The sequence below is a fragment of the Silene latifolia genome, chromosome 11, assembly GCF_048544455.1.
Source record: "Silene latifolia isolate original U9 population chromosome 11, ASM4854445v1, whole genome shotgun sequence".
Taxonomy (NCBI): domain Eukaryota; kingdom Viridiplantae; phylum Streptophyta; class Magnoliopsida; order Caryophyllales; family Caryophyllaceae; genus Silene; species Silene latifolia.
Window position 1 is genome coordinate 69236397 of NC_133536.1, and position 72089 is coordinate 69308485.

Consider the following 72089-nt stretch of genomic DNA (forward strand, 5'->3'; position numbering starts at 1 on the left):
AATTCAATGAGTCTTTACTTAGAGAAGCAAAGTTGAATCTTATGAAGATTACTCTTCATTTGTTCGTTTTAGTCTTAAAACTTTCATTGAAGTGGTTGCGTTATTTTGGTCAATTACGAATTCCAACAAATCTAATTACCAAAACAATTTATCGCTTCAAGATACTTAATTCAATTAAGTATATGAATAACAATCCATTGCAAGCAGATGTGTTAGTCAAGAATCAAAAACCTGTTTGATAATGAATAACTTTAATCTATACTCTTTACAAGAGATCCTTAGCAATGGTCCATTTGAGGTTTTAGAAGCAAATTCATATTTGTCTTTAGTTACGATATTTTAATAGAACAATATGATAACGGAATAATGGAAAACTTAACATTTATCGTTTTATTAATACTTGAAAAAATAACAAGTATAGCATTTACATAGTGACCTCTACCCAACTATGATAAATGATTCCAAGATCCAAATTCATATTAACTTGGGGCACGGTGTGCCGAAATACCCCTCATCAATATAACTCGGTGGATTAACTCTTTAATCGATTCTACTTTTAGAACTCTTGGTCGATAAAATTACATTAATACTTATCTTTAGCCCGAAACACATCCGGAAATACGTCGTGAATACTTTCGTTGAGTTCAACCCAAATTTCGAATAAATGTGTCCATGATCCAAACTCATATCAACTTAGGGCACGGTGTGCCGAAATACCCTTCATTAACATAAATTCGGTGGATAGACATTTATCACCCCACTTCACCAACGTAACAAGGTTTGTCTTACGGTAAAGCCGGCTCAACTCCCTTGCGAAACTGGTACTTCATGGGTTTCTAATTTTTGGTAAGGCTAAGTCTCAATTGTTTATTTTAGCGAGAGGTCATGTCATTTATTATCTATCACGTTTTGAGTGAACTAAAGCGGTGAACTACGATAATTCTAATTGACACGGTCGATAAACTCGATAAAACAACAATGCATGTTTAGTTATGGCGATTTAGCAATGCATGTGACATAAAATAAAATGCAAGCATAAAAGTAAATAAATCCTAGTATGGCCTTTCCTAAAATAGAAAAACTCTTTAACTATTACATATTCGGAAACCAACTCCATTGGTCCCTTGAACTTCGGTTGTAGCACGCATCTCGAGGTAACACCGTCTTTATGTATCGCCATTCTTGAAGAAATCCGTCTTTGGGAACTCCGGAATGAATGAAATTACATAATAAATTACATAATTTCCTATTATACATTTGTAACTAAAATAAAATAAATCTATTAAATTACAAAACGGTGATACGAGATCACAATAAAATTACAACCGAATCGATATTCCCATACATTTCGGGAAATACCAATTAAAATCTAAGGCCATACTAAGTAAAATTACATAATTCAAAATTACATAAATTAAAATTATGACAATCATAAGGAAAAATGCATCATTATAATATGTATGAACATGCTTCATTTTATGCTAAATCGCCTTTAATTAGCCAATATCGTATATTACTCGGTTTTTACGGATTTGCGTGATTTCAACATTTTACAATCACAAGAATACATAAACTCATATTTATGCATAAGTTAATTACCCTAACCCTCTTAGGACTCAAAATTTAGTCTTCACTAATAATTTGACCATAATTAACTTAAATTACTAAAATTGTTCATAAATAGTCCAAAAAATACAAAAATAAGCTATTAAACTTCAAATAAATCACAAAACTTCAAATAAATTCAAAATTTGAAATTTAAACTCATGAACATTCTGGAAAAAATACCATGACACTCATAATGTTCAAAATCTTAGGTTAAAAATTTCGAAATTTTCCGGAAAAACAATGTTGCGGTTTATCGATTTTTACTAAAATAATCATAAAACATGAGGAAAAATTATATTCATTAACTTTTCAATTTTAGATCTGAAAATGATAATAAAAAGCAACATTAGACGTTTTTCCTAAGTCATAGATTATGTTTTATTAATTTTTAACTAATAATGTCACTATTTATGCTATTTTTCTTCAAAAATCCATAAATCATGCATAAGGACTTCTTTATGGCCAATTATTTTACACACATCTTGTAAAATTGCATGTGACAACATATAAAATTTCTATGACCAGATTCGAAATTTAACTCATATTAACCTATTTTTCACTTTAAATCCGAATTAAAAATGAAAAATCCATTTTTCGAGCATAACAAGTCCAAAAATTATGAAAATTTACAGGTTATCTCAAAATAATATATGTGACAACATATCCAAAAATTACTGGAAAATTCGAAGTATAGCAAATTTTAGACCAAAAATGACATTTTTACTCATAAAATCACATTTAAATGCCATTATTGTAAATTATGAACAATAAAAATCCGAAAAATTAACCAAAATATCCTAAAACATTTTAGGACCAGAAATATTAACATGCATGTAATAATTTCGTGATATATCATAATAACACAAATTTTACAAGTTTTATTTGTTATTCTTATAACTCGGAAAAACTTTTAACCAATTTGCATGCAAACAACCGTGGCTCAAGATACCGATTGAAGGAAAAGTAGATCTATATACATATTAACATACTCATATATGTTAAATTAATTTGTCATAAAATTAAATACGGATTTTATGCATGCAAACAATATAATAAAATAGAGAAGAAATCATATTCTTACAATGGATGATTCGGTTTTATGGGCACAAAAGAGATCTCCTTCTCTTTTGTTCTTGAGCTTTCCAAATGGAAGAACAAGGATTCAAGTGTAGAATCCCTCCCAAAAGCATATACCCAAGGAATACATCTTAATAAACCAATACTATTTAGATCTAGTAATAATAATGGTTTTTCAATAAAATTGATACAAATAAATTGTATTTGAGCTCTTGATTATTTTCGGTCAAGAGGTGATGATATTGTGAGTTTATTTCTCTAGAATTCTCATAAATGGTAGAGAGCATGTTTTTTTCTTACACTAGAAAATTTTTGTATTCTATGAATGAATGAATGGAAAAAAAAAACTCCTTTTCTTTCCATAGGGTGGCCGAAATTATTGGCTTGGGTAGGATGCCCAATACCTTTTAATTTTGCTCTTCTCAAAAGCTTAGGTATGCATGCCTACTAGCTAGCTTTCATCATTGTGTTTATACTTAAACAAATAACACAATTTCCACTAACTCCCTCTTAATATTTCGGCACTTATAAAATGGAAAGTCCATTTTATATTTTGTCATTTGTCAATTTTGTCACATGTTACATGTTACATGACATGTTACAATGCAATGTATTTTTTATCATATTAAAATCAACGTATTAATAAAAATACGTCATATACAAAAATCGACTTAGTAATTCATAATTACTTGTACCAAAATATTTTACCAATTTATAAATCACAATAATTGTATTTATAATAATTCATTCAATTCTTTTGTTTCCTTAAACAATAATTTCATCTGAGCAATGATACAATTCGATTACTCAGACCGTATCTCATTTAATCATATTTACAATAAGATACGTAAATTATACTCACAAAATCATCCGTCAATTTTAAGCAATTTAATTAACTCGTATCGGTATACGTTTAATTAAATAATCAATTAAGAGTATTTCCCTATAGGTATGACCTAAGGGGATCATCGATCACCACCGCCGCACGACAGTAATGTCAAACTCTAGTCAGCCAATCATTACCTATATGTGTGGACCAGTTGACTGTAAAAATTACATCCCACATGTATTCTTAAAATGAGATTTAATAATGATATTTAAATCATGTGATCGCACTATTGTTGAGGACACATTTCCCAACAATATCAACGAGAATCGCATTAAAAGATTAGTTTCAACTAATGTTATTAAACCATTTGATTTTCAATCTTATGGTATATACGAATCTTGCCTCCTAGGCAAAATGACTCGTAATCCTTTTAGTGGTAAAGGGACTCGAGCTAGTGAACTTTTGGGCCTTATATATACCGATGTGCGTCGACCAATGAGTGTCACCGCTAGGGGTAGTTATGACTACTTCATTACCTTCCCCAATGATTTAAGTAGATATGGGTATATCTACTTAATGAAATACAAGAGTGAAGCTTTTGAGAAATTTTAAGAATTTCAAAATGAAGTAGAAACCAATTGAACAAGAAGATAAAAGCACTACGATCGGATCGTAGTGGAGAGTATCTTAGTAATGAATTTGATTCACACTTGAAAGATTGTGGCATTGTGTCGCAACGCACTCCACCCGGTACACCACAACTGAATGGTGTTGCCGAGAGGAGAAATCGAACCCTACTAGATATGGTTCGATCTATGATGAGTCAAACTGAGTTACCCGACTCATTTTGGGGATTTGCAATCCAAACCGCAATCAAATCATTGAACAATAGTCCATCAAAAGCAACTGAAAAGACATCATATGAGATGTGGAAAGGAAGGGTTCCTAATATATCCTATATGAAGATTTAGGGATGTGATTCTTACGTCAAGATAAAGACCGACAACAAGCTAGCCCCGCGATCCGAAAAATACATCTTTGTAGGTTACCCTACTACCTCCCGAGGCTATTACCTCTACAAACCTCATGAAAAAAAGTGTTTGTGTTTAGTGAGGCTGTCTTCTTAGAAAGTGAGTTTATTTCTAAGAGACAGAGTGGGAGAAATTTTGAACTTAATGAAGTTCAAGAGACACAAACCGAAATAGAGACACATGAAGAAGCACGTGAAGACGTTCCTTCGTCGTCTAATTCTGTAGTTATTCCTCAATTGAGGAGGTCGGGTCGAGAAACTCGCCATCCTGATAGATACGTTGGACTTATCCAAGAGGATGGGAGTCTTGATGTGTTGCTTCTAGAAAGTGACGAACCCGCCACCTACAAAGCTGCAATCTCTAGTCCTAATTCAGCCTTATGGCTTGAAGCCATGGAATCCGAAATTAGTTCTATGCATGAAAATCAAGTTTGGAACTTGGTGGATTTGCCTGAAGGAGTGAGACCTCTTCAATGTAAATGGATCTTCAAAGTAAAGAATGGCATAGAAGGACATGATGATGTCTACAAGGCTAGGCTAGTGGCAAAGGGTTTTACCCAAGTTCATGGTCTTCACTATGACGAAACCTTTGCCCCCGTAGCCATGCTAAGATCCATTCGGATATTGTTAGCGATTTCCGCATTTCATGACTATGAAATATGGCAAATGGATTTGAAGACCGCTTTTCTAAATGGGCATTTAGAAGAGGAGGTGTACATGATACAACCTGAAGGTTTTGTAGATCCTAAAAATCCTAACAAAGTGTGCAAGCTTAAGAGATCCATTTATGGTCTTAAGCAAGCATCAAGAAGCTGGAATCATCGATTCAATCATGTTATAAGAGAAAATGGTTTTACTCGAAGTGTTGAGGAACCGTGTTTATACATGAAGTCCAGTGGGGGCAATGTTGTGTTCCTAATATTGTATGTGGATGACATACTACTTATTGGAAATGACATTCCAATTTTATCCTCCGCCAAGGAATATTTGGGAAATTATTTCCAAATGAAGGATTTAGGAGAAGCACAACGCATATTAGGTATCCGGATCTATAGAGATAGACCCAAAAAGATATTGGCATTGAGTCAAGAATATTATATTGACAAGGTTCTTCGACGCTTCAACATGGATAAGTCTAAGAGAGGCTTAATTCCTATGGGTAGTGGAATCATTTTGAGCAAGTCTCAATCTCCCTCCGAATCCGAAGATGTTGAATGCATGAAGTTGATTCCTTATGCTTCCGCTTTTGGATCAATCATGTATGCCATAACATGCACTCGTCCAGATGTCTCATATGCTTTAAGTATGACTAGTAGATATCAAGAGAATCCAGGTGAGAGTCACTGGATAGCAGTTAAGAATATCCTCAAGTACTTGCGAAGGACTAAGGATTTTATCTTAGTGTTTGGAGGTGACTCCGAGCTATGTGTTAAGGGTTACACAGACTCGAGTTTTCAAACAGATAGAGATGATATGAAATCCCAAGCTGGATTTATATACATGCTCAATGGTGGTCCCGTAAGGTGGAGGAGCTTCAAGGAAGCTGTGATTGCGGATTCTACTACGAAGGCTGAGTACGTTGCAGCATCAGAAGCTGCCAAGGAAGCCGTGTGGATTAGGCAATTCTTGGAGGGGCTAAGGGTAGTTCCCACCGCAAAAGATCCTATCACGATCTTCTGTGACAATAGTGGGGCAATCTTTCAAGCTAAAGGGCCCAAGTCTAGCAACAAGTTTAGACACGTACTTAGAAAATTTCATGTAATTAGGAATTTCATTGAAAGAAAGGAAGTAGCGATTTGTAAGGTTGGGACGGATGACAACATAGCTGATCCTTTAAGTAAACCTTTATCGTAGGCAAAGCATGACCATCATGTTGTTTCCATGGGTCTGAGGAGCATGCCAAGTTTGTATTAGATTATAAGATATGAAATGAAAAACCTTTGTTTTTGGTTCATATATGATAATCGCATTTGTCGTTTGAGTTTATTTGTACAAACTCATTTATTAATTACTTTGTTGTGTCCAAATGGGTTGTTGAGACAAATTGAACCCCATTAAAGTGAACTGGATTGACATAGTATTCGCCCCTAGTTACTTAAAGGAGGTGACGTCTCGAAGTAACTAGAGTGTGATGTGATTGATGGCAAGTTCAAGTGTCATAGAGTCATATGGGATGACTAGTCGATCACATAGGCAGACTGTGTGGGACACTCTATCGGGCAGCGACCGCTTATAGAGTTCTCGTAATTCATAAAGCCTGGTCATGGCAAGAGCTGCTATAGTATTCTTATGAGTCAATTCTTTTGACTAGAGACTATTCGCCCAAGTTGGCACAATTTCTGATTGGCTTTGATTTATGCTCTACGACTGTCGTAACTGAGGTCAAATGAGAATATTTTGGGTTATGATGAACTATGGCTAATCAATGGGAATAGTGCGATAGGAATTGTCCACCCCCTTGTCAGGGTTGTTTATAATCTCAAGGCCACTCGAGGAGTAGTGAACTGGAAATGCGTGGCCACACTCGGAAGGTATCTACGGTAGATAATTCCGGTCAGACAGTTACACTCCAGATCGAGGAAACCACTCAAGATATTATCAAATGCAAGTACGACCTGCGAGACACCTTGCATTGAGTGGGAGATTGTAATAGGACAACAGAATTGGTGACGCACACTTGTCTCGGACAAGTGGGAGATTGTTGGAGTGTGTGTCCTCGACAATAGTGCGATCACATGTTTAAATCTCATATTAAGAATACGTAAGGGATGATTCATTATATAGTCAACTGATCATCATTAATGGGTAATGATTGGCTAACTAGAGTTTAACATTACTGTCGTTTGACGGTGGTGGTCAGTTGATCCCTTAAGGTCACACCTAAAGGACAATTCCCTTAATAGATAAATTAATTAATTGTACGATGATACAAGTTAATCAATTCCTTAAAATTGAACAATTCAATTGTGAGAGAGAATATTTATATCTTATTGTAATGGGATTGAATAAGATTTGTTTTAGTAATTGAAATACTTTATTACTAAAATTGTTTATTGTTTGTGAAACAATAGAGATGAGTATGAATGGTTAATTATAATTACAAGATGTTGTGAATTATAATTATATGACCCATTTTATTTATGTGATCAAGTATCACTAGTCAATTGTTGTATGTAATCTAATTAATTTATAAAATGATATTTATTTGATAAATATGCATTAAATTAATTAATAACATATAACATACTACATGTGACATATTGTGTGACAAATGACAAATTGACAAAATAAAATGGTAGTCCATTTTATGTTAAATGGACCGAAAAATTTGATGGTATAGGGTGTGAGGATGATGTTATTTTATTTGATAAAATGGATGTCATCATGGGTAGTGCATACTAGCTTACATGCCTATTGTGTTGAGAAGGGAAAAAGTGAAAAACAAGATGCCAATTATTGGCTCTACCCCCTTGACTCCACCGATTTTCCTACTCTCTTTTAAGAGAGTTTTGTTCTCTTATAATTAACACAACACTACCATATTCATTCTTGCATGCAAACTCTCTACTACTCTTATAACTCTCTAAAATGGTTTAGAATCCTCATAAATTTTTCATCATAAATTCTAAACATAATATAGGATTACTAGTGTAGTAATAATTATATTATTAGAATTAATTTTAAGGGTACTAGTATATTAATCTAGTTAATTAGTATACTAGTTTAAGAGATTAGTCTTGGGTGCAATCAAAGGAGAATCTCTACATTGGGATTTTGGAGGATCATCCAACATATTATAGCTCAAGAACAAATAAGGAAGGTGACCTTATTTGTGCCCTTAATTTCGAGCCACATTACAATGTAAGGAACATTGTTTTTCCTTATTATTCTCTTATTTTGTTATGCATGCACTAGATCTAAAGAACATATATTAAGAAGTTAATTAGTTCACTATTAGAGGAGTCTAATAAGAGGTATATGAACCTTACATTTATCCACTTCTTCCTTGATTTTCAAGGCCCATTCAGGGCGCATTCGGCGTAATTTTGCTTTACGGGTTTAGCTTCAGGTTTAATGGGGCTTGGTACAAAATCTGAGTAGATCACATTCATGACACCCGTACCAGGCTTTGAGCCGCTCGTTACAAAGCAAGGATCTACGCGTCCTGGCATGTTTCAAAATTTTTGAATTCACACTGTTTGTAAATTCGAGCGTCCCCAAGAGGAATCTGCTCGTCTTGAGCAGGATCCGTGTGTCCCAGCATGGGTTGGAAATTTCAGCAAGTACTGACTGAGGATCCGAGCATCCCGACTTGAAGCCGCTCGTCCCCTGCTGCTACTTAACAAAAACACGGGTTTCCTCCAATCCTTCCCAATTCATTTCTATCTTTTACAAACACAAACACACATCCTTTCTCCCTCAAAACCCTCAATCCCCTCATTCAAAAACACAAATTTCTCAACCAAATTCACCAAAATCAAAACAAAACTTTCTCAAATCAAGATTAAACTACTCCTTTATCAACAAAAGACCATCCAAACGTCAAAATCCTCATAAATTGAATTGATTTTCTAGGGTTTGAGTACAATTTCGAAAATCCTAAAATTGATTCGGAATTGATTAAAGCTTGAGGAAACAAGGAGCATTCAAGCACAATATTGGTTTGTTGATACAAATTTGACAAGGAGAACAACATGACAAGAACAAAAGGCGGAAACAAGGCAGCCAAAACCTCAAATTTATCCAAAAGACAACAAGCTCTTCTTGCCTCAAAGGCTTTGGTATTGGTACAACCAAGGGTGGAAATTCAAGAAATTGCAACTCCTATTGAGGAAGCTACTACACCTACTCCGGTTATTGAACAATTGCCAAATTGTTCGGAGGTAACTTTCTTAAACGATGCTCATAGGAATGCATTTTTATCGCTTACCAAGAAGACTATTATAGCTACCAAGTTTGTATGTCATGATGCCTTAGAAAAATTGGGTGTGCTTACCCTCTTTGAAATGGAAGAATTGACCTACCCTTCATTGACCATGGAGTTTGTAAGATCCTTGAAGGTGTCTAAGGTAGAGGCTCAAAAATTTGTTGAATTCCGCCTAGAGAACAAGAGTAGAAGAATGACTTTGAGTGAGTTTGGTGAAGTGTTTGGTCTTTTACAACATTATCATTTTGAGAAGAAGCCCTTAAAATATGATGCCGCGCCCCTTTGGAAAGCGATTACCGGGCGAAAGTTTGACTCTTTCCGGGAGTGCCATGTTCTATATGTCCACCATCCGGGCATAAGGGTAAGGCATAAATTTGTGGGCAACACTTTGATTGCAAGAAAAGGCACCAATCACTTTACCGAGCTTGATTTTGTCTACCTTGAGTCTACCATGAATATCAATGGAAAGTTCACCAAAGCATACAACATCCTTCAACTTTTACTTAATCCGTGGCTTGAAATTGATAATGGGAAAGAAGGAGCGGCGTTCATTGTAAATGGAGGATTAGTAACATGGTTAGCCAAACAGTTTAACCCGGATTTCAACAAACATAAAACATACAAACCGGTTAAAGGAGGCAACCTTCTAGATATGGCCACTATGATCAACAAATTCTATTGGGTCAAGAATGATAACCTTGACAACAAGTATGAGTGGCTCATTAAAGATGCTAAGTCCTTCATCTTGTCTAGCAAAATATGTCGCATCGCCGTCCGTAGCCGAAACTACCTTCTACCCGTCTCCGAGGAAGCCGAAATGATCATCAAGCAACTGAGGGAATCAAATGCCAAGCCCTCCTACTCCTCCATTGTGACTCCACCATATCCATTTGCCTACCAAGAATTCAAACCAATTGGCTCTAATGTCATGGTAGGCAACGACTACTTGACCCAACTAATGCAACATATGCATAAGGAAGCTCATGAAGATCGGGTCAATGCTTACCGTGCTCAATATCCGCCCCTCCTATATTTAGCTAGGTAAGGACTACTTGATCCTTCATTTCCTTTGCCTAGTTGGGCGGATAGGGAGGTATTCTTCCCAAGTGCTTCTAGAGATGCCAAGATGGATAGTCGAGTTGCTAGGGGGAAGGAGATTGTTGTTGATGACGGGGAAGGTAGTGACTCTTGCCAAGAAGAAGAAGAGGAAGAAGGACAAAGCTCAAGTGATGATGAAAATGGTGAAGCTTCCGGGTCAATGGAGGTAGATGATGAGGATAATGAAGAAGAGGTTGATGATACTGATGTGGATGTCGCAATGAGCGACAATTGAGGATTAACAAGCTTTTGGAGGATATCAGAATTGCGAGGTTGATTACTTTACTTCAACCTATTTCATTGTGAGTTTCCTACACCTCCTCTAGCTTTGTTTATATCTCTTGTTTTCAAATTTTTAATCTAGATCATTGGTTTTGAGTCCTAGCAACACTCAAAGGACTCCCACCTCGGTTCCATTGAGGTGTCTCATTTTGTTCCCACTTTTGAAAATCCAAAATGACAATTAGTTTCATGCATTACATACTTGTGCATGAACTTCCCTACTCTTACACTAGAAATAGTGTCTTACTTGGTTTGGGGAAGTTCAAACACAAGGAATGGGAGTTAATCCAATTTAGCTCTCCAACCAATAAAATTATGCATCATATAGAGTAGAATAGATTGCATCATTTATATATATGTCATATAGTTCGCATATTAGTGTAGAAATCATGCATTCTCATTTAGCTTGCATAATTTACTATCGTATTGGCCATTGAGGACAATGCCCATACTAGTGTGGGGATGGAAAATTCTAACTTGACTTTTAAATCAAAAATTATAAAAATTGAAAAATTTTGAAAAATACAAAAATATGTTCTCTTATTTCATAAAAATAAAAACCATAAAAATTTAAAAAATTGAAAAAACCAAAAACATGTTCATTCCTTTATAGTGTAGAATTGTATATTGTGTATATATTTGTTTGTTTGTTTGTCTATCCTTCTATCACATTGGATCGACTACGCCACATCCGAGGCATGAGGATTATGAAGACCCCATGGTATGATCTTTCAAATCTCCTTTTTATCCTCTATGTTAATGACTATGTGGCTCTATTTTGATTGAAACGATATACACCAATGTGATTTTAGGACTTGCATTTAGATTATATGGCATACTAGTTGATAGAAGCATTTGCATTAGAGTTGTATAAATGTTAGTTGCATCATGGCATGTAGTTACATTTTAAAAAAAATTCGTGAAAACATCTATTTGGGAAACTTGACAAGTGTATATAAGGCCCTTGTAGATATTTTTTCTTCTTAAGACTTTACTCACTAGAATGCTTCTAAAACACCCTAGGATGTGTCATGCTAGTATCCTTTGATCCATGGATTAAGACCTAGTCAAGAGTACCTTGTGGTGTGATAACTCATTGGCTACCGTTTATTCCAAGGTGACCTTTGAAGCCATGCAACTATCTTCCACTTCTATCATATTTTGTCAACAAAAAAGGGAATGGGCACAAAAATTTATCAATTTGAGTTCAAGCATTGAAATGAAAACCAAAAAGTTTGCAAAATGCATCAAATAAAAGAGGAGCAAAAATAGACTCATATACTTCAAATATAAGCACCCTCCTTACAAATTAGGGTGAATTTGAAAATGTTCAAAAATGAAAAAAGTTGAAAATTGTCAAGCATCAAATGCCAAACATCAAGAAATGATAAAAAGAAATTGTTCCCAAATGTCAAATGCCACAAGAAATTGGGAGGAATAACAAAATCAAAAACAAACTCCCATCATGAAAACTCAAAATACATTGATCCCTTTTTCCATTGAACCCACTTTTGTGCATGGTGGAGAGGGGACGACCCTTCTTCTTATCTAGGCAAGAAGGGGAATTCCGCAATCCTATAGTGTTTCTAACACCATAAGGAGCCTACTCTTGACGAAAGCATTTAACGATTGAGGACAAAGGTACCCTAGCTTGACACAACTTGTAGGTGATTTATTGGTATCCTCCTAGGCTTAGTAGTTTGAAGAAACCATATCTATTATGGAGTGTGTACCCTTAGATTGTTTCCCTTTTAGATAATTTTCGCCACTTAGATGAGGAAAGTGGCTATTCATTTTTGTAGATGCATCCATTACTTGCTTTTGTGTGCTTAATGCTTGGATGTATCGCCATTTTGGCAAGCCCCACCTTGCCTTTCAAGAAGGCATCCTACCTCATGGTTGTCTTGTTGTGAGTTGAAGGGGCGGAGTGAGACCCGCTAATTGTCTCATATCGGTTATATTAGTAGGCTAGGTTAAATAAAGGTCCTAGTTTTAGTCACCTCTTTACTCGGGACGAGCAAAGGTTCGGTTTAGGGATGTTTGATGTGACTCATATTTGAGCACATTTAGTCCCCGAATTAACCTCGTTCCTATGCTTTATAGCACTCATTTGGGTCATTTACCATCTTTAGTTTCCCATTTTGCATATACTTTGAGGTTTTCTCTCCTTGGTAGGAAAGGATTGCTAACCTTGCATTTATGAGGCGAAATGGAGCTAAATGGATCACATCTAATGACCAAACATCAAAGAGAAGACCGACACTAGAGGCCTAAGTAGATAAATAAAGTGAAATGGGCAATGATAAAAGGATCATTGCTTCCCCAACATGATCCTCGCGGATTGTTAAGGAGCTAAACAAAAGAGAAGCACTTTGCCCAAGGATCCGAGTGGCCCGAGCATGATCCGAGCGTGCCACACTGCAAGGATCCGAGCGGCTTGATCCGAGGAGGAGCGGACTGTGCAGCAAAGATCCGAGCGTCTTCTCCCTGATCCGAGCGGATCACAAGACAGAGCAGCCCGTGCCTCAGCACGGGACGAGCGGATCTTGGCAGGACTAGCAACGAGGATCCGCGCATTTCCCTCGGGAGTAGCATTTCCTCAATTTTTCTTAGGGTGTTAATAGTCATTTAAGCCCTTAGTAACCCTAATACTTGTACCTAATGTTTAGTATAAATACCCCATTGTACTACCTATATGATCATCATCTCTTAATCCAGTTTTAATCACTCTTAATACTCTCTTAATTTAGTCTTACTTTAGTTGTAATACATTTCTCAATATTAATCACATGTTAATCTTTCCTTAATTTCACTATTGTTCTTTTTATTTGGGTAATTAGAAGATTATTTGGGTTTATTTTGGAGGATTGACAACCTTCCATCAATCATCAAGTACTTCTATTATTCTTTGCTTTATTATTTGGAATCATCTCTGATGCGTGTCCTAAATATGATGTTTTACACCCTATTTCACACGCATTTCAGAGCTCAATTATGTAGTTTATGCTACTATTTTCCCTATTTCCGTCTACTTTCATGTTTTTGTGTAATATTGCAGAAATGTGAAGAATCCAGCGGAAATCGAGCCGAATCCGTCCCTAAGTGTTTGGCATAGGACCTGACATAAAGTAGTGACTCGAGATATGAACTTGGTGCGCGTTTCAAGGCCTTAAAGATAGCAAAAGCATGGTTGCGTACAAATTGCAAAGCTTAAACAAGCGAAGAAGTGCTTCTCGCCATTGCAGCCTTATTCAGATGGCTATATCTCGAGTTCTAGAGCAGATAATCGACTGATTCCACTTGGAGGTGAAAGCTTATCCTCATAGCTTTCCAACGCCGTGTAGAACGCCTGATTTGACCAAGTAACGAAGAAATGGGAGCTGTTTTAAAATCGGTGCGCGCTGTAGGAATCGTCAGAATGCATTACTGTACAGCGCCTGTGGTTGATCGACTGGTCCCAGTGGTCGATCGACCACCCCTCGGCTCTGACACAAATTAAGAACGAGAATTAGAAAGCCCAATTGTAATTCGTTTTTAGGTTTTTGCTTGACATCTCTATAAATAGGACCTCGAACATCAGTTTTGAGACGCATTCAGTAGGGGTTAATCCCGTCTACTGATTTGACTTTATCGTTTTAGATTCAATTATAATTAGTTTAGAGTTTTCAATAAAACCTTCCTTTTGCAATCGGATTCTTCCTGCCTTTCTTTTATTCGGTATTTCTGCTCTTTATTTCAGTATTATTTCAATTCCTTCAGTAGTTAGATTGTTAGTTTAGATCCCAAACCTTTAATTCAATTGTTGCAAGTTTATAATTCAAGTAGTTTAGTTATGCCTTCGCTATTCATTTTTATCGCTTTATTAGTCGTAGTTAGAATATATATGCGTAGCTAGAAACCCTGTGCTAAGATGTGAGGGGAACTGCGGCGAAGACGACGCAGAATAAGTGACCTGATGTCGGCCTTTGGTCGATCGACTTGATTAGTCAGTCGATCGACTGGACCTATTGGTCGATCGACTAGCTTAGCTGGTCGATCGACTGCCGTGCGATAGTTTAGCTTTCGTTTCAATGTTTTAATTGCAATATTTGACAACGAGACCGAGAGGAGACTTGTTAAATACTTAGGAATTGACCAACCCACAGATCGAGAGATAGGGAAGGGAAATTGACTAAATTGAAACGACTAAAGTTTACTAAGATCGAAAGATAGGTAAAGTTTAGGCATTAGGAATCACTTTTCAGGGCGAGAGCTAGTATTAGTGAGACCTAGGGACCAGTAGCATAGGCTGAGAGGCGCTACTAGTTAAGAATGGACCGAGAGGACTTCTTATTTTCCCACCTATCGTGATTATTCAGACTTACTTAGGAACCCATCGTCGTAGCTGCAGTGAACCGACCGTCTTAGCATTCTTTTTATTATTGTTTACATCTCTTTAAATTACCTCCTTTAAATTATCGGAAAATTCACGTGGTACCCCTGAAGTATGTCATTTTGTACGTGGTATCCAACTTTTTAAGTTGGTGTACATAATAACCTTGAAATTTGACTTTTATGTACAACATGTTCTTTGTACCGTTCTTAAAATTTTCAATTGAGCATAAATCATAAACCAGAATTCGGAATTGGCCAAATTTTTTTTTGAAATTGATTACCTCTTCGAGATCTATAATTTGATAAAACAAAAAATTGTCATTCGGAAATTTAAGATCGAATTTATGGTCGATTTTAGGTTTTCGTGAGAAAAAACCCGAGAAATGTCCTTCGACAAATTTTTTGCCCTCTAATCGTAGATAATGACAAGAAAATATGTGTAGAACAAAAAATTGGTCTATTCCGAATTGCGGTGCATGGGTTACGCAAAATTAAAGTTTGTTAGAGCGACAAAAAGGACATGTTGTGCATAAAAATCAAACGTGAAGGGTAACATGTATACAAACCTAAAATACTGGGTACTATGTGCAAAGTGGCAAAGTTTAGGGGTACCACGTGAATTTTCCGTTAAATTATTTGCATTTAGTTTAGATTTATTTTATTTGCATTTAGATTAGTTTTAATTCAATTCAACCCCCCCTTACTCTATAGACTAAATTAAACAGATGAATCTCATTTGCCTCCCTGTGGTTCGACCCTGCTTACCGCTAACTTCTGTTAGTAGTAATTAGGTTTATAAATTTAACTTTGATACTAAACGACGGCATCAAATTTTGGCGCCGTTGTCGGGGAAGCAGCGTAGTTTTATTTGTTTTTATTTAGTTTATTTCTTGTCTCAAGGAGCTTCGGTTCCTTGAGACCGTTCTCATGTCGTTCCTTCTGAGATTTCCGCAGGGAGAAGACGAGATTTTTGGTGCTTATTTAGCCAGGTTTTTGGAGTGGCTTGAACACAGACGGGGAATTCATACTGGACTCCAACTATGCTGGACTATCATCCATGGAGTGAATGACCCTACGCGAGCATACCTTGAATCTATTGGTAAGTGCGATTTCGAAGGAGTCCCCGTGAAAGAGGTATTAGAATTCTTTGATTGGTTTGCTGCTGAATCTCGTAAACCTGACTTTTCTCTTCATGTTAACTTGAATGAGGGGATGGGCGAGACCTTAGAAACCAATCTAGGAAGTGCTTACGGAGACATAGAGGAGACCACTAGCGTGGTTGACAATCCTTTTTATGAGAATAGTAAATAACCCCTTTATGATTCTTACACAGATAGTGAGGATGATTTGGAGGCTCTCTTTGAGAATCTCCATCTTGACGAGTCTAGCGATGCGGAGAGTGAGGAGGTAGATTTAGTCAGTCTTGAGGTCAAATGGGATACTTATGATGATATAGATGATGAGCCTATTTTAGGAGACCCCATTGACCCATTTGACTTTACATCCCCATGCATTTGGGACGATTATCCACCTTCACCTTTAGCTGACCAGACTCCTTCACCTCACAGTTCTTACCCGTCTGAGCATTTAAATTCTACTCGCATTGTTTTTGGGTAGAATGCTGTTGAGCTCTCTTGTTCTCCACCTGCTGATAATTTGAACTTTTATATTCCGCCCTTAGCTGGAGGGCAGAATTATTTTGTGAATGATTTTAGGAGCTGTCATAGGAAATTTGTTAGGCTTAAATGTTATTATATTTTACTTTCCTATGCTATTGCTGTCTTATGGTGCTACTTACAGTTTTGTGTAGCACATGCGCAGCTATTTGACAGGTTGCTGCGAGCTTTGAGCTGCTTTGATTGGGTTCAATTAGAGTAGTTGGCTGAAAAAGAGGTCGAGCGGGACCTGACTGAAACCAGCGCTAGCCGGGAGGCAACCCGGAGTGTGTTTCTTGTTTAGTTTAGTTTTTTTTCCGTCTTTAGACTTTACAATTAGGTTTAGCGCAAATTTTGGGCGCGTATTTATATGTATTTGTAGGTTCATAGACCATATTAGCTCAATTTATTGAGCTAATTCGAAGAAATCAGAAACTTACAGCAGGTATCTCAGTCGATCGACTGGCTTGTGTGGTCGATAGACTGTGCCGCGACTCCATGGGCTTCTGTTCCTGTCACCCTGGTCGATCGACTGGCTGGTATGGTCGATTGACCGCCTTCACTGTTGTACCTGTTCACGACCATTCCCCTGCTGTGTTTGGTCGATTTGCGAAGTTGAGGGAGTCTTTTCTCCACTTTATTCTCCGATTCATTTTTGTTTTCTTCTGTTTTCTTATTTTGCACATAATTTTGCGTTTCGTAAATTGCTTTCTCGGAATTACGCGCGGTACTTTTGTTTCTTTTCAGGTACCTATGGTAGCACTGCTGGCTACTGAAACCTCCTAGCTCACGCGGGTTTGGGGAGGTTTCCTTTAAAGCGCTTAAAATCTTGTGAGTATTCTGAGTTTAGCTTCATGTTTTGTTTGCTTAATTTACCGCAAATCCCATTTCCTTTGCTATTTTCATTATATGATTTTACACAATGGGGACATTGTGTGATTTGGTTTGGGGAAGGGTTTTGCGTCGCATTCATTCTGTTTTGCATTCACGTTTAGTTTTTGTCTTGCATTGTTATTTATTTTCCCTTATATATACAAATATCCAAAAATTGAAAAATTTCAAAAAATCCAAAAAATTTCACGTTTATTTTAGCATGTAGGTCGAGTCGGAACGGTAGTAGTTCAATGATGACATTGCATTTTCATCTGTTTACGCCTAAGCCGTGTTCAATTGACATGTTATTAGTAGAATCACATATGCATATCTACGAGTTTTCGTTAATTTATTCGCTGAATCTTGAGACTTGACTTAGATTTTTGGCAAACTACATCATATTCTGAGTTTTAGAGCCTATAATTGGTGTCATTTATGACTAGTTTAGCTAGGATTGTGAGTAGTTACTCCTTGTAAGACATGTTACATCAATATGCATAAATATGAACTTTATCTGCTTAATACCTGTATGCATTTGGTCTGTGGTTTGTTGACACGTGTAGAAGAGGTTCCCCTTTATTCATTTTACCCATAAGCCCCACAAAAGCCAAATTTGCCTTTTTTGTCCCATAAGCTACATTCCATATTTAGCCTACCCTTGCTGAGCTAGTATTGGTAGTCGTTCGGGAATAATTTATTGCATTTTGGTTTTTATGTCTCGTGTTGATAATATGTTGGTGAAATGTTGAAGGGAAAGAAAAGAAAAAGAAAAAAAATGAGGAAAAAAATGATTCGAAAAACAAAAGAGGTCAGTCGATCGACCGTCCCAGTTGGTCGATCGACTGCTTGCTGCAGTAGCGAAAGAAAATTCGAAAAATCACATGGTTTTTATTATTATTAGATGGTGATTTTGTTCCCATGTTGCGATTAATATTATTTGGGGAATTAATATTATTGGAGATTGTGAGATTTGTGCCTACTATTTAGCACCGTTGTTGATTGAATCTAGAGTTTGAAGTTGGGATGTTTCACTAATTTGGTTTCCCTTAGTTACTAGCTTGGCTTTTAACTCCGCTTTACCAAATTCATTTTAGCCCCTTCTTACCCATAGCCTCACATATCCAAATTGTACCTCGGCATGTGTCATGGTCTTTAATGGTTGGAATGCATATGTACGGTTGTAGAGATCATTTTCATATTAGACTGCATGCATGTTTTATAGGTCGTAGTTAGGTGAGAGTCATTACAAAATTACTTCTTTCTATCTTTTACATATATTCACCTGTGCTTATGTGTGATATGAGCGACCGTGAGAGTCCATAATGATAAGTCTCTATAGTTGACGGTTCAGCAGTTTTTAACGACTACATAACTCGTTTGCATGATTCATATTGCTAATTGATTGTTGATTTTTAGCATTAAACTGGTTTAGGCTTTATAGTTGCATTTCGCTTTGAGATTGAAATCGTTCCAATTAGGTTTTAAGATCGAGTCTAGTTCTTGCTTGGGGACAAGCAAGGGTTTGGTTTGGGGAAGTTTGATGCGTGTCCTAAATATGATGTTTTACACCCTATTTCACACGCATTTCAGAGCTCAATTATGTAGTTTATGCTACTATTTTCCCTATTTCCGTCTACTTTCGTGTTTTTGTGTAATATTGCAGAAATGTGAAGAATCCAGCGGAAATCGAGCCGAATCCGTCCCTAAGTGCTTGGCATAGGACCTGACATGAAGTAGTGACTCGAGAGATGAACTTGGTGCGCGTTTCAAGACCTAAAAGATAGCAAAAGCATGGTTGCGTACAAATTGCAAAGCTTAAAAAAGCGAAGAAGTGATTCTCGACATTGCAGCCTTATTCAGATGGCTATATCTCGAGTTCTAAAGCAGATAATCGACTGATTCCACTTGGAAGTGAAAGCTTATCCTCTTAGATTTCCAACGCCGCGTAGAACGCCTGATTTGACCAAGTAACGAAGAAATGGGACCTATTTTAAGATCGGTGCGCGCTGCAGGAATCGTCAGAATGCATTACTGTACAGCGCCTGTGGTCGATCGACTGGTCCCAGTGGTCGATCGACCACCCCTCGACTCTGACGCAAATTAAGAACGAGAATTAGAAAGCCCAATTGTAATTAGTTTTTAGGTTTTTGCATGACATCTCTATAAATAGGACCTCGAACATCAGTTTTGAGACGCATTCAGTAGGGGTTAATCCCGTCTACTGATTTGACTTTATCGTTTTAGATTCAATTATAATTAGTTTAGAGTTTTCAATAAAAGCTTCCTTTTGCAATCGGATTCTTCCTGCCTTTCTTTTATTCGGTATTTCTGCTCTTTATTTCAGTATTATGTCAATTCATTCAGTAGTTAGATTGTTAGTTTAGATCCCAAACCTTTAATTCTATTGTTGGAAGTTTATAATTCAAGTAGTTTAGTTATGCCTTCGCTATTCGTTTTTATCGCTTTATTAGTCGTAGTTAGAATTAATATGCGTAGCTAGAAACCCCGTGCTAAGATGTGAGGGGACCTGCGGCGAAGACGACGCAGAATAAGTGATGCGTGTCCTAAATATGATGTTTTACACCCTATTTCACACGCATTTCAGAGCTCAATTATGTAGTTTATGCTACTATTTTCCCTATTTTCGTCTACTTTCGTGTTTTGTATAATTTTGCAGAAATGTGAAGAATCCAGCGGAAATCGAGCCAAATCCGTCCCTAAGTACTTAGTATTTCATTTGACATGGAGTAAAGACTCGGGAAGCGAACTTGGTGCGCATTTCTAGGCCTGAAAGATATATTTGCGAGAGTTTCAGAAGCGGATTACCAGGTACAGTGGTCTATAGACTGACCTACATGGTCTATAGATCGTCGAATCTTTGAGCAAGTCTGCAGGAAAGAGGGGCAGTCGATCGACTGGTCCCAGTGGTCGATCGACCACCCCACGATCTGACGCGGAAATTAAAAGAAGAGTTCAAGCCCGTTTGTAATTAGGTTTTAGGAATAAGTTGCGTAAGACTATCTATATAACGTAACCTGAGGTTTCAGAAGAGGGAGGGAATTAATTAGGGTTCAATACACAGAAGTTGAACTTGGAGATTATTTCGTTAGTTTAGATTAGTTTTCAGCAATAAAGTTTACTTTTCGCATTGGGTTTCTACCTTTTCTCTTCAATTCTTCTTTACGGTATTCCTCTGTTTATTCATTCAATTGCGTTGCTTTAATTCTTCCGTAGTTTAGAATTGATAGTTTAGATTTCCCAAAGCCGAATTCTCGTTTCATGTTAGTTAATTATTTGGTTAATTCAATTATGAAATCAATTGCTTTATTTGTTAATTTTATTGTTGTTGTTATCATCATTATGAGTAGCTAAGTACCTTTGCTAAGATGTAGGGGAGCTATAGCGTAGATGGCGCAGAACAGGTGACCCCGAATTAGGGCATGGTCGATCAACTGGCTTAACTGGTCGATCGACTATGTCGTGTGGTCGGTCGAATGAGGTAGTTGGTCGATCGACCAGACCCGTGTTTGATTAACATCGTTTGATTCGTTAAGAGCTATATTTAACAATGAGACCGAGAGGAGACTTGTTAGATGCTTAGTTTTGACCAACCCGTAGATCGAGAGATAGGGGAGGGCATTAATTAATGAATTAAGACGACTAAAATGCTAAGATCGAAAGATAAGAAATTTAGGCTTTAGGAATCACTTTTCAGGGCGAGAGCTAGTATTAGTGAGACCTAGGGACTAGTAGCATAGGCCGAAAGGAGCTACTAGTTAACTTGGACCGAGAGGACATGTTATACCCATCCTACACGGCTGTATTTCGGACTTACCTAGGATTATGTGCCATCGTAGCTATAGTAAACCGACCATCTTAGCTCATTTTTATCTTTTGTTTACACTTATTTTTATTTTTTTGCTTATTTATTTTCGCAATTAGACTTAGCTATAATCCAATCCAAAACCCCTAGAAATTCATAGACTGAAATAAAATAAGTTAACTCCCTACCTCCCTGCGGATCGACCCTTACTACCGCTTGCTAGTTGTAGTTTGGAAATTATAAATATTATTTTTGATACTCACATCGACAGGTATCAAATTTTGGCGTCGTTGCCGGGGAGACAGCGCTAGTTTTAGTTGTTTATTTATTTTAGTCTTTTTCTTAGTTTAAGGAACTTTTTGTTCCTTAAACTTTTCTCATCTTCTTGTTGTAGTTTATTCTTATGCGTAAGTCTCAAAAAGGCAAATTACTCCCCCTTGATCTCGAGCTAGAGAGGACCCTGCGAGTTAAGAGAAGGCTATTTCAAGAAGCACGGTCCGAGGAAGAGCCTAGTTCTCGGTCTAGTTTTTACGAGAACGAGTTATTTGAAGAAAATCCACCACCATCTCCAGTCTCTTCCACAGATACCGTTACTTCCCAGATTTTCTAGAGATGGTTGAAGAAGCTAGTATAGCCAGTCACTCTGAGCCAAAAGCTGAGAATCTCTATAAGGGATTCGCGTTGCCAGCTGGGACAGATAGAAAATTCGAAGCAAACCGTCCTATATTAACTTGGTTGAGAGGAACCAATTTGGGGGAGCTGCAAATGAAGATGCAGCTAAACATATGGAGATATTCACTGACTACTGTTGTTCCATACCCCCACCAGCAGGTGTGACCCAGGACCAGATAAAAGAGACGATGTTCATCTTCTCGCTCCGTGATGCTGCTAGGGAGTGGTACCGAGATCTGGATCGAGCTGCTAATGGGATTACTGATTGGAGCTCGCTGGCCCTGGCATTTTATAAAATATATTTCTCTGCATCGAAGACCAATGCGATTAGAGCTCAGATCACGAGTTTTAAGCAAGGACCTAATGAAGATTTTCATGAGGCATGGGTCCGTATCAAGAGGCAGATGCGATCTATTCCGCACCATGGGTTCGAGCAATGGAGCATGTGCAATCAATTCTATAATGGGCTTTATGATGATCAGAGGGCTATCCTGAATGCTGCAGCTAATGGTAGATTCCAGGAGAATGTTGGAGAAACTAAGGGGTGGAAAATTATTGAAGAAATGGCCACCCATAAAGCTGAGCATAGAAATTCTAGTGGAAATCAATGGAGAGCTGCTGAATCTCCTTCTGTAGCCGCATTAGAAGCTCTTACTGCGCGTTTTGATAAGTATGAGCTAGGAGGAGGATCTTAAAAGGGAGGTATTTACCAAGTGAACGCCGTTTCAGACGGTCCTTTTTCATGCAAGAGGTGTGGAGGAGAAGGACACGTTGCAGAATTCTGTATCAGTCCCAATGCGGTTTGTGCTGCTTTTCAACATTATAGGCAGACCAACACTTATTTTGAGCCGAATGTTCATCCAAATTTGAGGTGGAGTAGCTAGAATGTCCAAAATCCGACTCCACCTCCGCAGCAGCAGAATTATGTGCCCGCTTATAAGCAGCAGCAACCGTACCAGAAACCACCCAATGTACCTCAGCAGCAGCAGCAGTCTCAAAGTTCTGAGGCTTCTGAGCTCAAAAACATGTTTCGGAGCTTGACGGGAATGCTACAGAAGGAATCTTAGGCTAGAGAGGCTAGTACAAAGATGTTGGAAACTCAAATTACCCAGTTAACAGGTAAATTTGCTACTAGAGCTCCGGGGCATTTACCGTCGCAGCCGGATCAAAAAGAGACCCTGAATGCAATCACATTTAGGAGCGGGTCTACCCTTGCTGGACCCGTTACTGCAGGGGATGAACCTGAGGGAGTTATGGTTGAAAAAGGTGGAAAAGCTGCTGGAAAAGGAAAGAAGAAAAAGAGCGAGAAAAAGACGAACAGCAGCGATCACGGTCGATCGACCGCCATACCCGGTCGACCGACCAACCCTAATTCCTCAGCGACAATGTCTGACCTTTCTGTTCATTCTAGGAAAAAGGAGATCAGTCGATCGACCGACCCTACTGGTCGATCGACTGATGATGCGGCTGATGTCGAACCGTTTCGTCCTCCAATGCCAGATAACTTGAGGGATTTCTTGTTTCGGGGTGCTACGGCTCCGAAATTACTGAGGCAAGCCGGTTCCAAAGTATGACCCTACGACGGTTAATGGTTCATTCCTGCGACGGTCTGAAGAAGGTTCGAGCTACAACAAGGACAAAGTAGTGGATTTTCAGCCTAAGTCCACTGATGCCGGTATGAGAGACCTAGAGGAAAGGGCAAAGTTGCTTCTTACAGTCCCTTATCCAGAGAGACTAGTGCCAACCAAAGATGAGGTAACATTCGGTAAATTCAAAGATTTAGTGCGTAGTCTTAATGTGCAAATACCTTTCTTAGAGCTAGTTAATCAAGTACATGCATATATGAAGTTTATGAGACAGTTGCTAGCTAAGAAAAGGTCTTTGAATGCTGTCGAGTCTGTGCATTTAACTGAGGAGTCTAGTTCATACCTAACTCACACTGCTGCTCGTAAACTAGCTGACCCAGGTAGTTTCTTTGTCCCCTGTAATATTGGTACCTTCTCAATTGAGAAGGCATTATGTGATCTAGGAGCTAGCATTAGTGTTATGCCATTGAGTCTAGCTAAGAAGTTGGGTCTGACCAGGTTTGCAGTTACTAATATGACTGTACAGATGGCTGATCGTTCTGCAGTTCAGCCAGTAGGGGTCTTAGAGGATATTCCTGTGCAAATAGGAAAGTTTTTTTTCCCCGTTGACTTCATTGTCCTAGATATACCCGAGGATGCTCACATTCCTATTATTTTGGGTAGACCGTTTCTGCACACTGCTGGTGCAGTAATTGATGTGGGGAAAAGAACTTTGACCTTTAAGGTGGGCAAACAGTCCATCGTTTTTGCCTAGTCCTCTAGGAAGAAAGACCCTATGTGGTCAGTTACTTGTAATGTGATTTCTGAAAAGAAATCTGATTTTGTGTTTTCTGATATGCCTACTTTAGTACCTGTGCCTATTCCTGTTGTGACACCTCCGCCCCAGATTGGGAGCAAATTGGAGGACAATTATTCTGTTTTGGATATTTCAGGAAATGGTTTGGGGAAGGAAGAGCCGTTCATTGCTGCAGCTGTGAAGGAGCCAATCGTTCAAAGAGGTGGTCTAGGATGTCTTAGATATGGCACAGATGAGGAGCCCAAGAAGGCGCCAGTTCGAGTTCCAGTTTTAGACTTGGAGCTTCAGACTGAAGAGGATGTCCAAGAGTGGGAAGATGCTTCTGATGTTGACCTGTCGGACAATGTGGTGGAGTGGAGTCCAGCTGCTGAGATTAGCATTGCAGAGGGCACTTCATATAGTCAGAAGCCATGGTCGGAGATTTTCCGCATTTTTCGCTGATGAACACTTTTTATTTCATAAGTCTTAGACATTTTATTGCTTTTGTCAGACTATTTATTGCTTTGGTTTGCGCGAGACTTCGCTTTTAATTGTATTGCTTAGGATTTAAAGACTATAGACTTTACATTTGGGTTTAGCGCAATTTTGGGCGCGTTATTATGTGTATTTGCAGGTTCATAGACCATATTAGGTCAATTTATTGAGCTCATTCGACGAAATCAGAAACTTACAGCTGCTATCCCAGTCGATCGACTGGCTTGTGTGGTCGATCGACTGTGCCGCGACTCCAGGGGCTTCTGTTCCTGTCACCATGGTCGATCGACTGGCTGGTATGGTCGATCGACCGCCTTCGTTGCTGTACCTGTTCACGACCATTCCCCTGCTGTGTTTGGTCGATTTGCGAAGTTGAGGGAGTCTTTTATCCACTTTATTCTCCGATTTATTTCTGTTTTCTTCTGTTTTCTTATTTTGCACATAATTTTGCATTTCGTAAATTGCTTTCTCGGAATTACGCGCGTACTTTTGTTTCTTTTCAGGTACCTATGGTAGCACTGCTGGCTATTGAAACCTCCTAGCTCACGCTGGTTTGGGTAGGTTTCCTTCTGCGCTTAAAGTCTTGTGAGTTTCCGAGTCACCTTTATGTCTTATTTAGTTAATTTATCGCAAATTCTCATTTCCCTTTTGTTTCTTTTATATGATTTTGCACAATGGGGACATTGTGTGATTTGATTTGGGGAAGGGTTTTGCGTTGCATTCATTCTGTTTTGCATTCACGTTTAGTTTTTGTCTTGCATTGTTTATTTCATTTCCTATATATATACAGAAAACCCGACAAAAAAATTGAAAAATTTCAAAATTTCAAAAAAATTCACGTTTATTTTAGCATATAGGTCGAGTCGGAACGGTAGTATTTCAATGATGACATTGCATTTTCAGATGTTTACGCCTGAGTCGTGCTCATTAACATGTTATTAGTAGAATCAAATATGCATAGCCTACGAGTTTTCGTTAAATATCTTGCTGAACTTTAAACTTGACATAGATTTTTGGCAAACTACATTATATTCTGAGTTTTAGAGCCTATAACTGGTGTCATTCATGACCAGTTTATCTAGGATTGTGAGTAGTTACTCCTTGTAAGACATGTTACATCAATATGCATAAATATGAACTTAATCTGCTTAATACCTGTATGCATTCGGGTTTGTGGTTAGTTGACACATGTGGAAGAGGTCACCCCTTTTCTCATTTTACCCATAAACCTCACATAGCCAAATTGCCCTTTTGTCCCATAAGCTACATACTATATTTAGCTTACCTTATCTGAGCTAGTATTGGTAGTTGTGGGAATGTATTTATTGCATTTTGGTTATATTGCTCTTTATGAGAAGGTTGATGGAATGTTGGAAAGGAGGAAAGAAAGAAAGAAAAAAATAGAATTGAAAAAAGAGAAAATGAAAAGCAAGTTCGACCTTTGGTCGGTCGACTGGATTCATGGGTCGATCGACCGTGCACTGCAAGAAAGAAGAAGAAAAAAAAGAAGATCAAAATCGCATAATTCAAAGACTTTATTAAATGGCGGTTTTTGCTCCCAAGTTGTATTTGTATCTTATGGGGAGTTGACTAATTGTGGAAATTGTGAGATTTGTGCTTGATATTTAGCACCGTTTCGATTGATCTTGAGTTTGAAGTTGGGATGTTGTTATAATTTGGTGTTTAGTAAGTTACTAGCTTGGCTTTAACTCCTCTATTCCAAATTTATCTTAGCCCCTTCTTACCCATTACCTCACATATCCATATTTACCTCGGCATGTGTCATGGTCATTTGTTTGGTTGGAATGCATATGTACGGTTGTAGAGATCATTTTCATATTAGACTGCAGGTATGTTCTTATAGGTCGTAGTTAGGTGAGAGTCATTACAAAATTACTTCTTTCTATCTTTACATATACTCACCTGTATTCATTGTGTGATTTGAGCGACCCGTGAGAGTCCATAATGATAAGTCTCTATAGTTGACGGTTCAGCAGTTTTTAACGACTACATAACTCATTTGCATGATTCATATTACTAATTGATTGTTAGTTGTGCATTAAACTGGTTTAAGCTTTGCAGTTTGCATTTCGCTCTGAGATTGAAATCGTTCCAATTAGGTTTTAAGATCGAGTCTAGTTCTTTCTTGGGGACAAGCAAGGGTTTGGTTTGGGGAAGTTTAATGCGTGTCATAAATATGATGTTTTACACCCTATTTCACAGGCATTTCAGAACTCAATTATGTAGTTTATGCTACTATTTTCCCTATTTCCGTCTACTTTCGTGTTTTGTATAATGTTGCAGAAATGTGAAGAATCCAGCGGAAATCGAGCCGAATCTGCCCATAAGTACTTAGCATTTCATTTGACATGGAGTAAAGACTCGGGAAGCGAACTTGGTGCGCATTTCAAGGCCTGAAAGATATATTTGCGAGAGTTTCAGAAGCGGATTATCAGCTACAGTGGTCTATAGACTGACCTACATGGTCTGTAGATTGTCAGAATGCTGAACAGAAGTCTGCAGGAAAGAGGGGCAGTCGATCAACTGGTCCCAGTGGTCGATCGACTACCCCACGATCTGACGCAGAAATTAAAAGAACAGTTCAAGCCCGTTTGTAATTAGGTTTTAGGAGTAAGTTACGTAAGACTATCTATATAACGTAACCTGAGGTTTCAGAAGAGGGAGGGAATTAATTAGGGTTCAATACACAGAAGTTGAACTTGGAGATTATTTCATTAGTTTAGATTAGTTTTCAGCAATAAAGTTTACTTTTCGCATTGGGTTTCTACCTTTTCTCTTCAATTCTTCTTTACGGTATTCCTCTGTTTATTCGTTCAATTGCGTTGCTTTAATTCTTCCGTAGTTTAGAATTGATAGTTTAGATTTCCCAAAGCCGAATTCCCGTTTCATGTTAGTTAATTATTTGGTTAATTCAATTATGAAATCAATTGCTTTATTTGTTAATTTTATTGTTGTTGTTATCATCATTATGAGTAGCTATGTACCTTTTCTAAGATGTAGGGGAGCTATAGTGTAGATGGCGCAGAACAGGTGACCCCGAATTAGGGCATGGTCGATCGACTGGCTTAACTGGTCGATCGACTATGTCGTGTGGTCGGTCGACTGAGGTAGTTGGTCGATCGACCAAACCCGTGTTTGATTAGCATCGTTTGATTCGTTAAGTGCTATATTTAACAATGAGACCGAGAGGAGACTTGTTAGATGCTTAGTTTTGACCAACCTGTAGATCGAGAGATAGGGGAGGGCATTAATTAATGAATTAAGACGACAAAATTGCTAAGATCGAAAGATAAGTAATTTAGGCTTTAGGAATTATTTTTCAGGGCGAGAGCTAGTTTTAGTGAGACCTAGGGACTAATAGCATAGGCCGAAAGGAGTTACTAGTTAACTTGGACTGAGAGGACATGTTATACCCATCCTACACGGCTGTATTTTGGACTTACCTAGGATTATGTGCCATCGTAGCTATAGTGAACCGACCATCTTAGCTCCTTTTTATCTTTTGTTTACACTTATTTTTATTTTTTTGCTTATTTATTTTCACAATTAGACTTAGCTATAATCCAATCCAAAACCCCCAGAAATTCATAGACTGAAATAAAATAACTTAACTCCCTACCTCCCTACGGATCGACCCTTACTACCGCTTGCTAGTTGTAGTTGGAAATTATAAATATTATTTTTGATACTCACATCGACAGGTATCAATAAGTGACCTGATGTCGGCCTTTGGTCGATCGACTGGATTAGTTAGTCGATCGACTGGACCTGTTGGTCGATCGACTAGCTTAGCTGGTCGATCGACTGACGCGCGATAGTTTAGCTTTCGTTTCAATGTTTTAATTGCAATATTTGACAACGAGACCGAGAGGAGACTTGTTAAATACTTAGGAATTGACCAACCCACAGATCGAGAGATAGGGAAGGGAAATTGACTAAATTGAAACGACTAAATTTTACTAAGATCGAAAGATAGGTAAAGTTTAGGCATTAGGTATCACTTTTCAGGGCGAGAGCTAGTATTAGTGAGACCTAGGGACAAGTAGCATAGGCTGAGAGGCGCTACTAGTTAAGAATGGACCGAGAGGACTTCTTATTTTCCCACCTATCGTGATTATTCAGACTTACTTAGGAACCCATCGTCGTAGCTGCAGTGAACCGACTGTCTTAGCATTCTTTTTATTATTGTTTACATCTCTTTAAATTACCTCCTTTAAATTATTTGCATTTAGTTTAGATTTATTTTATTTGCATTTAGATTAGTTTTAATTCGTTTCAACCCCCCCTTACTCTATAGACTAAATTAAACAGATGAATCTCATTTGCCTCCATGTGGTTCAACCCTGCTTACCGCTAACTTCTGTTAGTAGTAATTAGGTTTATAAATTTAACTTTGATACTAAACGACGATATAAATCTTCATAGGTATAATTCCTCTTTACCCTTGTTTAATTATTGTTAATCACTTTCATTTATTCATCATATTTTGCTTTGTTAGTATGATTAATAACCTTATTAGCATGCTAAACTTGATCATGAGTGAGTAGTTCTTTAGCTAGGGTTAATGGAGAATTAGGGGAAACAAACATGGGGATTGATCTATGCTTAATCTAATATGTTTTCATAATTAATTTGCTTGCTTGTTGTGATTTCAACCTATGCACATGTTATGTTTAATGAAATGCAAGCCTATGAATCCTTGCATTTTTTACCCATCTCTTATCTCTTCAATGAGGCTTATAAGATATAAACCAACTCGAGCCTTATTATACCATGCATAGAGTTGAATAGGAAGGATTAAGTCGACTTGCAGGTGTTGTACAGTCTAGACGACTCGGCTACGGGACCCAAACCTTCTTAGGGATTGTAAGATATACACTAACTCGATCCCATCACAACAATAAGTGCTTGAATCTAATTGAGAACATGTTTGTATGATCAACTCCCATGAATCCCCTATGAACCCATGACACCCTAGTGCCTTTAATCATTTGTTTACAAACCTCTTTAATTGCTTTGATTTGTTTTCATTACATTACTTTCATCTTGTTGATTAGTTTAGATTACACATCACCTCAACCCAAATTGTGACACCCTAAGACATAGCTTTTTACAATTGAGAATCCTACATCAATACCCGTCCCTTTGGATCCGACCTTTACTTACCTCTTTACTAAGAGTAGTTTGTGAAGTTATAAATATTGTTTTGGTTGGTAACTTTTGACAACGAGTTTGAACCAGACCAGGTGCTCAGCTCTTTTCGCAGTTGGCTCGAGGAGGTTGACCTCGTCAATTTTGTTTATTTGACCATAAGGGCGAGATTCGGTTGATGTAGATCTCTAGTAGCCTCTACTGGTGGTTTTGGCTAGGACGCCCTTTCGGAGGTCGTCTTCAATACGGGTTCCAAGGATTTGTAAGTCCTGGAATGTCTTGATGTTTTGGTATCTCAGTAAGTTGGCATACACCGGGCGGAGATTGTTGACAAATTTCTCTACCAGAGTTGATTCGTTCGGCTTACTAACTAATTGAGTGCTTACCCTCCTCCAACGGGTTAGGAATTCCGTGAATCCTTCCTTATCATTTAGAGTGAGGACCTCAAGAGTACGGGTGTTGGCCTAGATCTCGACATTGTCGGCATACTGTTTAGCAAACTCAACTGCGACCTCATCCTTGGTAGTGAGGTTCTTCGGGTCAAGGGAGTAGTACCATTGGCGAGAGATCGTTTCCAGGGACGATGGAAAGATCCGGGTGAAGAGTTCTTGTTTGACCCCCTTTATGGCCATGTAGTCTTTGAAGGCTCGGATGTGATTGAGTGGGTCCTCCCCTCCCTTGAATTTGGGTACATCAGTCAAGATAAAGTTGTCGGGTAGTTGATCCCCAACGGGCTCGAATCTTCGGTTGTTTTCGAGGTGGATGTTGTTACCCCGGGCTAGGAGTTGTTCTTCCAAGAGTTTGAGCCTTTTCTCAATTTCAGTCAAGGGCAGAGTGTTGTGTTCTCCAGTTTCCTTGTTTTCCAGGGTGTCGATACGGGTCTCGACACGGTCTAGGGTTACCTTGAGAGCAGTGAGTAGGCTGGCTAGCTGAGCAGTTGTAACATCTCTGTTGTCGTTGTTGTTGTTGGAGGAAGTTGAAGACGGGCCATGGTTCTTAGGCAGAGAAACGGCTCACGTTACATCTCAATCCGACACGGTCCAAAGACTGAACGTAGACAACACGAAGGACGGAACAAAGTTCAGACTCAACAAGACGAGGATGACTGTAAGTGGTACTTCGGTGCGGACTCGATTTATAATGTAACGGTGTTGACCGGACTCTGACTCGCGTCCAACGTAGTGGCGTGACGCCGTTGGACGCGTCTCGTGGTGAGACGACTCATAATTAAAGACCCATAAGTATGTTTGCTTCGACTCGATAGACACGAGCCGGAATTGGAATGGTGGACTGAAGTTTTTGAAAATAGATATTTTCAAAAAGATCCGTTTGTCGCTTAATGGACGGCTTCCGAAGAATAGGGATCTCCGAAAGTCGGTCATTTGAAGAGTTGTCTTACGTTTGTTTTCAGAAGACGGTTTGAATTTAAGTCGGCTCGGAGAACAATGTACTGTTTCCAGAGACGGTTTTTGAAATTGAAAATTGTATGTTTTGAAAATCGAGTTTTGAAATGTTTGACAAGGTCTCGGGGACGGTGTATGGTCCTCGGGATTTTGAAAATGTTTTGAAAAAGGGGTGTGTGCATTTCTCGGGTTTTGAAAGAGCCATTGTTGGCGCGAGACGGGTTAAACTCCGTGTCGTGACGCGGCGATTATAACGGCGTATAAAGGTGTTTTGAAATGGTTGTAGAAAACCGGGTTTGAAAATCGTCATTACGACGGCCTAGAAAGGCGTGTTGAAATGGTTATAGAAAACCGAGTTTGAAAATCGTCATTACGACGACGTAAAAAGGTGTTTTGAAATGGTTGTAGAAAATCGGGTTTGAAAATCATCATTACGACGGCCTAGAAAGGCGTGTTGAAATGGTTATAGAAAACCGAGTTTGAAAATCGTCATTACAACGGCCTAGAAAGGCGTGTTGAAATGGTTATAGAAAACTGAGTTTGAAAATCGTCATTACGACGGCCTAGAAAAGCGTGTTGAAATGGTTTTAAAAAACTAAATTTGAAAATCGCCATTACGACGGCCTAGAAAGGCGTGTTTTTTTTTTTAAGTGCAACGGTCGGCGAAAGACTGAAGTTTTGAAATGACCATTATAACGGCGCAAAAGGGTGTTTTTGAAATTTGAAAATGACACGGAAGGACTTATGATCACATAACACATAAGCACTCGCAGTCTCATTATATTATGCATAATGCTGACACAGGCTTTGGCTTAAAGGGTGGGTTACACACCAAGCAATCAAACCCTGATTTTCGAGAGGGATACCAATCCAAACAAAATGTGTAAAGAGGGTGCCCTAGCCTCGTGCTCGAAGGTGATGAAAGCTCTTTGACGAAACAGAAATGTGTAACGTCAACGGTATGCTTGACTCAATAGGGATTCGAAACGCGGGGATGATAAAACTCACGCCGACGAGACGAGCCAATTGGTCGAAAGTGTTAGGTTATGGGCCCGGACAAGGAACCCGACTATGACCGTAATATCATTAATGCATTTCAACCAAGACCTCGTTCGAGTCTCACCATCTAGGGATCACAAAGACACAAGTGTCCTAGTTATCCCCAGCGGAGTCACCAAACTCTGGACATGGGCCACCTACGGATGCCCTGCTGATCTGTGGACACAGCAGCGGTCTTTTTGAAAGCCACGCTTGGCGGCGTAGGGAATGCTTTCGACCGGATCGTTTTTAGATCGGTCTGTTTCGTCTCGGCAAGGGTCTCGAAACGATGCAAGAGATGTTCGGACTCGCCACCAAGCATTTGTGTGATGCTTGGAACCCGTTCGAATCCACTGTATACCTAGGTCAACCAAGGCAAAAAGCGGTGTTTGACATAGGTACTAGAGATAAGGAATCGTCCCTCTTTAGCATCCTATCTCTAGAATGACTCTCGTACGCCCTGGATAACATCGTCCACTATCCAAAGTTTCTGAGTAAGAAGTGAAGGTTTGTATTGGGGCGCCCTTTAATCGGACACTCAATCCCGCCCGCGGTAGCAGCCTCTACTGATCGATCTTGGTTAGTTAAATGCAAAAATTGATAAAACGGGTAAATGCATGAATGCGCATCCACTAGTTTGAACATAACATGTGAGCTTTCTATGTCGGTTTGTTTAATCCAAGTATCAAGTATTTGATGTCGAGCTGGATTTAATGTTGATTTGTATGCAAGACGGAAATTAAACATCCATTTACCGAGTTAGGTTTATGGTGCATAACGTGATCCATTTGTCTTAGTAAGGCGTTTTGCAAATGTGATGTAAAATGAGCAGATTTGTCATCTGATCCGCCCTGTATTCGGGTTAACCGAAGTTGGGATCGTCCTAGACAAAAGCTAGAAGGGAAACAGACCCTGCATCAGGCAGCCAGAAGAGGCGCGAGCCTTCAGGCGATTCAAATGGGTCTGCCCTTGTTTGAAAATGGAAAAATAAGTGGCACGTTTAGGCGCGGGTCGACAGACGATGAAAGACGTCTTCTGACCTTTGAAAAAGTTTATAAAATGTATTTAAAAATGGGTGTTTAAACCCGTCTTGATTTGAAAAGGCCGTTTAAACCGCTTTTGTGCTAATTTGAAGAACGAGACTTAAATAATCGTCATTGTTTTGACAATATTCGACGTCGGGTTCGGTTTTGCAAGCTTGACATGAATAGTTTTGAAAATGATTATGAACTAATTGTTTTAAGTTCATTTGTTTGTGATTAGTCAACGTTCATCATCGTACTCGGGCAAAAATCCGACGTGGTAAGTAGAACCAAGGATGATTTTGTGTCGGTGACTAATACATTTGTTTTGAAAATGTAATTAAATGTGAAAGGCTTTCAAATACCCTTCAAAATGTAAAGAAATGAAATAAAAGGCTTTAAAATACCTTTTATAATGTAATTAACCAAATATTATCACCGAAACACGGATTAAACCGTCATGGTATTAGGAACCATGGGTGAAAAATGTTTCATGGTTAAAAACTTGACATAAAAAAAGGTTGAAATATTTGAAATGGTAAAACCGATTACAAATATGAAATGAAAATAAAAGGGAAGAAGAGACCAAACACGTTTGGATTTAGGGTGAGTGGGGCGTTAGGCGCGCCTTTGCCTACTACATAAGCAGCCCCTCCCTCAACCAAAAATCCAGTTTTGGCTCATTTATCCTATGTTTGGACCATGTTATGCATGTTTTAGCATGTTATAGTCATGAAACAAATGAAAAACATAATAGAAGAAGATTTTTACACCCTCATACTTACATGCTAGGCTTGAGACGAGAAACCGATGAAAGTGTAACAACTTGTTTGGCCGGAAAACTCGGTATGAAAAAACCGATTTAGCAAAGTGAAAGAGTATTTTTTAAGTTTAGTGATGGTGTAGTGGTCGAGATGGTCGGTCAAGTGATTTAATGCACGATGACGGTACCAAACAATGTGTAAGGCTTGTATTTACGATCGGTAGGTCGTAAACACGTGTCGGTTTGTGACTTGAGAAGTCGAGTCTAGAATTTTAAGGGAGAAATTAAGGGGCGGACACTCGCGTAACTCTCAAATGGTGGCATTTGAGGGGTATTTATAGGAAAATGGGTGGTTGTGTGCGTTTTGAGCGACGTGGCCGCATGGGCTGCTCGAAGAGGCGCGAGCCATTTCGCGCGTCTTCGAGGTATCTTGTCACTATCACGTAAGTGTAATAATGATTTGTTCTATCCGAGGATTTGAATGAACTTGATTTGTACTTGACCATTAAGGATTCTGGGAAACCTTAACATGGAAGTATTTGAAAAGTGTGTTTTTTGTGTTTGACTCGGTTTGACTCGTTGTTGGAGTCGGGATTTTAATTTTGAGTCGGTTTTTGGTCCGGTGTCGGTTTTGACTCTAATTAGTGTCATTGCGACCCCTTCGTCATCCATTAAACACTCCAGGTACTTTTGAAAAGTTTTGAAATGTTTTGTTTTCGAAATCGTTTTAAGTTTTCCGACGTATAGTTGTACAAAACTGTCGATCAAACGCTGCGATTCCTAAGCATGTTGTAATCCGATAATCATCGGGTGTTTGTTGGAGACTCAACAGAAACTGGGTATCTATAGGGTTGAGATGTGGTGTATTCTAAACTAATCAACAAGATGAATGTAAATTAATAAAAGCAAAGCAAAGTAATTAAGGAGGTTTGTAAACAAATGATTAAAGTCACTAGGGTGTCAAGGGTTCATAGGGGATTCGTGGGAGTAGATCATACAAACATGTTCTCAATTAGATGCAAGCACTTATTGTTGTGATGGGATCAAGTTAGTGTATATCTTACAATCCCTAGGAAGATTTGGGTCCCGGAGCTGAGTCGTCTAGATTGTACAACACCTACAAGTCGACTTAATTCTTCCTATTCAACTCTATGTGTGGTCTAATGAGGCTCGAGTTGGTTTATATCTTAAAAGCCTCATTGAAGAGATAAGGGATGGTCAAAAAATTCAAGGTTTCATAGTCTAACATTTCATCAAATATAACATGTGCATGGGTTGATATCACAACAAGGAAGCAAATTAATTAAGAGAACATATTAGATTAAGCATCGATCAATCCACATGCTTATTTCCCCTAATTCCCCATTAACCCTAGCTAAAGAAACTACTCACTCATGATCAAGTTTAGCATGCTAATAAGGTTGTCAATCATAATAACAAAGCAAAACATGATGAATAAAGGAAAGTGATTAACCATAATTAAACAAGGGTAAAAAGGAATTATACCTATGGAGATGATCCAAATATTAAAGCAAAGAATAATATAAGTACTTGATGATTGATGGAAGGTCGTCAATCCTTCAAATAAACCCCAATAATCTTCTAATTACCCAAATAAAAGGAAGAACAATAGAGAAATTAAGGAAAGATTAAGATGTGATTAATATTGAGAAATGTATTACAACTAAATTAAGACTAAATTAAGATGGGATTATGATAGGATTAAGATTGGATGATAATCTAGGTAGTACAATGGAGTATTTATACTAAAATTAAGTACAAGGATTAGGGTTACTAAGGGCTTAAATGACTATTAAGATCCTAAGAAAACTTGAGGAAATGCAGCTCCCGAGGGACATGCGCGGATCATCTCTGCTAGTCCCACCACGATCCGCTCATCCTGTGCTGAAGCACTGCTTATTTTGAAAGAAGATCCGCTCGAATCAGAGAGGAGCCGCTCGGATCATAGCTCTTCAATCCACTCGTCCTGGGATCAAGCCCCTCGGATCCTGTCACTTTGGTACGCTCGGATCATGCTCGGGCTGCTCAGATCGTTGGACATAGTTGTTCTCTTGTTTGGCTCCGTAACAATCTGCAAGGATCATGTTGGGGATGCAAGTATCTTTTCATCATTGCCCATTTCACTTTATTTATCTACTTAGGCCTCTAGTGTCGGTCTTCTCTTTGATTCTTGGTCATTAGATGCGATCCATTTAGCTCCATTTCGCCTCATAAATGCAAGGTTAGCAATCCTTTCCTACCAAGGAGACAAAACCTCAAAGTATATGCAAAATGGGAAACTAAAGATAGTAAATGACCCAAATGAGTGCTATAAAGCATAGGAATGAGCGCCCTCAAAGAGTTTTCACCAACCTAGGGTCAACTTATGCAAGCGCCCTAGTGTCCTCTCCTACCAAGGACACAAAACCTCAAAGAATATACAAAATGGGAAACTAAAGATAAGAAATTACCCTAATATATGCTAGAAAGCATGGAAACAAGGCTAATTCGGGGACTAAATGTGCTCAAATATGCGTCACTTCAGTTATCCCAAATCTATTTAATTTATTAAGAAGTAATTAAGACAAGAATTGACCTGACAAAATTAAAAATCCGGGTAACTGAAGTGCTTATTTTCAACACTTTAAAGTCTTTCAGACGGAAAAATTTTCAATGTAAGGCTTCCTCAAGCATCATAAGTTTTAAGTTTTATGTACCCATGAGTAAGTAAAACATGTAGCGAACATAAAAATTAAAATTTTGACATGGCTAGTGCCGTATTTTCGAGAATTTGGCCATCCTTTTAAGACGAAAATTTCTTAGTTTACCTCATAGTATAACAATAACCATCAAATTCATAGCTTAACAACATACTTAAACTGTTCCTAAGGCACAATTAATTTTTTTTTTTTTTTTTGCAAGAATTAGCGATCTTTCATTTAAGAAAGGAATCAATTTACAAAAGAAGCACCACAAGCAAAGGCAGATAAGGTGAAAAACAAACTACAACTCTAAAGGAAGGACAATCTCCTTGCTATTGACACCATTAAGATTAGCTAATAAACGAATTTGGACCAAATACTTAATTTTATGGATAAGCTGCTCCATAGTAGAGTGAGCTTCCGCAAATATCCTGGCATTTCTTTCTTGGCAGAGACAGTTGTGACACATCCGCATACTAAGGTGCCTTACCAGGACCACCCTAGCATGAGAGACTGTCACCATCTCGGTTGCCCGAGGTCAGTATATCAAAGTTAACAATCCAAACACAATTATTAAAGTATAAATGATTAAAGTTTACATGTTCTCCAAAATTAAAACCAAAGTACAACTGTGAAAGTTTAACAACTGGAAATGAAAGCTAAGTCTCTTGACGGCGGAAGCTAGACTCGAGTGATGACTCCCCATGACTGCCCATAGCTAGAGAACTCCATCACCTGTCGCGATCTGCTCACCATCCCCGAATGGATCACCACAGATTTTATAAAACAACAACGGGGTCAATTACTGAATAATCAAAGTAAGACAAGTACAAAAGGTAACCAGCTGATCATCATCCACCTCCGGTCTCCCGATCTCACGTAGTAATCGACTACACACCGAAGTGTGTAGCCCTGCCAGATTACCCATTGCAACAGGTAATCCTCGCTGCCAGTGAGGGACTGCAGCCAATCCCCACCTAAGCCCCCCTCATCAACAAGCGATATCCCTGTCCCTTAATGTGCACATCCCCTCCCGTGGCGGGTTCCACGGAGGGTGAACTAAGGTGTGAAGCCACTCCCGCAAGTGACTTCACCACAGTGATCATAACACCAATACCAACATCACACCAACACCGCACCAACACTCCAACAATGATCAGCAGACAATCAATTGTACACAATACAATCTCAAATCAATTAAACAGGAATTGAGTAGGGAAACCCTACCTTCTCATAATTTGTTATGCCACAGCCAATCATAGAAATGCACAAGGAGTAACACATCATCACCTATAACACGATAATTAACAACCAACAATACATACGATGACCAAAACCCTAAACCCCGAAATTAACCCAAAACAATAATTAGGGCGAAACCCTAAAAGACAACCTATTAGCTGATTACAAAGAACTAGAGACTTACTAAGGAAATCGAGACAAGAGACGGAAGTATAGACTTGCGATCGATCAATTAGCCTTGAGAGTGATTAGGGTGATTAGAGAGATATGAGCGTCGTTGAGTTTTGGTAAAATGATTTAGAAACCGTAAAAGTGTAATTTATAATAATCCCTAATCACCTTAACCAAACCGCGGAAATAAACCCGTCAGACCGGATACTCGGTCGAGTATAGAGTATACTCGGCCGAGTATCCTCTACTCGGTCGAGTATTCCTGGGCAGTAGACTGTCCAGAAACACACGACATACTTACTCGGCCGAGTAAGCCATATTCGGCCGAGTAACCCACTTAGAAAACCGTAGTATTACAGTCTTCCCCCCTTAAAATAACTTCGTCCCCGAATTTCCATCCCAACCTATAAAACATGGACACCTAACACTAAGTCTACCAACCACGCTTACTTCCACAACATGGCTCACGATATCGTCCAAACTACAACACAGTCTCTCAATACTAACTCCATAGTACAATCGAATACCCACAACATAAATGTTGCCAACTCTGTCTTACTTCCATAACGCTCACCATCAAACTCAATACGAAGACAATCCACCAGACAAGATCAACCACCAAAACGGAATGTTACATTCTACCACCCTTAAAACGAACTTCGTCCTCGAAGTTTACTCACACACATAAACATCATCACATAATCCGTTAACACTATCGAAGTTTACTCACACTCCTAAACATCATACTACTAAGAGTACTGCCATTACCTGTAATAAAATCGGCCATCACACAAATCCATCCTTATTCTACACCAACACTCAAACTTCCAATTGCAACCTGTATGACCATCAAACTCTCTTGTCGCATCCTACTCCTCTTAAGATAAATGTTACGTCCTCGTAACTCACTAATACTAGGTCCTTTGTTATACCTCCCATAATCCTCTTTACTAACGCATGACAACGATAACCCACTATAACCTCAACACCTACACCCATTCCTATATCTAGGGCTCTCTTTCTCTAACTGAAGTGAAACACTCAAGACTCGAGTTTTGGTTGAATATGACTCGATTTGGACAGTGACTTGGACTATTTAATTGTGATAAAAACGACTAAAAACTGGACAGAAACTCTGAGGACTGCAATCGAACAGCCGACATTACTGTCTGGAACCACGGTTTTACCCTGAACTCTACGATAGAATAGAGTTGCAAGCGTGATTAAATTGGGATATCACTTAATCCAATCACTAAGCCACTAGATTAAGCCAAAGGGGAAATTTCAAGCACTAACCAAAGAAATGACCCAACTCTAAGCACTAAGCAATAGAGGATTTTCCAGCACTAAGCAAAGAAGATTAGTAGAAAGCAAAGTTTCTAACTTGTATTTTTCATTCATCAAATATGAAAAATGCATGAGGAAAAGTCTTCCTTTTATAGACCAAGCTAAGCAATCCTCACCATTCATCCATCCGAGCATCTAACGGTCCAAAAGATACTAGAAAAACCGGTATAAAAGTGGCCCTAAGGCCTTACATAAAGTTCTTACACAAGTTGAAATTTCAAATAAGAGCAAGAAAGTAAACTAATAAGGACAAGGACTATTTAGACTCCTTGGAAGCTTCACAAGGTCCGGCCAAAAGGAGTGTATAAGAGCTAGAGCATGTAAGAAGGAGGCAAGGAATTGTCTTGGACAAATTGAGAAGCTTAACAACGACCCTTATCCTTTCAAGACAAAATATCTTAGGCAAAAGTGCTCCAAACTCTTCATAGGAGGATCCTAGGCCAAAAAGTACCACATGTTCTTAGACGGGTTTTGTTTTAGACCTCAAATTGTGTGATGGTCCAAAATCGGGTTCAATGGAACTAGGTGTGGCTTGTTTTGCTTCAATCTCCCCTTATTGAAAAGGATTTGTCCTCAAATCCTCGACATTATCATCACTATGCTCTTCATAATAAGGACTTAAATCGCCAATGTTGAATGTACCATGAACTCCATAATCTCTGGGGAGGTTGAGCTTATAGGCATTAGGACCAATTTTCTCAAGTATTTCGAAGGGACCATCGGCTCTTGGCATGCGTTTCTTCTTTCTTTAGTCAGGAAATCTCTCCTTTCTTAGATGTAACCATACAAGATCTCCGGGCTCGAAATTCTTGGACCTCCTAGAACCCTTTGACTTAGCTTTGTGAACCTCATTACTCTTCTCAATTTGCTTCTTGACTTGTTCATGGATATGGAGCATTTGTTCAACCCTCTTCTTAGCATCATAATCAATAGTATTCTTCTTGATGGGTGCCAAATCCGTGGGCATCATTGGGTTGACGCCATAGACTACCTCGAATGGCGACTTGCCCGTGGTGGTAGAGGGAGCTCGGTTGAATGCAAATTCGGCTTGAGCTAGCTTGAGGTCCCAATCTTTCAAGGACTTGGTAACCGTGCACCTTAGTATCCTCCCCAAGGTTTTGTTGGTAATTTCGGTTTGACCATCGGTTTGGGGGTGGTGGGAGGTGCTAAAAAGCAACCTAGTCTTCAGTAGCTTCCATAAGGTCCTCCAAAAGTGGCTCACGAATTTAGAGTCCATATCCGAGACAATAGACATGGGAATGCCATAGAGTTTGACCACTTCCTTGAAATAGAGCTCGGCCACACTAGTTGCTTCCTCCGTTTTCTTACAAGCAACAAAGTGAGCCATTTTGCCAAAACGGTCGACAACCACCATGATGGAATTATTACCTCTTGATGTTCTTGGTAAGGCAAAAATGAAATCCATGCTAATATCCTCCCATTGTTGAATTGGGACGGATAGAGAGGTATAGGGACCCGTTTGGAGGTAGGCTTTTGATTGTTGGCAAGGAGCACACCTCTTGATCACATCTTGGACATCTCCAAGCATCTTGGGCCAATAGAATTGCTCTTGGAGGATGTTGAAAGATCATAGATCCAAATTAGACTCTCTACTAAAAATTAAATTATCTCATAATTTATCATTTTGGTGATCTATGTAACATGCATGCAAATATAAAAGCATAAAAATGAAAGTTTAAGGAAAAACAATTTACTTACATTGATTTTATGGTAATAAGGGCACAAACTAGATCACCTTTCTAGTTTGTTCTTGAGCTTATAACAAATGGATGATCCTCCAAACAAATCTTCAAAGAGAAGATCTCCTAACAATATGCACCCAAGAACTCAACCCAATTATTCTAACAAGTATTTACTAGTAACTTATTATAATTATTCCCTTGATAATATTTAAATAATACTAACACTCTTAGTAATTATTTATTTTAGTTTACTAACAACTTAGTAAAGGATGAATAATAATTTTAGAGAGATGATAGATTTTCATCACATGCAAAACACATAAGTGAAGTAGTGTAGAAATGAACATAAGTTTGAGTATATAGGAGGGGAAAGTGGCGGGTGGAGTGAGGTAGTGTGTAGGAGTGAATTTCTTATTTTTTTAATCAATCATACATCACATGCAAAATCATTATAAGATAACTTATGGAAGAATATAAAGTAAGGTGAAATGATTATGTTCCTAATCATCCACAACTCTATTTTACACGGTCCACTTGCCCATTTACGGGTCCATGTTGGTTCTTATATTTGTCGCACAAATACGTGTAATTTTATTTTAAACATCGTTTCATGTTTAAATACTTCCATAATTAATTCGTCCAAATCACTTCGTAAATATACGTGTACCACTACACATATTATTTACGTACTAATATTAATCACAGTAATCAATTAGTACAATTTTAGTGAATTAACAATTAATTAACTCAAACCCGTCTCATAAAATTTATCATTTAATTATCGCATAATTAAATAATAACTGCCGCTCCTCGAGTTCTCAACTCAAAATCTCTCTAAAAATAATCGACTAACCTTTTAGTCTATAAATCAAGGGACTAAATAAATTGTATCTCATACAATTAATTAGTTATCTATTGGGGTTCGTTCCTTTAGGTGTGACCGAAAGGGGTCAGTTGATCACTGCCGTCTCACGAAAATAACGTCAAACTCTAGTCAGCCAACCGTTATCGATTTACGTTAATCAACTGACGAGGATCAAATAATTAAATATATGATGATATTCCTTTAATGAGATTTATTATGTAAACGCACTATTGTGGAGGACACTAACTCCAACAATCTCCCACTTGTCCGACACAGGGTGTGCGTTACCAATTCTCTTGTCCGTTTTAATCTCCCACTCAATGCAAGGTGTCTTTCAGGTCGCACTTGCACATGAACATATCGCGAGTGGTTTTCTCGATCGGGAGTGTGACTACCTGACCGGAAAAATCTCTCACAGATTACTTCCGAGCGTGGCCACGTATTTGTAGTCATTAACTCCTCGAGTGGCCTTGAGATATAGTTTACCCAACGTGGGTGGACAATTCCTGTATGCCCTATCTATCCTATTGCACAATACAGATCACCATGACCTAGTAAATGCCCTTTTGGCCTCCTTTTACGGCACGACCTAGGACAAAAACCAAAGTCACTCGGAAACTGCACTTGCTCAGATAATAGTCTCCACTCAAAAGAATCGACTCATTAGAACATCTTAGAGATCCCCGCCACGGCCAGGCGTCTATAATAGAACTTAGGGACTCTCTAAATGGTCACTGTCCGGCAAAGTGTCACACACTCTGCCTATGTAATCGACCAGTCATCACGTATGACCTTATGGTGTTGAACAACCATCAATCGACTTAAAATCTAGTCACTCCGAGACGTCACCTGATTAAGTGACTAGGGACAAAATACAATGTTCATCTTATTCACTTGAATAGTGTTCAACATTGTCTCCACAACTTATTCAGATAAACAAGGTATTTAAAATTTAGTCACACTAAATAAAAGATTCATAAAAGAATGAATGCGAAAACAATGAATGTGATTATCATATATATAATAAGAGATACACTATCCAATTATTACATATCCATAATCTAAAGAAAATATGGTACTCGTTTCAATCCCATTGCGACGACATGACCATCATGCTTAGCCTTTGATAAAGGCTTGGTTAAAGGATCAGCAATACTATCATCTGTCCCAACCTTACAAATGTCAATTTCCTTCCTTTCCACATAATCTCTAATTACATGGTATTTCCTTTCAATGTGTCTAGATTTGTTACTAGACTTCGGCTCTTTGGCTTGAAAAATAGCTCCACTGTTATCACAATATAGAGTGATAGGATTTTTGGCGGAATGGACTACTCCTAGCCCCTCCATGAATTGCCTAATCCAAACAGCTTCCTTCGCAGCCTCAGACACTACAAGGTACTCAGCCTCTGTTGTAGAATCCGCGGTAACGCTTTGCTTAAAGCTCTTCCAGCAAACAGCTCCTCCATTTAGCATAAACACATAGCCGGATTGGGATTTCATGTCATCCCGATCGGTTTGGAAACTTGCGTCCGTGTAACCTCTTAGACGCAACTCAGTTTCTCCTCCAAACACTAAGAACGAATCCTTAATCCTTCTCAAGTACTTAAGGATGTTCATTACGGCTATCCAGTGACTCTCACCAGGCTTGGCTTGATAACGACTTGTCATGCTCAAGGTATACGCAACGTCGGGACGAGTGCAAATCATAGCATACATGATAGACCCAACAACGGAAGCATAAGGGACGGTTTTCATGTGTTCAATTTCCTTAGGGGTGGAGGGAGACTGTGACTTGCTTAAAGTAATCCCTTGGCTCATAGGTAGAAATCCTCTCTTGGAGTCTTTCATATTGAACCGGTCAAGAACTTTGCCAATATAAGCTTCTTGACTCAATGCTAGTGATGGGTGATGTCGTCGGGTCACATCCAATCAAACACATTTATAATACTCAACAAACAACTAGTTAGCGGTAAGTCGAGGTCGATCCATGGGACGGTGTGCTTTGGGTTCTAAGTCTATCTATCTCAATTTATGCTAGTGTCACAATTGACGGGGTTTGTAGTTGTGTCCTAGACTAATGCAAGCAATATAGTAAAACAAGCAATAGAAAGAAGGATGTAAACAAATGGTTAAAAGTGCTAGGATATCATGGGGTCATAGGGATTCATGGTTTTGATCATACAAACATGTTTACAAAGTTGCAACCAATTAATGTTGTGGAGAAACCGAGTTGGTTTATGTCTTACGGTTCATAGGAAGAGTTGGGTCCCGGAGCCGAATCGATTAGATTGTACAACACCTACAAGTCGACTTACTTTCCTCCTATTCAACTTCTATGCATGGTCTAACAAGACTCGAGTTGGTTTATATCTTACAAGTCAAGTTGCGTAGAGAAGAGATGGTTGTAAATGCAAGGATTCATAGGCTTAGCATTTCATCAAACATAACATGTGCATAAAGTTGACATCACAACGAGCAAGCAATTTAATCATATGAACATATTAGATTAAGCATGAATCAATCCCATGTTGGTTTCCCTTAATTACCCACTAATCCTAGCTAAGAGACTACTCACTTATTATCAAGTTTAGCATGTTAACAAGGTTGTCAATCATATTAACAACGTAAAACATGATGAACAAGTATAAAGATTAACAATAATTAAAACAAGGATTAAGTGGATTATACCTATGGAGATTCCAAAACAATAATGCAAAGAATAATAGAAGAAACTTGATTGATTGATGAAGGGTTGTCAATCCTCCAATAATAACCCAATAATCTTCAATTACCCAAAAGTAACAAACTTGAACAATAATTAAGGAAAGATTAATGTGTAATTTGTGGAAAGATTAAAGAGTAATCTATTCTAATCTACTCCTAATCTAATCTAAAGAAGGATTTGTTTCTAGCTAAGAAGATCTGTACTATTGATTACTAGAAATGGGGTATTTATAGTAGGGATTCATTTGGTTAACCTAGGCTAAATTAGTAATTACACTTTTTAGTTTAGAGCAGGGAAACGCTAGTCTTTTTATAAGGATGGGCATCTTTCACGGAGCAAGAAGAAACGAAATTTGCTGTAGGAGAATCCGGGCATCCGAGGAGGAAGACGGGCGGATTTTTGTGTGGTGCACGGGCGTCTTCAAGGGAATCCGCTCGGATTCTTTGGAGGAATCCGGGCGTCTTCGTGGGTGGGACGCTCGGGTTGTTAGTGCAGGACGGGCGTCTTGTGGGAAACACGCTCGTCTTCTGTGGCAGCATCCTATTTCTTCACTTCCTTTTTATTCTTGTAAACTTGGTCTTTAGTTCTCGCCTCCTATTCATACTAGTCCATCTAATATCATCAATAAGCTTCCAAATATGCACGAAAGACGGGAATTTCCGCTTTATTATCTCCTTTTCTACAAAACATATGAAATGCGATAGAAAAGCAAATAGGAAGGTTTTGACGGATAAAATGGCCATAGAATGTTATAATAGTATGCAAAATAGGCTCAATTAGGGGGCTAAATGTGCGCAAATAATGATCACATCAAATATCCCCAAACCGAACCTTTACTCGTCCCGAGTAAATAGGTGACTAAAACTAGACCTTTATTTAAACTAACCTACTAATATAGCCGATATGAGACAATTAGCGGGTCTCACTCCGCCCCTTCAACTCACAACAAGACAACCATGAGGTAGGATGCCTTCTTGCAAGGCAAGGTGGGTCTTGCCAAAATGGCGACACATCCAAGCATTAAGCACACAAAATCAAGTAATGGATGCATCTACAAAAGAATAGCCACTTTCTTCATCTAAGTGGCGGAAATTATCTACAAGGGAAGCAATTCAAGGGTACACACTCCTTCATAGATACAATTTCTTCAAACTACTAAGCCTAGAAGGATACCAATAAATCACCTCCAAATTGTGTCGAGCTAGGGTACCTTTGTCCTCAATCGTTAAATGCTTTTGTCAAGAATAGACTCCCTATGATGTTAGAAACACTGGAGGATCGCGGAATTCCCCCTCTTGCCTAGACAAGAAGAAGGGTCGTCCCCTCTCTACCATGCACAAAAATGGATACGATGGATAAAGGGATCGATATATATTTGAGTTTCACTTTGGGAGTTTGCTTTGTTGTTGTTTTGCCCCCCAATTTCATGTGGCATATAACTTTTGAGAACACTTTCTTGCCATTTCTTTTTGATTTTTGGCATTTCAACACTTGACAACTTTTAACTTTTTGCATTTTCTTTTTGAACATTTTCAAAGTCACTCCATATGTAGTGAGGGTGCCTTATATTTGAAGCATAGGAGTTCTATTTTTGCTCCTGTTTTCATTTGATGCATTTTTGCAAACTTTCTTTCACTTTTCATTTCATTGAACTCAAATTGATTTCTTTTTGTGCCCATTCCCTTTGATGACAAAAATGTATGGTAGAACATGGATGATGATGGTTGCATGGTTTCAAGGGTCACCTTGGAATAAACGGTAGCCAAGGAGTTACCACACCACAAGGTACTCTTGACTAGGCCTTAATCCATGGGTCAAAGGATACTAGCATGACACATCCTAGGGTGTTTTACAAGTATTCTAACAAGCAAAGTCTTAAGAAGAAAAAGCATCTACTAGGGCCTTATATACACTTGTCAAGTTTCCCAAGTAGACGGTTTCGCAAAATTTTCTAACATGCAACTATATGCCATGATGTAACTAGCATATATACATCCTAATGCAAATGATTCTACCAACTAATATGACATATAAACTAAATGCAAGTCCTAAGTTCACATTGTTGTACCGCATCAATCAAAATAAAGCCACATAGTCATTAACATAGAGAGGAAAAAGGAGATTGGAAAGATCATACCATGCGGTCTTCAATATCCTCATGTCTCGGATGTGGCGTAGTCGATCAATGTGAACAAGGATAAACAAACAAACAACCAAACAAGTATATACAATATATACAATTCTACACTACAAAGGAAATGAACATGTTTTTGATTTTTTCAATTTTTCAAATTTTTATGGTTTTTTCGAAATTTTTCAATTTTTATGTATTCTGGAATATAAATTCCCATCCCCCACTTTATTTTGGACATTGTCCTCAATGTACATGTAGGAGTAGGAATGAAAAAGAAAGTACATATGCAATGATATGATATGAATGAATGCATGCTCTAACTAAATGCAATTCTATATGACATATATAACAAATGAATGCAATCTAAATTATATTATATGATGCATGTTTTAAACTATGGTCACTTATGATCAAACCTCCCCAAACCGATTTAAACACTATTTCTAGTGTAGTGAGAAATAGGATTGGTCATTAGTGACTATGCATGAATTTTAGTCTATATGCAACTAACTACATGAAATAAATTACAATGCAAACTATACTATATGAACTAACTAATGCAAATGAAATATGATACAAATGCATGTGAAAACTACACTAAATGCAATGTATATACAAAAGAGAGAGGGAGAGATGAGTATCATACAAATGGAGGTGGTGAGGTAGGCCTCTTTCACTCGTCATCCTTATCTTGATCATAACCATAACGATGAGAACTCCCAGCTTGGTCATACCCGCTTGCTTGGCCCCAATACCCTCCTTGGTCAAACTCTCCTCCTTGACCCGAGTACCCTCCACCTTGGCGATCCCAAGCTTGGTTCCCTTGATTAGGGAACAAGTGTTGCGGTTGTGCCCAAGAGGGCAAAGGGCCATTAGGGTCAACATACCCTTGTTGAGCCATGTTATAGTATTGGGGATAAATGGCCAAGTAGTTGTCGACCCTCCCGTTATGTACCCCGAGGTCCACTCTATTCATGAGTGCCATCAAGTCATTAATACCCGGGGTATTGGGGATTTCTGGTTCAAATTTGGCATAAGGGGTAGGGTATGGTGGGATTGGAACATAGGAAGGTGGGCTAATAGGTCTTGCCGGCCCCCCATGAGGTATTTGGCGGGGTGGCTCTCCCCTTTGAGGGGGATTGTCAAGAATTTGGATATCAAGGAGGTAGCTTGGTGGAGGCGCATATGGGCTCAATCTTGGGTCAATGCCCGGTATCTTCCTACCTTCAAGGATGATTGAAGTGCATCCTTTGGTGTACCACTCTACACTCCCGTCTTGAGTGTAGTTACACCACCGGTGATGGTTGAAGACGGTGTGCTCATCAATCAAAGTCCTCCCCTCAAGAGGAGTATAGGTCACTTGGGCGTTGAACCCGGGACAAAGGTTGTTGGCCAAAATAGTAATTAGACCTCCCATTACGAAGGTCTTGAGTTGGGTGTTTCCTTGAGCAAAATCATTGAACCTAGTAAGTATCTCAAGTGGCGTATTGAAATTATAGCGCCTCGTCCCCCGAACATTCAAATAGGACTCAAGAAAAGTTAAATCAATGAGAGTACACCTATCTTTTTTTTTTGGTGAAATGTGAATTATATTAATAATTAGCAAAGAGATTACACCATACAATGAACAAGTTTTCACCATTCCACTAATTAAGTGCACTCATAGAGTCACCACCTTACTCAAACTAACTCAATCCTTTATCTCTAATCCACACAAGCGTATTATCCTTCTGTTGCACGAAATCACTTCTTTTCAGTCTCCATCTGAGAACATTCTAAACATGTTCAATAACTGCCTCAGGTCGTTTCATCACCATATCCACTTTGCATTTGTTTATAGCTTCCCATATGCAACACACTAACCCACTGATAGCAGCCATGAGAATCATCTTCTTGCATAGAGACTTGCATCTCCATTTGATCACCCAATCAACACAGTCACCCTGCCACGACACACCCAACCAGTGCTGTAAGAGCTGTACACACCTCTGACTGTAGCAACAGTCAAAAAACAAGTGAGCCTGAGTTTTCTGCTGTGCACCACAGAGGTAGCAAATCCCATCAGTAATAACTTCAAATTTAATCAGTCTGTCCTGGGTCAGACATCTCTTCTTAACAAACAACCATGCCAAAAAAATTATGCTTAGGTAAGGACACTCTATTCCAAACAAATGGTTGCCAAGTGACCTTCTGCTGAGCTCCCAGAAGCCACTCATAAACCTTCTGCACAGAATAGCCACTCTCAGTCCACCTATGAGCTGCAAAACCATGCATCAGCTGATCTTTCACTTTACACACTTGCCTCCAAACCCAACTTGTATTATTAGTAGGCTGATAAGTCCACCAGTAACTATGTTTCATATAAATTTGATGCACCCATTTGACCCACAAACAGTCCTTCTTATTTGCCACCCACCAAGTGTATTTCCCAATAGAGGCCACATTCCAGAGGGGACAATTAACTATCCCTAGTCCTCCTTTGTTTTTAGGCAAGCAACATTGTTCCCATGCCACATAAGGGACCTTATGAGAATCAGCACTGCCAGCCCATAAGTAGCTCCTGCACACACTCTCCACTTTATGAATGACAGTCTTGGGCAATAAAAAGACTCGGCCCAAAAGTAGCTATGCATCCGTGTTAGCACAGACTGAACTAGAATCAAACGCCCTGCATAACTAAGATGTTTAGCACCCCATCCTCTAATTCTACAAACAATCTTATCCACCACTCTATTGCACTCAGCCACACTAATTCTTTTATAGGAAATAGGGATCCCCAGATAACGAAAAGGGAAAGTCCCAACATGAAACCCTGAGATGTTCAGAATATTGTGGACTTCAGTACCTGTGACCCCATTCATATACAGGTCTGATTTATCTCTATTCATTTACAGTCTAGAAGCTACAGAGAAGGAGAGGAAGGCCCTCATCATAACTCTAACAGACTGAGAGTCACCTCTACAGAACAGCAAAAGATCATCAGCAAAAGCTAGATGACTCAACTTTAAAGTTCTGCAAAGAGAATGGTATCTAAACTCAGGCTTTTCCGTGACCAGATTCAGTATCCTTGTCAAATACTCCATACACACTGTGAATAGAAGAGGGGACATGGGATCCCCCTGCCTGAGTCCTCTCTTACCTTGGAAATACCCAAACTGAGTTCCATTGAGTGACAGCGAGAAAGAAGTGGTAGTGACACATTGCATGATCCACTCCACCATTTGAGCAGGAAACCTAAGAGCAACAAGCATCTCATGAAGAAAGTCCCATTCAATGGAATCATACGCTTTTCTCAAATCAATATTCATCATCACCCTAGGTGAACAACTTTTCCTATTATAGAGCCGTACCAAATCATGGCAAATAAGAATATTATCAACAATCTCTCTGTCTTGAATAAAAGCACTCTGATTCTTGCTTATGATGTCAGGTAAGACTTTAGCCACCCTATTGCAAATGACCTTTGAGATGCACTTATAGAGGACATTACAACAAGCTATGGGTCTAAACTCCATAACTGTAGCAGGAGCCTCATTCTTAGGTATCAAGGTGAGCACAGTGGCATTCACTTGCTGAAGGAGTCTCCCACTAGTGAAAAATTCCATAACAGCAGACACTACATCCTCCCCAACAATATCAAAGGCATCTCTAAAGAAGCCTGATGAATAACCATCAGGTCCAGGTGCTTTATCTACTGGAATGGAAAAGAGAGCTTTAGTAACTTCCTCCCTTGTGACAGACTGAACTAACCCAGCAGCCTGTTCAGGGGCCACAACATTCCCTCTTCTTACCACCCCAGTACAGACAGGGTGCACCTGACTACTACTCCCCAGCAACAACTTATAATAGTCAATAAAAGCATGCTCAATACTGCTAGCATCAGTGCACACATTCCCATCCATATCCTTAATACTCAAGATTTTGTTGTGAGCCCTCCTAGCTTTTATAGTGCTATGAAAGAAACGAGTATTATCATCAGCATTATGGACCCACTGAATCTTAGATTTCTGAGCTAAATAAGAAACTCTTGCCTCATCCAGTTCCTTAAACGTGATTGCTGCCACTTTTTTCTCCTCCAGAAGATTAATATTAGTGGGATCTCTATGAACCTGCATCTGAATGTGCTCCAGGAAAACTTTTGCCACCTGTGCAGCATTCTCAACATCACCATAATCCTCTCTATTCAATTTCTTCAAAGAACATTTCAACCTCTTAAGTTTCTTCACCACTTGAAACAGAAGACAACCTTTAACCAGACCATTCCAAACCTCACCAACCACTTGCTTAAACTTGCTACTTTTACCCCACATATTGAAATATTTAAAGCTAGTTTTTCTCCTCTCATCATCTCTCCACAGTTCAATCAGGCATGGACTATGGTCATACAAACCTTCAGGCAAGAAATTAACCACCCCAGAAGGCCCAGTCAGAATCCATTCATCATTGGCTAGGACCCTGTCAATCCTGCTAAACACTCTGGCAGCTCCTACTTGCTTATTGTTACAAGTATAATAAGCACCAGTAGTGACCAGATCATATAGTCCACAAAAATCAACACACCCTTGGAATTCTCTAACCTCAACATCAGTTACAGTGGTGCCAATCCTCTCATCCACATACAGCACATTGTTAAAGTCACCCATCACCAACCAAGGCCCTGTAACCATATGCTTCATATGTTTGAGGGAATTCCATAACTGAGCCCTATCAGCATCTTTATTACACCCATAGACAATTGAGCAGCACCAAGAGAAATCAGTCCCCAAATGCTTAACAGCCACATGAACAACTTGAAGATCAGATTCCAGTGGAGTCACAGAGAAAATATCAGGATCCCACAAAACCCAAATCCTCCCTTTGTCCTTGACATTATTATTATCAATACTACACCACTTGGTACCTAACCCAAGCTTAACATTATCTTTATTTTTATTCCTTACTCTAGTTTCTACTAAACCAAAGAAACCAATCTTATTTAAGTGCAGGAATCGTCTAACATCCCCCTGCTTATTCACCTTATTAATACCACGAACATTCCAAAAACCAATGTTAACCATTATCACTACCAGATGGTCCCTTCCCACTTCCTAGACTACTTAACATATTCTTTTTCAAGGATAATTGTAACACATCCATAAAAGTAGGGCCTCCTTGAATCATTCTCATACCTCGCTTAGACATTCTGTGAATGAATTTTGCAGGAGATATAGAATTCATCACAGACCCCTGATATGGCATAGGTGTAACCACTGCAGCAGGATCAATTTGAGGAAGTTCCTCCTCAGAAACAGGCTCCTCTACTGTCACTGGTTTGTTCACCTGCACCACCCTTGGATTCTGAACAGGCACCACCCTTGGTTTCTCAATAGGAGCAACGACCTTGGGTCTCCATTGCTGCTTAGCGGGAGCACCCTTAGTCACAACCTTCCCATTCTTACAATTCTTAGTATCATGTCCAATCCCCTTACACTTGGTACAAAGGACAGGCTTCCACTCATAGAAGACAGCCTGCCTCTACACCACACCTTTCTCATCAATAAACTCAATATACTCAGAGAATTGTTGTCCTGTCGTAACTTCCACCATATATCTCGTATAATTCAGAAACTCCTTCTCCTGGGTGGCCTTATCACTCCTGATTGGGGTCCCAATTAACCCAGCAATCTTTGGTAAAGCCTTCCCCCAGTATTTCAGTTCCAAATCATACAAGCGCACCTAAATTGGTACCACATCAGGTTTATCCTTAATGATTTTAGTGTCAGGCTTCCAATCCTTGATAATGAAAGGCTTACTGTCAAAAAGGATATGTTCTGACTGCAATACCAACTCCTTATCCTCCTGTTTCACAAACCGAACTACGCAGACGCCATTCCGTAAAAACGATACCTTATCAATGGAGTATTTCTGCCAAATTCTTCGCACAAACACTCCCAAAACATGACTAGGCGGATTCGCACCAAGAACATAGCAGTAAATCGATGAAGACCAAAACTCTACTTTAGATTGAACATCATCAGCATCAATTTTCAAGGAAGGAGTCTTACCAGCTCGATTTTGTTTCTTCCCAACTTCCACCCACTCCTCATCATCAGTCACTTTGTCCTCTGAAATTACAGACAATTCTTTAGTGAGATTGAACGCCCTAAGCTCCGAAGCCTTAGAACACTCTGCTTCTCTGACCGTCGCAATTGTTTCACTCAATTCATTAATATGTAGCGTATTAGTATTATTTTTTGACTTATTAACAGATGAACTATTATTTTTATTTTTATGTGGAGAATTACTAGTATGTCGTTTTCCCCTCGCCATTGCAGAAAGGAAGAAATTTCATAAGCTTTCTCTCTCTATCTCTATAACCGTTTTCGTGAGTACACCTAACTTGTTCGTACCTCCCATTGATGGTACCGGCTACAAAGCGCTCGGTGATTCGAATCACCGGATGTTGGATGGCGAAAGTGTAGCATTGCTTTAAACGGGTAAAATTCCTCCCGGAAATAGCCCTCCAAAGTAGGTCCACATCGAAATTATCGGGTTTATCGGTATAGTTGGTGGGCACTTCAAGACCGAAAATGTAGGCAAATTGATCAAGAGAAAGACTATGGTCTAGGTTGCACAACCTAAACTCCATGCCCACGGTTGTACGGGTATTCGTCACAATGCGAAGGCTACTCAAAAATTCAAGGGTGAGACTAAGGTACGTCTCCTCATGGGCATGGAAAAGTTTTCCAATCCCAAGGCCATTAAAGAACATCTCGGTAGGGTACCTTATCTTAAGGATTTCCAACACCCTAGTATCTATGAATTGAGTGGGTTCATAGTTCTTACCTAGCAATTTGACAAAGTTCTTGCGGTGGTCATCGGATTCAAAAAGCACCTCTTGGAAGTACTCAAGTTGTTCAATCCCTCCTCTTATTAAGGGACAGAAGTTCCTTGGTAGCGCTACCTCTCGCGGAGTGGAGGAGGATGATCCCTTGCTCTTCCTTCCGGTGGATTCAACCAACTTCTTGGCCTTGCCTTTGAGGTTCATCATTTTGGAGTTGAGGAAATGGGGGTTTTTGTTGGCTTTTGATGTGAGGGGAGTGTTTTTGAGGAAGGAGATGAGTGTTTTAAGGTTTGATAAGGTGAAGAAATGAGGGAGAAAGGGGATGATTTTATAGAAGAAGAAGAGAATCCGAGCGGATAAGGGTGGGGCCTGTCCGGTTTATCCGAGAAAAAGGGGACAATCCGAGCGTCTTTGCTGCGGGACGGGCGTCTCGTGCTTGTAGAAGACGGGCGTCTTTCCACAAATCCGGGCGGATTCTGATGCAGGGATTCTGCTAAGTTGAGAGCAGGAAGAAGACGGGCGTCTTCCCAGTTGGGACGGGCGTCTTGTTCTGGACGGGCGGATTTTCAAAAATCCGCTCGGATTTCCTGGCAGCTCAAAATCTCGTTTCAGATGACATTTAGGACGGACGTCCCGTGATGAATTCGAGCGTCTTTCCTAAGGACGGGCGTCTTGGGTTGAATCCGCCCGTCTTCTTTGACAGCGTCCTACCAGTTATGCGACGGGGGACTTCGACAGGCGTCTTGGGGTCGAGACGGGCATCTTCAGCTTCCTTTCTTCTTTTTCTTTCTTTTCCTTGCAATCATACCCCTTTCATCAATTTGCTATTCCTCCTTATCTTTTTCTGAAATTTGCTCAATAAAGATGTTAGATGACTCTCTCTCTCTCTCTCACCACTCTCCTGCAAGAAATTAAATGCGAATGAAATAATATACAATATTACACAAAGTAAAAGGTCCTAGGAAATATCATACAAATGGTGGTTTGAGATAGGACTCCACCAAACTTGTTCAAATTGTAGAAATTCTTATCCATAGAGCTCAAGGCTCTTAATAAGAGATCAAAAGCTTGTGAACAAGCTCCAAATAGACACAAGTATGGGTTGCTCCATTTGAACATGAAATTTGGCCAAGGAAGCTTGTAAAATGTTCTTTTTCTTTTTGCTTTGTCCTTGGCACTAGAGCTTTCCCAATGTTGCCAATGAACAAGCCCATGATTCTTGTCAATACTAGGCATGAAGTATGGTTCATTTTCATCCGTAGACTTCCACTCACCAACTTCTCCTTCAATTCCGGTAATGATGATAGCACTTTGATTTTTCAATCCTTCCAAGGTGGAAGGAGAATTCTCATGGCTTTGATGATCGAGTTCCTTAGAAGTTGTCATCTTGGGTGCCAAATCTTCACGAATGGCCTCACGAGCAATCTTCTCTTTGAGCTTTTTTACCAAGTAGCTCTTGTATGATACCTTGGCTTTTCGAAGAAGGTCCACCATATCCTCTTCAATGATCATTGGCTCCATGATAGGTGTCAAGTGGTCTTCATGAGGAATAGGGGAAGGACGTTCTTCTTCATGATAGGGTATCTCAAATGTCTCAAGGATAGGCTCCTCAAGCAAGGTGATATTACGAGTCCATCTCCTAGGCTCATCATCATTGTTGCTATCTTCATACGAATCATAGATGGGGGGCTTCATTTAACCCTTTCTCCAATGTCTCAACATTCACTTCAAAGGACACACCCTCATACTCACAAAGGCTAAGAGTATTTGGCTTACTCAACCTCTTGTCTTCATTATCAAACACAACACTTTCATATTCACAAGAGCTCAAGGAGATTGGCTCTTCCCATTCTTCACTTTTCATGTCAAAAGTTACTACTCCAAATTCGCATTCATGCTCAATGTCCAAAGAACGGTGGGGAGTGATTTCTTGAGATTCTTTCATTTGGGCAATTTGAATCTCCAATTCCTCACCTTGGGCAACAATGCCTTGAAGAACATTGTCCCTCTTTTGGCTCTCCTCTATCATTTGTTTGAAAAAGTTTTGTTGATCTCCCATCATTTGGAGAATCACATTTTGAATGGGTTCATTTTCTAGTTATGGGTAGGTGTGAAAGTGGTTGTATTGTGGCATTTGAAACTCATTATGAAGTGGGTATTGGGTGGGTGGTTGTTGTGGATATCGGATGTGAGTGTTTTGGTTGGAAAATTGGGGGTAGTGGTTAGGATTTACATTGTACAAATAGTAAGGTAGGTTTGTGTTACTTGCTCCTCAAACTCCTCATACCCATAGTCATACTCAAAGAATCCACCACATACTCCATATGTCAAGTCTTGAGCCATCATAGCTAAGACAAGGAAACAACTACAAGCATAGAAACTACACAAAAATGGTAAGAACAATACTTGAGGAACAAGTTCCTCAAGGTGAAAGCAAAATCAAAATAGACCAACAAGTAAGAACTTGTTAGCGGTAAGTCGAGGTCGATCCATGGGACGGTGTGCTTTGGGTTCTAAGTCTATCTATCTCAATTTATGCTAGTGTCACAATTGATGGGGTTTGTAGTTGTGTCCTAGACTAATGCAAGCAATATAGTAAAACAAGCAATAGAAAGAAGGATGTAAACAAATGGTTAAAAGTGCTAGGATATCATGGGGTCATAGGGATTCATGGTTTTGATCATACAAACATGTTTACAATGTTGCAAGCAATTAATGTTGTGGAGAAACCGAGTTGGTTTATGTCTTACGGTTCATAGGAAGAGTTGGGTCCCGGAGCCGAATCGATTAGATTGTACAACACCTACAAGTCGACTTACTTTCCTCCTATTCAACTTCTATGCATGGTCTAACAAGACTCGAGTTGGTTTATATCTTACAAGTCAAGTTGAGTAGATAAGAGATGGTTGTAAATGCAAGGATTCATAGGCTTAGCATTTCATCAAACATAACATGTGCATAAAGTTGACATCACAACGAGCAAGCAATTTAATCATATGAACATATTAGATTAAGCATGAATCAATCCCATGTTGATTTCCCTTAATTATCCACAAATCCTAGCTAAGAGACTACTCACTTATTATCAAGTTTAGCATGTTAACAAGGTTGTCAATCATATTAACAAGGTAAAACATTATGAACAAGTAAGAAATATTAACAATAATTAAAACAAGGATTAAGAGGATTATACATATGGAGATTCCAAAACAATAATGCAAAGAATAATAGAAGAAACTTGATTGATTGATGAAGGGTTGTCAATCCTCCAATAATAACCCAATAATCTTCAATTACCCAAAAGTAACAAACTTCAACAATAATTAAGGAAAGATTAATGTGTAATTTGTGGAAAGATTAAAGAGTAATCTATTCTAATCTACTCCTAATCTAATCTAAAGAAGGATTTGTTTCTAGCTAAGAAGATCTGTACTATTGATTACTACAAATGGGGTATTTATAGTAGGGATTCATTAGGTTAACCTAGGCTAAATTAGTAATTACACTTTTTAGTTTAGAGCAGGGAAACGCTAGTCTTTTTAGAAGGATGGGCATCTTTCACGGAGCAAGAAGAAACGAAACTTGTTGTAGGAGAATCCGGGCGTCCGAGGAGGAAGACGGGCGGATTGTTGTGTGGTGCACGGGCATCTTCAAGGGAATCCGCTCGGATTCTTTGGAGGAATCCGGGCGTCTTCGTGGGTGGGACGCTCGGGTTGTTAGTGCAGGACGGGCGTCTTGTGAGAAACACGCTCGTCTTCTGTGGCAGCATCCTATTTCTTCACTTCCTTTTTATTCTTGTAAACTTGGTCTTTAGTTCTCGCCTCCTCTTCATACTAGTCCATCTAATATCATCAATAAGCTTCCAAATATGCACGAAAGACGGGAATTTCCGCTTTATTATCTCCTTTTCTACAAAACATATGAAATGCGATAGAAAAGCAAATAGGAAGGTTTTGACGGATAAAATGGCCATAGAATGTTATAATAGTATGCAAAATAGGCTCAATTAGGAGACTAAATGTGCGCAAATAATGATCACTTCAGCTAGTATCCTCTTGGACCTATCCCTATAGATCCGGATACCCAAGATTCGTTGTGCCTCTCCCAAGTCCTTCATCTAGAAGTGTTTCCCTAGCCACTCCTTAACGGAAGTGAGTGATGGAACATCATTCCCAATGAGCAATATGTCATCCACATATAGGACAAGGAATGCAACCTTACTCCCACTAAACTTCATGTATAAACACGGTTCTTCCACACTTCTAGTGAAACCGTATTGTTTAATAACATGATCAAAGCGATGATTCCAACTCCTAGATGCTTGCTTAAGACCATAGATGGACCTTTTAAGCTTACACACCTTCTTAGGGTTAGATGTATCCACAAAACCTTCAGGTTGTATCATGTACACCTCTTCTTCTAGAATCCCATTCAAGAAGGCGGTTTGGACATCCATTTGCCAAATCTCATAATCATGAAATGCGGCAACCGCTAAGATTATCCTAATTGACCGAAGCATAGCGACTGGAGCGAAGGTTTTGTCATAGTTTAAACCATGAACTTTGGTGAAACCTTTTGCCACCAATCTAGCTTTGTAAACATCCACATGTTTATCCACACCGAGCTTAATTTTATATATCCATTTACACTGAAGGGGTCGCACTCCCTCAGGTAAATCCACCAAGTCCCATACTTGGTTCTCGTACATGGAATCCATTTCGGATCGCATGGCTTCTAGCCAAAGCGAGGAGTCGGGACTAGACATGGCCGATTTGTAGGTAGTGGGTTCATCACTTTCCAAAATTAACAAAACACCATCCTCTTCGATGTTACCAAGGTAGCGATCAGGTGGATTAGAAATCCTACTTGACTTTATAGGAACATTTACCGTTTCAGAGGAAGAGGGAATGCTATCCTCCACGTTCTCCTCTACCTCATTCTCGGTTTGTGGCTCTCGAACTTCTTCAAGTTCAAATTTTCTCCCACTCTGTCTCCTAGAAATAAACTCCTTTTCTAGGAAGACAAAAATCACGAGCCACAAACACTTTGTTCTCGTGTTTATTGTAGAAGTAATAGCCACGTGTTTCCCTTGGATATCCTACAAAAAGACATTTGTCAGACCTGGGTGCAAGCTTATTGTCAGACTTGATCTTAACGTACGCTTCGCAACCCCAAATACGTATGAATGACAAGTGAGGGACTTTCCCTGTCCATATCTCATATGGAGTCTTATCGGCCGCTTTAGTCGGGCTTCGATTTAGTGAAAATACTGCAGACAAGAGGGCAAAACCCCAAAATGAACTAGGAAGCTCAGTTAGACTCATCATAGACCGAACCATATCTAGTAAAGTTCGGTTTCTCCTTTCGGCCACACCATTTAATTGCGATGTGCCAGGAGGAGTCCATTGTGATACTATACCACAATCTTTAAGGTGTGAATCAAATTCAATATTTAAATACTCACCACCACGGTCGGACCGTAGGGTCTTAATCTTTTTATCCAATTGGTTCTCTACTTCATTTTGGAACTCTTTGAACTTGTCAAAGGCTTCACTCTTGTTCTTCATTAAGTAGACATACCCATACCTACTTAAGTCATCAGTAAAAGTAATGAAGTAGTGAAAACCTCCTCTAGCGGTGATGGTTAATGGTCCACACACATCCGTATGTATGAGAGCCAAAACTTCACTAGCTCGTGTCCCTTTTCCCGCAAAAGGTGCACGAGTCATCTTGCCTAGAAGGCAAGACTCGCATGTACCATAAGATTCGAAACCAAATGGTTTGAGAACTTTTGATGAAGCAAGTCTCTTAATGCGTCTTTCGTTTATGTGGCTATAGATACCCGGTATCTGCTGAGACTCCAACAAACACCTGATGATTATCGGACTACAACATGTTTTGGAATCGCGGCGTTTGATCGACAGTTTGTGTACAACTTTACGTCGGAAAACTTAAAACGATTTCGAAAATAAAACATTTCAAAACATTTGAAAAATACCTGGAGTGTTTAATGCACGACGACGGGGTCGCAATGACACTAACTAGAGTCAAAACCGACATCGGACCAAAAACCGACTCAAAAATTCAAATCCCGACTCCAACAACGAGTCAAACCGAGTCAACCACCAAAAACAAAACATTTCAAACCTTCTACCTTAAGTTTTCCCGGATTCATGAATGGTCAAGTACCAAACATGTGACTACAAAACCTAGGATAGAGCAAATCATGATTGCGTTTGTTGTGAAAGCGACAAGACACCTCGAAGACCCGCGACGTGGCTCACGCCTCTTTGAGCAGCCCAAGTGGCCACGTCGCTCAAAACTCACACAACCACTCATTCTCCTATAAATACCCCTCAAATGCCACCCATTTGAGACTTACGCGAGTGTCCGCCCCCTCTTTTCTCCCTTAAAATTCTCAACTCGACTTCTTAAGTCACAACCCGACGCGTATTTACGACCTACCGATCGTAAACACGAGCCTTACACATTGTTTGGTACCGTCATCGTGCATTAAATCACTTGACCGACCACTTCGACCACTACACCATCACTAAACTTTTAAAACACTCTTTTTACTTACCAAAACGGTTTTAAACCGAGTTTTTTCCGATCAAACGAGTTGTTACACTTACGTCGGTCACTCGCCATAACCAAACATGTAAGTATGAGGGTGTAAAAATCCTCTTTTATTATGTTTTCATTTGTTTCATGACTATAACATGCTGAAACATGCATAACATGAACCAAAACATGGAATAAACGAGCCAAAACTGATTTTTGGTCTGAGGCAGAAGCCCCTTAGGTCGCCAAGTGGCCCGCGCCTAAATGGGGTGCTCAGACCAGAGAGAAACCGTGTTTGTTCTCGTCATTTCCCTTTAATTCATTTTCATATTTGTAATCGGTTTTCACCATTTCAAGTATCTTCGAACCCTTTTCATTTTATTTCACTTGTTTTAACCATAAAACATTTTTCACCCTTGGTTCCTCATACCATGATGGTTAAATCCGTGTTTCGGTGATAATATTTGGTTAATGACATTTAAAAGGTATTTTAAAGCCTTTTATTTCATTTCTTTACATTTTCAAACAAATATATTAGTCACCAACACAAAGTCATCCTTGGTTCTACATACCATACCGGATTTTAACCCGGGTACGATGATGAGTATCGACTAATTACATTCAAATGGACTTAAGACAATTAGACCATAATCATTTTTCAAAACTATTCATGTCAAGTTTGTCAAATTGAACCCGACACCGAATATTATCAAAATAATGATGATTATTCGAGTCTAGTTCTTCAAATCGACAAATGCGGTCTAAACGACCCCTTCAAATCAACCGGGTTCAAATACCCATTTTCAACACGTTTTATAACGTTTTCTAAAAGGTCAGAACACGGCACATAAATCGTGGGCTAACCCGCGCCTAAACAGGCTCTCCATTTCTCATTTTTAAAACTAGAGGGAGGCCCCTTACACTGCCGGCTGGCTCGCGCCTCATATAGTCGTCTGGTACAGGGCATGTTCCCTTCCAGCATTATTCCAGGACGATCCCGACTCCGGTTAACCCGGATATAGGACGGATCAGATGACTACTTGATTATTCAAAAATCATGTTTGCAAAATGCCTTACTAAGACAAATGGATCATGTTATGCACCCTAAACCTAATACGGTAAATGGATGTTTAATTTCCGTCTTGCATGCAAATCAATCATTAATCCAACTCAACATAGGTTAGGTTTAAATTATTGGATGCGCATTCATGCATTTAAACCGTTTTATCAACTTTTGCATTCAACCAACCAAGACCGATCAGTAGAGGCCGCTAACGCGGGCGGGATTGGGTGTCTGATTAAAGGGCTTCCCAATACGTATCTTCACCTCTTACTCAGAAACTTTAGATAGTGGACGACCTTATCCAGGGCGTACGAGAGTCATTCTAGAGATAGGATGCTAAAGAGGGACGATTTCCTTATCTTTAGTACCTATGTCAAACGCTGCTTTGTGCCTCGATTTGACTGAGGTATAAAGTGGATTTCGAACGGGTTCCAGGCATCCCACAAATGCTTGGTGGCGACTCCGAACATCTCTAATCGTTTCGAGACCCTTAACGAGACGAAACCGACCGATCCAAAACGATCCGGTCGAAAGCATTTTTACGCCGCCGAGCATGGCTTTCAAAAACACCATTGTATGTCCACAGATCGAAGTGGGCTCGCAGGTGGGCCATGTCCACAGATTGGCGATTCCGCTGGGGATAACTAGGACACTTACGTCTTTGTGATCCCTAGATGGTGGGACTCGAACAAGGTCTTGGTTGGAATGCATTAATTGATATTACGGTCACGGTCGGGTTCCTTGTCCGGGCCCACAACCTAACCCTTTTCGACTAATTGGCTCGTCTCGTCGGCGTGAGTTTTCTCATCCCCGCGTTTCGAATCCCGATTGAGTCAAGCATACCATTGACGTTACACATTTCTGTTTCGTCAAAGAGCTTTCATCACTTTCGAGCACGAGGCTAGGGCACCCTCCTTACACATTTTGTTGGGATTGGTATCCCTCTCGCAAATCGGGGTTTGATTGCTTGTTGTGTAACCCACCCTTTTAAGCCAAAACCCATGTCAGCATAATGCATAATATAATGAACTGCGAGTTCTTATGTACTACTTGATCATAAGTCCTTCCGTGTCATTTTCAAACTTTCAAAATCACATTTTTGCGCCGTTATAATGGCCATTTCAAACCTCGGTCTTTCGGCGACCGTTGCACGCCTTTCTAGGCCGTCATAATGACGATTTTCAAACCCGGTTTTGTATAACCATTTCAACACACCTTTCTAGGCCGTCATAATGACGATTTTCAAACCCGGTTTTGTATAAGCATTTCAACACGCCTTTCTAGGCCGTCATAATGACGATTTTCAAACCCGGTTTTGTATAACCATTTCAACACGCCTTTCTAGGCCGTCATAATGACGATTTTCAAACCCGGTTTTGTATAACCATTTCAACACGTCTTTCTAGGCCGTCGTAATGACGATTTTCAAACCCGGTTTTGTATAACCATTTCAAATCACCTTTTTACGCCGTTATAATCGTCGCGTCTAGACACGAATTTTAACCCGTTTCGCGCCGACAATGGCTCTTTCAAAACCCGAGAAAAGCACACACCCTTTTCTCGAGACAATTTCGAGATCCCGAGGACCATACACCGTCCCCGAGACCTCTTCAAACATTTCAAACTCGATTTTCAAAACATACAATTTTGAATTTCAAAAACCGTCTTGGGAAACAATGCACTGTTTTCCAAGCCGACTCATACTCAAACCGTCTTTTGCAAACAAAAATAAGACAACCCTTTTCAACTGATCGACTTGCGGAGATTTCTATCTTCGGAAGCCGTCCATTAAAGCGACAAATGAATCTTTTTGAAAATTTCTATTTTCGAAAACTTCAGTCCACCATTCCAATTCCGCCTCGTGTCTATCGAGTCAAAGCAAACGTACTTATGGGTCTTTACTTATGAGTCGTCTCACCACGAGACCCGTCCAACGGCGTCACGCCATCATGTTGGACTCGTGTCAAAGGTTCGGTCAAACACCGTCACGTCATAAATCGAGTCAGCACCGAGGGACCACACACGGTCACCCCGTCTTGTTGAGTCTGATCTTTGTCTCGTCCTTTGCATTGTCTGCGTTCAGTCTTGGAACCGTGTCGGATTGAGTTGTAATGTGAGCTGTTTTTTTGCCTCAGAGCCATGGCCCCGTCTTCAGCTTCGTCCAACAACAACAATGATAACAACCGAGATGTCACAACTAATCAACTAGCCAGCCTGCTTACCGCTCTTAAGGTCACCCTGGATCGCGTCGAGACCCGTATCGACGCCCTAGAGAACAAGGAAACTGGGAAACACAATACCCTACCTCTGACTGAAACTGAGAAGAGGCTGAAACTCTTGGATGAACAGCTCCTAGCCCGGGGTAACAATCTCCATCTTGAGAACAACCGAAGGTTCGAACCTGTTGGGGACCAGTTACCTGACAACTTCACCCTGACCGATGTGCCTAAGTTCAAGGGAGTTGAGGACCCACTCAACCATATCCGTGCTTTCAAGAACTACATGGCCATTAAAGGGGTCAAACAGGAACTTTTTACCCGGATCTTCCCATCCTCTTTGGAGCCGATCCCTCGCCAATGGTACTACTCTCTTGATCCGAAAAACCTTAGTACTTGGGATGAGATCGCAGTTGAGTTTGCCAAACAGTATGCCGACAATGTCGAGATCCAGGCCAATACCCGTACTCTCGAAGTGCTAACCCAAAACGACAAAGATGGGTTCACTGAGTTCCTAACCCGTTGGAGGAGGGTGAGTACTCAATTGGTCAGTAAGCCAAGTGAATCAACTTTGGTGGAAAAGTTTGTCAACAATCTCCGCCCGGTTTATGCCAACCTACTGAGATATCAGAACATCAAGACCTTCCAAGATCTGCAGATTCTTGAGACGCGCATTGAGGACGACCTCCGAAAGGGTGTCTTAGCCAAGACTACAAGCAGAGGTTACCAGGGATCCACCTCAACCGGATCTCGCCCTTACGGTCAGACGAACAAGATTGATGAGGTCAACCTCGTCGAACCATCTGCCAAGAAAACTGAGCGCCCCCAGAGAGTGTTCACCAACATGGGGTCGACTTATGCAAGTGCCCTGAAAAGGCTCATGGACCAAGAGAAGCTACAACCGATCGGACCCACCCCGGATCCGACCGATGCCAAGAAGTCCCGGTTCTGGAACCCTAGTGCCTACTGTCAGTATCATCGAGGGAAAGGGCATGATACCGAAAATTGCTTCAAGCTCAAGCACCTCATTCAAGACATGATTGAGAAGGGAGATTTGCCTTTACCCCCACCAACTAAGCCGAATAACAAGACGAATCCTTTGGGAATCCACGCCATCTTTGACGATGAGTCGACCCTAGACTCCTCTCACCTCATCCTGCCAATTGACGACGAGGTGAATGCTTTGGGAAAGGATCCTTCAGACGGAGTGTTTGTGTTTAGTGCTGCCACTATGCTCACTATGTTTCAAAAAGTTGAAGAGGCCATAGCCAGCCTCTCTCAGAGAATCACCCGACTCGACGACGCCTACCGTCGACTCATCTTCAATCCACCGCCATCGCACCCAAGGGAGAATTCCCCAAGCATTCAAAACTACCCACCCTGGGATGTATTGCTCCCGCGACCATTCTGGCATAGACCTCACGAAAATCACCCTCAAAATTACTACCCTCAAAATAACTACCCTCAAAATAACTACCCCCATAAAAATCACCCTCACAAAAATATTCCTCACAAGAACTACCCACCGAGGAACACCCCTCCAAGGTATCCTCGAGACTCCGAAATTAACGGCATATGGAGAGATGATGTTGAGGATGTCTATATCATCCCAGGGAAGGAGAAACGGGCGAAAGAAATCGGACATCTCACCCGGTCCGGACGTCCCTATCAAAATCCGAACAATCCAACGGTCGTTCCAACAACGAATGACCAAATCGTCCCAGAGGTGGACACTCAACCAAAGGCTCCTGAGAACTCAATCCTGAAACAGCTCCAGAAAGCAAAAGCCGAAATCTCAATTTGGCAATTGATCGCAACGTCTTTTGAGCATCGACAGGCCTTGCTACAGGCCTTGGGAAAATTATCCATGGACTCCACCTCTTCTCCAGAAGAAATAGTGGCGCACATGACGAGGGACGCCCCTGATCTGAACAACCCGGTCGTATTCTCCGACGAGGATATCCCTCCGTTCGGAGCCAATCATAACCTGGCCCTGTATATCACCATACAATGCCTCTAGAAAAATATACCCATGGTATTCGTGGATGACGGTTCCGCGGTAAACGTCATTCCTCTTAAGACTGCCCACAAGCTAGGTATTAAGGAAGCTGACTTGGTCCCAGCGAATCAAGGAGTGCGCGCCTACGATGGCACTCGTCGCAAGGTCGTCGGGCTTGTCACTTTGACCATCGCAACTGGACCACTGTAAAGAAAAACCAGTTTTCAAGTGGTCGACATCGACGCGTCCTTCAACAAGCTCCTGGGACGGCCCTGGATTCACGCCGTTAAGGCGGTCACCTCAACTCTCTACCAGAAAATCAGAGTCCCCTTCGACGGGAAAACGATCACAATTCGCGCTTCCCCGATCAAGGAAGTCATGAGAAAGGGGATAGCCTCCCAAGCCATTGAGGAGGATGACAACGAAATGTGGGGTTTCCAAGCCGTAAATGCCATAACTGATGAATTGACGCCCTCTAATTGTGACCCGTTCATCAACCTCACGATCAACCATATTATGATGCGTCGGGGTTATTTCCCGGGTTTTCCGCTCAATCCACTGAAGGACCCATTGCCTCCCTTGAAACAGGCTAAGGTCCCCAACATTCCCTTTGGGCTGGGATACGAACCTATCGACGACGATATCCAGGAGATGAACCTCCTAATCCGAAAACGCAAAAAGCACGGAGTTATCCTCCGTTCCTACCATCTGACTCTCAACGGATACTTTGTCCCCGAGAGAGAATCTGAACTCTACCATGGCTTTCCGGAGCCAATCTACGACTCTGTGGCCAAGGCTAGGTACCCGGGAGTGGAGGTCTTCCAAGACTGCTACTTTATCCCCGACAACGCCGAAACTGCATCAACTGAGTCCAAGCCGTCACCATGCCTTGACGGACAAGCTGTCTGTGGACAAGGCCCTCGGGAACTGCGTCCGCGGGATCCACACCAGGCATAATCGACTCGAGGTTCTTTCGAATCGAATTAAGACAAATTAGAGTCGCCACCAAGTTTTTTGGGAACTTGGAACCGTTCAAGTCAACTTTACACCTTTCATCGAAAAGCATAAAGCCAATCGACTACGAGTGATTAAAGATAAAGACTTGAACCCTATATCACTCGATTTGAATGACTCTCGTAATCCAATGGTATTTAGACGGATCCACAAACCATAGATCTTGAGTAAGGGGTGAGGGTACGTGTTGGGAAGCCCATAAGGACACCCAACCCCGCCCGTCAATAACGGCCTCTACTAAGTCAAGTGTCGGATTTCAAACAAGGTCATAGATACTACGATGTATGAAATGCAAACGTTGTTTTAACCCTATCATGTGACAACAATTTCTATGTCGTTTTAGATGCAACTAAACTAACTTTGTCAAAGTTGTAATTTAGCATGTGGGTTGATTGATCTAAGCAACATATAAACGAAAGCAAACAAGGCTTAGGGGGAATGGGGGAGCCGTTGGGATCTACCTATTACAAACCAGGCATTTCATGCCGACACAACAACAAATTAAAGATACAACTCGATCTAAATACAAAGCTATACACACGACGCAATACACGGCCGTTTGGCCTAGAAAACCGTGCACAAGAGGGGTGACTCACGGCCTACATGACACACGGCCTTGGGTCACTCCTCGTGATGTGTGCTTTCGCTCAATCTCATCGAATTAGACATAGGGCCACGCGCCAAAGCATGCATTAGCATAAACCGGGCCATATTGCTTTAAACAACATGCGGTTTACTACGCTCCTACAAGCATTGGGGAACAACCGTCTAACCAAACAAGACTAAGGTTTTTTGAAGAGGTTTTGGACTCGATAAAGGGAAACTAACTTGAAAATTACAACCAAACTAACAAACACGACTCGATAAACAAAGTAAAAAATTACAAGCTACAAAACAACCAAGAACAAATGATAAGCAAGGAAAGAAAAACGAAATAAGAAAGACAAGAGACACGGCCAAATCACGGCCTAAACCAACGGCCACCCTCACGGCCAAGACGAGGCCACCCTAGTTCCTAAGTTAGATTCATTGATTAGATCGAATGATTGCGAAAAGGGATAGGAAACAAGTTAGAAAACGAGTTAAAAACGATGTCGATTGATTGTCGCGCAAGGGTGCATTCTACACGGCCTAAAGGGTCTAATTAGGTCAAATTCGCTAATTAATTTAACTCATCGAGGGTCAATAAGAAGGTGCTAATCACGCACTCTTATACTAGCGAGAAATTAGGTGAAAGAGAGAGATGCATTCAATTATTTACAGAATCGTCGATTGATTTTATAACTTACGTCGAAGCCACCTATCGTGTCTAATTAGGTTATTAAATTAAATTAAAGTCATCTAAATACGTCATAGGTTAACAACCAGAGGTTAAAATAACATGCAACGGGTCCTAGGGTATATCGATTTGGCCGAAACAGTAAAGGGGTCGAAAGCGATGAAAGTTAGACAACTCGTTTTATTTATGCCCTACCTTGAACACGAGGATATGTAAATGAGACGGGGGTGTACGACCGACAGAAGTAGCGGTTTCTTTTCCCATCTCAAGTCAACGCGGGTGTTCATAGTGGTACTTTAACTCATACTCGGACTAACTAGTTTCATAGTTAATTAAACAATCGATAAACAAAAAAACGATAAACGAATAAAACAAATTATAAAAGAACAAGCATAAAAAACGAAATAAAAAAGGAGAAGAGAAGGGGATTTGATGCACCCTCAACCTACATGTATCGTTGACACCGTCTTGGGTCGTAATCGATGGTAGATTTTATCTCGAGAGGCCGTCGTCGACGAAGAACAAAGCAAACACGGGTTTTGGAAAGTTTCTGGACAGCGATTTTAAAACAGTGATATCTCCCTCGTTTCAGGACGAAAATTCGATCCGAAAGATTTTTTGGAAACTAGAAAGAGAGGAGAACAAGTATCTTAAAGCAACCCCTGCTCGATTTGGGTTATTGGGCACGAAAAATGAGCGCAAACAGAACTGGACAGACAAGAGTAAACCGCGAAAACAGAGTGTTATTTCACTCTGTTTTTCGAGGGATCTCGTGTACTCTCAAAGGCAATTTGGCTCGTAATTCTTTGTCTAATATGTAGATGGATGTTATGTGGTTAATTAGGAACAAGAAACTCGAATTTTTATGGAGTTTTGATGGAGGAACGAAAGGGTTTTCGAAGGAGACACACAAACAGTTTCAGTTTGTGTGTCGGTTTTGGTTAGGGTTTTTGAAGGATGTTTAGGGTTTGTTTCTGAGGTTTAAAGCTTGTATGTGATGCTTGGATGTATGGAGGACTTAGAGGAATGAATGTATGGTGAAGGGGTGGTATTTATAAGGAGTTAAAGTAGGTTAAAAGAGAGGGAGAGGCAATCGGGCTTGCTGAACATAGCTGCTGTCCAGCAGCTTTTGGGGGGGTTTCTAGGGTTCGTTTTGGGGGTTTTGTTGGTGATTAAGCTAGGATAATATGGGTAGGATACTAGGGTATGGGTTAGGGTTAATGGGTACGGGTCTTGGTAGTGTTTGGAGCGGGTTTTGGGCTCGAGATTGAGCTGCCAAAACAGGGGGGCTGCTCGGTTTAGTGCGGGCTGTTGGGGACGATTTGGGGATGGAATTTGGGCCGTGGGTAGGGGGTTCGAACAAGGGTGGATGGGTAGAGGCTTAGGTTGGTTAGTGTACTCGAGATTCGTGCCAATTCGTAAAGAAAACGGGCTCAAAAACCGAGCTAAAATCGAGCTCAAAAACATGTTTTCAAAACGAGTTTTCTTCGCTTTTAAAATCGATTTTTCAAATCAATTAACACATTAAAATAAATGATTTTTCAAATCAAATATATTCATAAAATGATTTTTCAAATCAAATATTTATTTTATTTTCAATAAAATAAATTTGGGAAAATAAATTCAAAGTAAAATAAAATAAATTGAATTCACCTCAAAAAAAACCATAATTTAAATATCATTTAAATAATAAAATGAACTCACTAAAAAACATTAATTTAAATATCATTTAAATTAATAAAATACTTCATCGACGACGCCCATTCTACCTCGTAAAACGAGCTCCAAATAATGACAATGACAACCACAGAATACATGTGTCCTATCATCATCGGGTGTTTGTCGGGTTCTCTATAAATTCCAATATCGACGGATACGGGTATCTACAGAGCCCCCACTTTGACTGAGGCTTGGACAAGGCGAAAGTCAAAGTATACCCCAGGTCCCTTTCGACCGAGGATTCTTCGGTCGTTTATAGTCCATTAGACTTGCGTATATAAGCTCTTGACCATAAGAAGAGATCATACCTGAAACTTCGTTGGGGATTGACCCTTGCTTCTGTTGTGTCAAATTATCGTCATTGGTCGTCGACCCACAAATTGCATATATGGTGGATTGAGCCTTATCCTTAGGCGCCTACGTATCCGTTTCTGACGGAATCAAACCCGCGTCGTAGTTCGGCCACTGCTGACACATGCCCAAAGTTTATCATCTGCTGGCGTTTGTCAAAAATTCATCATCTGCTGACATTTGCCCAAAATTTATCATCTGCTGGCAGTTGTCCGAAATTCATTATCTGTTGAGACTTGCCCAAAGCTTATCATCTGCTGGCAGTTGTCCGAAATTCATTATCTGTTGAGACTTGCCCAAAGCTTATCATCTGCTGGCAGGTGCCCAAATGGGACGGGACTTTCCAAGGAGGTTGCCGCCGCTTTCATCATTTGCTTTCAGCTACGGAATTCTTCCATTTCATACTCTTGTATTGAATTGAATTCTGAGTGGATGTCATCCATTTCATCTTGATAATGGTCTCAAGCCAACGGCCAGAGGCCTGATTTGTGATGGCTCTAAAGTCGAAGACTTTAGAGCCTGATTGAAGCATATCTGCTATATTTGAAACACAAAACGTACTAGCAATAATCATCACATAAGCACATTTGGATCATCGATCTTGAAATTGGATCATTTGAAATACTGGGTCATCGACCCGAAAATTGAATTTGAAAATTTTGAATAATTGGGCCATCGACCCGAAGTTTGAAGTTGACATCACTTGGAATGTTGGGCCATCGGCCCTTCAAAAATTGAATCTTGAATTTTGAATTTCGAAGGATTGGATCATCGACCCACAAATATTCCACTACTTGGATAATCTATCCACAATTCGCACAAAAAGTTTTTGGAATTTTGAAATTTTGAAATTTTTTGAAACCGAACCTTGATGGGTAAGCATGAAATACGACTCAGACACTCCGTATGACCCGTAAACAACGTGGGCGTAGCCCGCTACCGTAAAACAAAAAAGGAAAATAAAACCCTAAGTGTGCACGGGCTTTAATTCAAATATGGACTTGCTGGGGGTAGAAATGTAAATTGGCCACTCTGGCGCCAAAAGATGGCAAATGGGAATCACAAGGCCATCGGACTTGGGACGAAGATTTCGAATGACATGGGCGTGCTCCCGAGGGCACATGGGAATCAAGATCACTTGGCATTGACAAGGTGGATTAAACTCATGGAGCAACAACGTTGGCTTCGCCCGACACTAAACACAGACTGATCTTATGAAAGCACTTAGACATCACACATCACTCTTGTTGGGAACATTCTGTCACTCTTCTCCTCGCCTCCTTTCTTTTCAGCGAGTTTTCATCATTTCTTGCCACCGCCTTCTTTCTTTTCAGCGGGCTTTTACTATTTTTCTTCCACGCCTTCTTTCTTTTCAGCGGGTTTTTCATTTTTTCTGTTCCCAACACAAACCCACATCCATGTGACTCAACATCTTTGCCTAAACCATTAGATAAAGTTCATTCTGAGACTCGATACTATTCATCCAAACCTATATCCTCATCCTAGGCTACATCGAGTGCTAAGACCGACTCAAACAAAGGTGGCTTCATTTGGACTTGGTTAAGACCCGTAAGAAACCGACAAGATGACAACTTGGATGATGGGTGGATTGAATCCTTATTCTGAAGGACTGCCTACGTATTCGCGTGGAGCGAAATCAAATCCGAC